General features: G+C 38.2%; 1 protein-coding gene, 1 long non-coding RNA gene and 4 pseudogenes across 2 annotated transcripts; 2 read left to right on the forward strand and 4 right to left on the reverse strand.

Annotated features, from left to right (window-relative positions):
• The first annotated feature begins 1610 nt into the window (after positions 1-1610).
• LOC141655829 (uncharacterized) lies at positions 1611-4478 on the forward strand. Its single transcript, XR_012548199.1, has 3 exons — positions 1611-1837; positions 2106-2175; positions 4003-4478. It is a non-coding gene; the product is annotated as an uncharacterized LOC141655829 (long non-coding RNA).
• Positions 4479-12665: 8187 nt separating this feature from the next.
• Positions 12666-14296, reverse strand: LOC141654716 (inorganic phosphate transporter 1-4-like; annotated as a pseudogene).
• Positions 14297-17295: 2999 nt separating this feature from the next.
• LOC141654717 (uncharacterized) lies at positions 17296-18951 on the forward strand. The gene has a single exon (XM_074461835.1). The coding sequence runs from the start codon at positions 17296-17298 to the stop codon at positions 18949-18951; it is 1656 nt and encodes a 551-aa protein (XP_074317936.1).
• Positions 18952-33567: 14616 nt separating this feature from the next.
• On the reverse strand, positions 33568-35217 carry LOC141654718 (putative inorganic phosphate transporter 1-3; annotated as a pseudogene).
• Positions 35218-48772: 13555 nt separating this feature from the next.
• LOC141655830 (inorganic phosphate transporter 1-4-like) lies at positions 48773-50373 on the reverse strand (annotated as a pseudogene).
• A 17281-nt stretch (positions 50374-67654) lies between these two features.
• LOC141655831 (inorganic phosphate transporter 1-4-like) lies at positions 67655-69254 on the reverse strand (annotated as a pseudogene).
• Between the last annotated feature and the right edge of the window lie 2835 nt (positions 69255-72089).

Genomic DNA, 72089 nt, shown 5'->3' on the forward strand with positions numbered 1-72089 from the left:
AAAATATCTGTTGCAAAATATTTTATCCAATGAAAAAAATAACATATGGTTGTCGAAAAATACAATTAAAGTTCTATTATGGAGACTGCAACAATGCATATAGGAAAAGAAAAATGGACGAAGTACGAAGAATGAGATATGATGATTTTATACGGTTTTAGCTACGTAATGTTATTAAAGGTGGTTTATTTTGGGTAATTAAAACATAATCTTTCTAATGTATATGTATGTACAACAGAAACTCTTCATATTATAAATTACGGATTTTCATTTGAAATTGTTTTTCATTGCAACTTGTAAACTGGTTCTATAATCTACTCATTGCAAATTTACTTGATATAACTACCGTAATTTTATATCCGTTTTATTTATATATAGAACTCCATAGGATTTTTTTGTAAAATCAAACATGAGATTGTTATTTTAAAACCCAAAACATTATATATGTTGAGAATAATTTGGAACTAATTATTCTTGTTATCTTTGACTTATTCTATCTTAAGTAATTAGCTTTTTTATTCTATGCTCTACTTTAGTATCATATTTCTTGTATAAGTAGAATAAATTGTATCCTTGTAAATCATCACAATATTAATATAGCTTTACATGGTATCATGAGAAAGGTTCAAACTCCTTACCAAACATTAAAACTCTCGTGCTTCTCGACCTCCTTTCCATGTCGGGCAAAACTATCCCTAACCAAGCCGAGCCCAACAAACCGCTCATTCTTGTCAACGCTCATTCCATCGTCAAATTTGATGGATCGAACTACCAACAATGGCGACTACAATTCGAGTTGTTGCAAGGGTACAGTGTATCCTCCTTACCTCTCCCATTAGCCTCATCCTTAATCGTCTGACCACTACTAAGGAGGCGTGGGATGCTCTTGCATTCTCCTATGCTCTCCTATCCCGTGGTCACATTAAGCAACTCAAACACAAACTCAAACACATTTCCAAAGGCTCCTCCTCTATTACCGAGTATATGAACAAAATCAAGGCGACTGTTGCTGAAATTGCGCTCCTTGGCACGATGGTCTCCCAGGAAGATGTTACGGACAAACGGATCATTGAAGGGTTAGACTCCTCGTATAAACCCGTCATTGATGCCGATGCCCTTACCAAACCTCTTCCTAGACCACGCTTCGCTATGGTTATGGCCAAGATTGGCCTCACACTCGACCGTCCATCTTATGGGGCTTGTAAATTATTCTTATTATCTTTGACTTATTCTATCATAAGTTTGGTCCTTCACAAATTCTCATTTGTGACCGAAGCTATCCATCATAAGCTGAAGACGGGGAGGATACATACCATATTATGTTTATATGGATATAAGTGACCCACTTTGTATGTTAATTAATTAATATCTGATGTGACATTACACAATAAAAAAATAAAAAATAAAAGATTTTTTCATGCAAAACAGGGGCTATGAAAACTTTTGTGTCCATTGCTCAGTACGTCACTTCCTCACTCTTCTTTCATTTTGAAAACCAAAATAATATCATTTCTCTAAAAACCCAAAAAAAAGACAATCTTCATCTCCCTCAATATGTTCATCTTCTACCTTCGTCATCTCTTATAACTACTCACTATCTTCAACTCGCAAAAAATAAAGTGGTATAATCTGACAATCTTCATCTTTTTTAACTTCCCCAAGACAAAACCTCTAAATCTATATCTCCCTCATCAAGATCTTCATCCCGACGATCTTCATCTCTCCGTCTTAGTCACATCTTCAGCTCGGTCGAACTAAGGTGGCAACATTTTCAGTTTAAGATCTTCACAAAGCTAAAAATACCAACCAAGAAGCTTGTGAAAAAAAGCAATTGAAGGTATTATGTTGAACATGTTAGTTTTAATTTATAACTCATAATTTTTGGTGATATTTTTTTGGCAAATAATGTTATAATCTTTAGTTTCATTTGTTAAAAATTTCACATTAATTTAATTATTAATTTTTGTGGTATACTAATTTTTGTTTCATTTGTAAAAAATCTTAATTCAAGATCTTAGTTTCTTTGTAAAAAATCATAACAAGTTTTGTTGGTTAATACTAGATTTGTCTGTGTGTACTACTAATGCAATTTACTTGTTATGTAGAGGCGCTTGACGTCGTCGTTAGGTGCTGACGCGAAAAAGAAGAGCAAGAGATCGATATGCGCGGAAGACGGTATGACTTTAATCTGGAATAAATTTGCCATAACATGAGAAAAATGTGACCGCCTTCGTGTTGATAATGTGACCATATTTGTTGAAAATGTAACTATATTTGAGTGTGTTGCTATTTATAATTATGTTTGTTTGATTTAAAATAATTGCAGACCAATTTTATTCAAATGGTAACACTGTACTCTAAAATGACAACATTGTACAAATATTCTCATGTCACCATTTGTATCCAATTATATTTACATTTTAAGAGTCTTTAAAATGGTTACATACCTTTATGTCACCATTTGTATCCATATATGTTTTCAGACTAAGGTGATAACAACAGTTTGACCATTTTAGCGTTCAGTGTTGGCATTTTAACTAAAGCTTAAAATTTTAGCTTACAATGTGACAATTTTAGAGTTCAGTGTTACCATTTTAACCTAAGCTTAAAATTTGGTCGCTCTTATCATAGGTACTAATCTTCATATATATTACCATTTTAGCGTACAGTGTGACAATTTTAGAGTTCAGTGTTACCATTTTAACTAAATCTTAAAATTTTGTTGCTCTTGTCATAGATACTGATCTTTAAGGGTGTTTACTTGGAATAAAAGCTACAAAAGTGGAACACTTTAGACTAAGATGATATCATTTCTTAATATATACTCCCTCTTATTCACTATTTTCTTCCCTATTTCCATAAACGAATTATTCAGATTTTCTTTCCCTTTTTTATTTTGGAAACTTCTACTATTATTTTATTCATCTTCCTCTCCTATTACCAAACCTCACCCAACTTTTACTCTTATTTTATTCATACATCTCTCCTATTACCAAACCCCACCTAACTCACAATTCCTTATTTAATTCCTAATTATTCATTCCTCTCTCCAATCCACAAACCCCACCATCTTCCTTTATTCATTATTTAATCATCTCCTAAAATCTTGTGCCCACATCAAAGGGGAAGAAAACCCCGAATATGAGGGAGTAAGTGATTGTTATATTAACAATGTGACCACCTTAGCCACAAATGTACCAATTATGTTTTAACTTTTCTTAACATGTAAACATAATAAACTGAACATGGTGACATGTAAGTGATTGTTGAAAATGTCACCGCCTTAACAAAGAGATGTTCAAATAATATTATGATTTTTGGTGTTACAAATTATTCTTAACATGTAAACATAATATACTAAACATAGACACTTATATGTGACTGCTGAAAATGTACCAATATTATTAACTTGTTAACATAATTGGTGAATGTGACCACATTATCATACATATGTACCTATCTTAGTTTGATTATACAATTATCACCATAATAACATATTTGCATAAACATGGTCACATATTTGTTTAAAGGAAAATGTATTACAATGTTATCATCTTAGTGTATAACAACATAAGCGAACATGGTTACATTGTTTCATATTGTCTTATGTCACCACGTTCCTATATCAATAATGTTACCATCTTAGTGTGTAGCAACATAAGGTAACATGGTTACATTGTGTCATATTTTGTCATATCACTACATTCTTAAATAAATGTTATCATCTTAGTGTGTAGCAACATAAGCTAACATGGTTACATTGTGTCATATTTTCTCGTGTCACCACATTCTTACATAAATGTTACCACCTTAGTGTGTAGCAACATAAGCTAATATGGTTACACTGTGCCATATTATATTAAGACCAATTAAGCATTAATATTATGGTTACATTTACTCACTTAGAGTGGTAACATTTAGAGCATGCAGTGTATATGTCACCATTTATATTCATGCAGAAAAGCACATGTTTTAATGCTAATAATGGTAAATTGGTGACAGGTTTATCCAGAAACGAGACATCGTCTATGTTAGTGTCACAATATTCAACAAAACGCCATATCTCACGCACTTTGGGAGATTAAAGGGTGATCGACCGTTCCAAAACTTATTCAACAAATGCCTCAATGGTTGTTAATTAAGGCTAATGAGGAGGTCCAATTGTCAAGGCTAATAAGGAGGTCCAATTGTTACTTTCTAACCTTAATATGGAGGAAGATAAACCAACCGTAGAGGAGATCATGCCTCCTATTCTGCACCCTACGTTAGACGATAAAGGGTCGCAGTCAACGAAAAAAAGGAACGAGGCCGAAAAAGAAGGGTAGGAAAGGGACTGAAGTTGGGTCAGGGGAGAGTACCTTGTACATCGTTATCCCGCGTCTGATATGAGCAATAGGATAGGAAAGGCTAATAATGTGACCAAAGTAGTTGACTAATTTGTCTATGTTTGATTGTATGTTTTTGTTATTTAAATTGATGTTCCATTGGGCTCAATACGAAACTTACCATGTTAACATGTTTGTGTAAACATTGTGACATATACCAATGTTTGCTTTTTTGCTCTATATGTGACCATTGTAGCTACAAAATGTATCAATGTTTGCTCAATATGTTACCATTTTAAAATGTATAATGTTTGCTTTTTAGGAGATTATAAAAATGTAAATTTTCCTAACATAGATGAGTAAACATGATCACATATCGTATATAAGGTTGATTTTGTGACCACTGTTATGTTTTAAATTATTCTTAATATAAGTGATTGTTGAAAATGTGAACACCTTAAGCAAGAGCAAGATATGTACAAATTAAATACCAATTTTTGCTATTTAAATTGCTCTTTCTTTGGGTTCAATATGAATCCATTTAAGCTGAGAAATGTACCTATGTTTGCTTTTGTTAAAGGTTATAAAAACATATGTTTTGGCAACATAATGAGTAAACATGATCACATATATCTTATAATTGAATTAATGACCACCTTACTTGAAGAATATATCAATGTTATGTTTAAAATTATTCTTAATATGTAAACAAAGTTGACTTAAAATGATAACATCTTCTTGATAACATGGTAACATTTATGAACATCTTCAAAATTTAATATAATAGTTGATTTTTCTTCAAAATTATTTTGTCGTCTTTTAGCCACTGCACTCTCGGTTGACTTTATCTTCAAGCTTTGGCCAACCTCCACATCCTTCGAGCTTTGTCTAACAGTTGCATTTATCCTGTCCACTTTCAGAGGCTCTGTTTGCACATGAATATCTACGAGATCAATATGTAAATGTTAGACATATACTCTCATTTCTGAATCAGATTATAAAGTTGCTATAAAAACACTCATGTCACCATTAATTCCAAAAATGTTACCACTTTCAGATGCTATCACTTATAATCAACCATATCCTAAAATAGGTAAATCAATGAAATACGTTCATCGCATTTTCACTACTAACTAATATGTCACCATATTAAGCTAAACTGATAATACTACAATAATGTTCAACTCACTTAAACACATGTACATATCACAACTAAGATGGTCACATTTTAACACTAAAAAATATGTCATGATACTTCCTAATTATGGTTAACATTTTCAGATAGTGTGTAACACCCCGTATTTTATTAGGTTGGATAAAATTCTTTTAATTGCTATTTTGAATTTAATTACATCATTTAACGATTTTTATATATATGCTTAGCTAATTAATTAATTTCATCATAATTCGATACGTTAATTTTAATAATCATGAATAAGTTTATTTAAAGTTAGTTCGAGTTTATTAAAGTTAGTTCGAGTTTATTTATTTAATAATTTCCGTTTCTTTACGAGTCCTTATGAAAGTTGTTTTAAGTGAACCCGAGATGGATTTTGGGAACAAAACCGTCCAATTAGCTATTTTGAGCCTATTTCACTAAATTAGCAATTTTTATAAATATTCGCTAGTTTCGTAAAAATCGCTAATAATTCCGATTCAAGCTGATATTGTATTATTTACGTTAACTAGCTGAGTTTATTTTATTTTCACTCACTAAATTTATTTATTTTGATTACGTGTCGTTTATGAAATTATTACTAAAACCAGTTTAATTTAACTTGAACCGATTTGTAGAAACTAGCTAGAATTCTTAACGATGAAGAAACGTACGTATAATAAATAAGCAAAGGTGCATCTTTGCTCCTCATTTCTCACGCAACATTTCTTCTTCTCCCTTTCTTTTTCTTCTTTTTCGTTCTTTTCATTTTTTTTTTAATTTTAAATTGATTCGGCCACTCCGTTTGTCATCCGTTATCAATGATTTTCGCGTTCCATAGTCCGCTTTCATCGTTCTCGTCAATCCGTTGTAAGTAAAATTCATTTTCGTCATGTATTTTTACAAACCCATTTATATTTTCAGCTTTATTTATTATAAGACGGTTGTATGTACTAAAATAGAATGTGCAGTAGAATATTTGTTAGTCATGAAGGACTAGTTCGATCGGAAAAAGGTAACGATAACGGATTACTAAATATTACTTGTAATATATGTTTATTTCGAATCTTTGGTTAGTCTGTTTTATAATTGAGACGGTGTATAATTATATATAGGGATCCTTATGGATGTTAATTAGTCAGTTGTATAGTTGAGACGGTGTATCCTGATATGTGGAGATGATTGAGACGGTGTATACCGACTTCTAGGATCATTTAGGATGCTAGCTAGTAAGTGGTATATTTAAGACGGTGTATATTGACATGTAGGGATTGTTTTGGGATGCTATTTGGGATCTTGTTTAGTTGTGGTATTGTGCGAAGAAATTAGGATTTGTTTTTGAGTCCGCTGCAGTACTTTGGGACATTTTTGGGATTTGTTTTTGACTCGGTTTAGGACTGGTTTAGGATTGATTGAACTCTGTTTTGGTACCAGTTTTGTGCAGCCTTCAGACTGTTTTGGGACAAATCGAAATGGAGGCCGTGTGGGCTGTTTTGGCCTCGGTTTTGGGAGCCGTGACAGTGAGTTGGCTAGCGATTTTGGGACGGATAAAATGGTGCTTTATGGGACTGTTTCTAGGGCGTAAAAGTTGTGACAATTTTCTTGGTATGCCTGTCAAAAGGGAGGGTCATAATGGTTTATGAACATAAGACAGTAGCTAATGAATATGTTTACATGTTTTGATTTAAATTAATTCCCGTCTTATATTTTATATAACGATAATTCGTTAATATCGTCCTTTCACATAATTATTTTAGGTGGCTCATATGTGGTTGAAGATGAAGAGTAATTTTGGGTTTTAGAAGCTTTCTCAAGTTATTACTTGTCTCTTTGCTAGCGTAAGGTAACTATTAGGGTTACTCGATTTAATTAGTGTCACATTAGTAGTTAATGTGTGCCTGTTGTTTGTTAAGTGTTTAGGTGATTGATATGTGTTACTTTCGTTTTTCACATGATAGAAATTAGAAATAGCATGAGAATAATATTGCGATAAAATTTGTAATTTGGGCCAAAGCGAGGCCAAGAGACTGAAATTTGGGCAGTTATTGACCGAACGAGTTTGGTCAAACTAGGTTTAAACCAAGTCGACCTCGATTTGACCGATGACCCGTCGCGGGACTCGGGTCGAGGGTTTGTCTTTGAGGTGAGATTGGTTGTTATTGGAAATTTTATGTTATGTCTTGATATTTGTAATTATCATTTCACATGTTGGTTGTTGGATGAATTGGCTGCCTTATACTTCAGTCTTATTGCCTCTTTGCCATTTTAGCTTGTTCTCATAAATTATGAAATTAACGGTTAGCTGGAATTTGGATTATTATTGATAATGGAGATATTGTTGGATTGTCAGCTGAATTGGGTATCCTACTTGTCTTGTGTGGTGTGGGCTAAAGTATTCAAGTGGGAGTAGTGGGACTAGGTCCTAGGTGAGTATTTCGGCCTTCATCATAGATAGGTCATTATAGTCTTTGACGAGTGTATGTTCATTGCTTAATAGCCTCTGTGTTCCAGACTTGGTGGGTTTATATCCAAGTTGGGGCATGACCTCGTTACTTATTTTGAGAGTAAGTGGTCAGCTTAAGTACTAGCCAACCCTTTGGTGGACTCCTTAGGGTACTCACTTTGTTTTAGGAAAATTGTGGGTCTTGGGTGCGGTGGTGTGTATCCGCATGTCTAGGTCTGCGCAGATTTTAGGCTAGGGTTGTGTTGTGTCTTGGCCATGTTTTGATAGAACCTCTGAGCCAAGATACCGGTTCGATTACCTTCCCTACCTCGTGGTATAGACTCGAGATTCTGAGTGACTATTGACGGGACTAAGAACTTATGCCTGTCTTTGATATATTGCCCTTTCTTGTTTGATGATTCTATGAATCATAGAAGGTGAGATGCAAGCCGGCTATGGTTGATAGAGTTTGAATTCCTGGATGTTATGTGATTCACATGATAGTGTAGTATGAGTCGGTCTAGTATTCACATGCTAGGACTATGTGTTGTTATATTGTTGTTCACATGATAAGCACGACTGTCTAGCATCTATATGCTAAGGCATTGTGTGATTCGTATTCATATTCTTATGTTTACATGTTATATTAATTATGACATTTCGTGGCTGGGAGAACTCAGAGTTACTCCCCACTGACTGTGGCTTTCGTATTTGTATAAAATGCGAATGACAGGTAGGTGATGCATATATGGGGTACATGGACGAGCTAGCGAGCAAAGTAACCTTGTGACCTAGATTGGTTTTATTTTTTGTGACCCTTAAACACTTTTTATGTCACATACATTTTAGGGACATATGTCTCCCTTTCTCATATTTGGGTTGTATAACTTTGTTTCGCGACTTTAGCGATGTTTCATTCATGAGATTGATTTTGGACCTTGCATGTTTGACACCTTCCCTTTTGGATATCTTTATAACAGGTTCAGGTTTTAAAAATTACAGGTTTTTACCCAAATGAACCTATTACAAACATATCCATGCAGTTTTATTCTAGAATTACGTGTTTACTTTTCCTCAATAAGTGAGGGTGTCACATAGTGTCACATATAATCAACCACATCCTAAAATAGGTACATCAACTCAATAAACTGATCACAGTTTTACTACTAATAAATATGTCATCATTTTGGAATCATAGATGTCACTATATTTAAGCTAAGCTGTTTACATTACTATAATATTAAACTCACTAAAACATACATACATATCACATGTAAAATGGTCACATGTTAACACTAAAGTATATGTCACCCATACTTATTATGATTACCATTTTTAGATGTTGTCACATATAATCAACCACATCATAAAATAGGTACATTAACTCAATAAGATGATCACATTTTCACTACTAATAAATATGTCACCATGTTGTTCATAGATGTCACCAAATTAAGTTAAGCTAGTGATACAATTTTAATGTTTAACAAACTCAAACATAGGTACTTTTCTAAACTATGGTGGTCACTATTTTAACAATAACACATATGTCACAATGTTAACTATATATGTCACCATGTTAAGATTTATTTCATTCTCAAACTAAAATACATTATAGAAATGGTACATTTTCTAACAAAAGTGGTCACATAATAAAAATTTATAATATGTCACTATGTATTAAACATAGATGTTATGATGCTAAGGCCCTGTTCTTTTGGACTGAAACTTATCTGATCTGAACTGAACTGAATTTATAGGATCTGAACTGAACTTAATTTAACTTATAGGATCTGAACTGAACTTATTGGATCTGAACTGAACTGAACTTATAGGATCTGAACTGAACTGAACTTATAAGATCTGAACTGAACTTATAGGATCTGAACTGAACTTAAATTAAGTGAGGTATAGGATCTGAACTGAACTTATAAGATCTGAGCTGAACTGAACTTATAAGATCTGAACTGAACTGAACTTATAGAATCTGAACTGAACTTATAGGATCTGAACTGAACTTATAGGATCTGAACTGAACTTATAGGATCGAATCGAATCGAATGAACTTATAGGATCTGAAGTGAACTTATATTAAATGACTTTAAGTCCAAAAGAACAGGGCCTAAGTTCAGCACACAACAACCAAATACAGGTACACAAGTTATAAAGTGGTCACATTATCAACAATCACTATTTGTGAGTATCTTTAGTCTATTATGTTAACATGTTAAGACGCTATCATATTGGTACATTCCTCAACTAAGGTGGTCACATTTCATCACAAAGACATATCACAAGGATTACTAGTATGTGTTAGAATGTTAAGATTTATTTCAACCTCTAACTATGGTACATTCACCATAAGAGATATGGTACATTTACAGGCAAATTGGTCACATTTTAAAGATAATAACATATGTGACCATATTTTACATATATGTTAGCACGTTAAAGTGGGGTCAAACCACAAAAACATAGGTACATATCCCTGTTAAGGTGGTCACATTTTCAATAATCACAAATATGTCACCATGTTTAGTCTATTATGTTAACATGTTTAGAATAGTTTTTAACACATAACATGATAACATTCCTCGTTAAGGCGATCACGTTTTTGTCATCGTCTTTATTCATTTATGTTACTAAAGCAAATATTTTTATAATCTTCACAAAAAGCAAACATTGGTACATTTATCGCTACAATGGTCACATATTTTGACACAAATTTGTTAACATGCTAAGGTTCGTATTAAACCCAAAAGAAACAGCCATTTGAATAGCAAAAACAGAAACTCAAACATAGGCACATTACTCACTCATGTGGTCACATTACTCCGCTGATGTGGTCACATTACAACTTATAAGCACTTTAGTAGTTACGATTTTCAAGATTAACGCAAATTTAATACAGATTACAGGCATACCATCTTCCGCGCATATCGACCTCTTGTTTCTTTTTGTGCCAGCAGCTAACGACGACGTTAAGCGCGTCTACATGACAAGCAAAATGCATTAGCAATACACTACAAAAAAATCTATTATTAATCAACAAAAATTGCTACTGAAGTTTACAAATTAAACTAAGATCTTGAAACTAAGATTTTTTTTTTCAAATGAAACAAAAATTAGTACACCATAAAAATTAATAATTAAACCAATGTAACCATTTCTTATAAATGAAACTAAGATTATAATTCCAAAACTCTCTGATTTGGATATAATCATCATTTTTTGACATAACAACCCTAGATCTATACATTAAAACACAAAAATTCAAACTTTTTTTTTTAACATAAATCAATCAAAAATCCAATAAAGTTATCCATTTTGAGTAAAAAATGATGTAAAGATTTAAACTTTCTACATAAATTAAAAAAAATCAAAATAATACGGTATGTATCCGCTCCGTCTTCACCTTGTGATGGATAGCGTCCGTCACAAGGGAGACTAACTGTATAAACTAATACCTTCAAGTGGTTTTTTTACAAGCTTCGTTGTGGGTATCTTTCTAGCCACTGATTTTTTTTGTCACCATTTTTGGCGAGTATGAGCTAGTAGGAGATGAAGAACTTGAAGATGTTTGTCTTTGGGGCTTTGCAGAGAGATGAAGATTGTATTTTTTGTATTTTTTTAGAGAGATATTTATCTTGGTTTTCAAAATGAAAGAAAGAGGCGTGGAGGTACTTTCAAAATGGAAGTGACCTTGCTCTGTAAAGTTGTCAGCTAATTGTCCTTTTTTTTTTATTAATTGTGTAAATGTCAAATCTGCTTTTTATTAAAATAATACACAATATGGGCCAATTTTACCATATTAGCATAAATGGTATATATCCGCTCTGTCTTCACCTTGTGACGGATAGCGTCCGTCACAAGGGAGACTAATTGATATACACAAAATCTCATTGAAGACGGCAGGTATCCGTCATTTTCGAGTGACGGATACCATTTTCTCTCACAAATGACCCAAATAGAAGAGAGAGGGAAGCACATAGGGGTGCCCCCACCTGGTTGTATATATACCAAACTCATTCTTTCAGTCATTTTAACTTAACACAAACATACATTTTACTTCTCTATAGCAATTTGGGGATATTATGATGAAGATTGAAGTAGGTTAACTTCATAGTAACCCACTGTGTTCATCGTCAACATTTATAGACTGCGTACCATCTAATAATTTTGGTGACGACTGCTTTAAATTTACATTAAAAGTGTATTTAGTAAATGTATGTTCGAAATAATTTGTCATTTTACGGGAATTCTATTGATTGGCGATTTTTCTTACTTTACACCAGATCCATAGGCTTATAACAAATCATCGATTCTGGTCGTTCAACCTTGCTACATGCATGCTAGACAAATGTTGTATTTTTTGTACTTGTTTTTATATATATAATACTGTCCATCGTTGTGAAAAAACGAAAAACAAACGGCGTTGAGATTAAGAAATTGTAATGAGCTTTTTCCTTGTTCTATCTATACCTCCAAAATAGTGTGCTAATATAAAAAATGTTGGGCAAACCTAGAAAAGTACAATAGTTAATAAAGCCGATAAAGTACTTAATGATGGAGAAATTAGCAAAAATAATCCTCTTATATAACAATTATAATCAATCAATCAATCAAATAATACAATAATTCATAAGAAGGGAAAATAAGCATTATAAAAATGGTATATATAGAAAATTTAGGGTTGTGTAGAGGTATCCGAAATTTCTGTGAGTAGTGTTAGTAGTTGAACTTAAGCGGATCCTTCACGATCATCGTTTGATGAATCCTCCTCAACCTCACCAGAAGCCTCCTCAAGAGACAATCCATTAGGCTCGGGCACAAGGAAGGTGAAGAGCATTCCAATGAAGTTAATAACACCAAGAATAATGAGAGAGTTTTTCTTGCCAATACCGGCAGGGTAACCATGCTCTCTCTTAGCCGGATCAGGATCTTGGGATAGGTAGACGAACGCAAAAGCACCGATAATGGCTCCAGCTTTGCCTGTGGCGGCGGATATTCCGTGACACGTGGACCTAAGCCTAGCGGGGAAGATCTCCGCAGGGACTATGAACGTGGTTGCATTTGGCCCGAAATTGGCAAAGAAGAAGGTGAGGCCATACATAATGATGAATCCTATGCGGTTCTCCTTCTTTTGCCAGTGTGCATAGGGGAAGGCGATGGCAAACATGAATATTGTCATCATTATGAAACCCATCATTTGGATGATCCATCGACCGATGATGTCAATGAAAGCCACGGTGAACCAGTAGCCTGGGACGGTCCCACAAAGGGCAATTAGGGTTTGAGCTCGAGCAATCACGTAAACCTCTTTAATGGCACTCATGTTTTCTGAGGGACCGATCCATCCCACAGAGGTGAAAACATCTCTTTGGAAGAGATTTTGACTGTAGAAGGCAATGTCGAGCAGGAACCATGTGGAGGTGGTCCCTAGCAATTTGAGGCCATACTGTCGGGCAAACTGAACGGTGAATAGACCGAACTGGTTTTTATCGCTCCTTGCGATTTGATCCACTCGTTCTTCCTCCGCTTCGATTTCAACCTTTAGGACTTTCGACATGTCGGATGCGGCTAGCTTGGCGTTTTTTGCTACAAGGGCGATATCGGGCGTCTCGGGCATCTTCATACGCCGTAGTAGGTGAGTGCGCGCAGGATGGCTCCGAACATAAGAACTATTCGCCGGATATAGTCGGATTCGTCCGGGAGGGACAAGGCGGGGTTCTCAGCGTAAGACGGGGGCTTGAATTTATTATCAAAAGTCGATGAGACAATGAGTGCCACGACTCCCGGCCAAAATACCCATGCCTTGCATGGCAAAGACAAGCGACCACAAAAGCACCTCGTGTCTTCTTGTTGGCATATTCGGACATGATGGTGGCGGACAAAGGGTAGTCCCCACCAACACCGAATCCGAGCGAAGCGAAAAGAAGCAGAGGGTGGTCATCACCCCCTTAGCGCTATTTCCAAAGGAAAGCCCCGAGGATAAGGAGGAGAAAACCATGAGGACCAAGGTCATACCGTAAACCTTCTTTCTCCCCATCTTGTCCCCTAGCCAACCGAAGAAAAGTTGACCTGCAAGGGTTCCACATAGGGCCACTCCGCTCACGGCCGCTGCCACGTTGATTGGCAGTGACCCTGGTTTCTTCGCGCCCTCCACTTGGTAGTATATCCGACCCAATAACCTTGTCACAAGGGAGATGCAAAACAAGTCATAAGCATCCGTGAAAAATCCCATTCCTGCTATGATGATCGTCGTGAAATGGTACCATTGTGTTTTTGCTACATCAAGTGCGTTCAGCACTTGTAGTTGCTCTGTTTTTGCCATTCTTCTTTTTCTTATATCGTTTTTTTTTTGCTCTGCTTATCTCCTGCAACAAATTATAAAAGTCATTGTTATTCTCACCTTAAATATGTACATACTTATCGATAGAAACTTTCTTCATTCTAATCTACACAACTTTTCACTTTATGTTTTTAAGATCAAATATAAATTTTAGATTTTTAGACACTTTTTTTAAGTAAGTCATCAACAATTAACGTAATTATTTATTTTATTAAAGCTCTAGATATGCGAGTATCAGTGAACTTTGCTAAACAACCAATATCAAACATACTATGAGGATCATTTTGAGAAAGGAAAAAAAAACAAATATATAATGTTTAAATAAATTAATGTGGTTCATTTATGGAGTAGCAAATTATTTGGGACAAAATAACAAAAAATAAATTAAAGAAAAGTTAAAAAAAAAAAAAAACAGAAGCCATATGTTATTGAACTTGGGAGAACATGCATGTAACTTTTAATATAGAAGGCATACCAAATTAAAAGCTTGCTTATCTTGACTACATAGGGAGGGCAAGCAAGAGGTAAAGGAGGGAATTGAGAACTTTTTGTGAAGATAATGAGATAATCAATGAAAATATAAGTGTATTTATATGAAAATTATGTTTAATGAGTCTGGCATCTTACGAAATATGCCTTTTAATTACAGCTGCTCTTCCATAACTGATAGTTGCACTACATTTTTTTTTCTGTACGGATATACGGAATATGTCGTATTAATTAAATGACATGTTAATGTCAAAGTTTACTTACCAATAATACGTAGAACTTAGTGGGATACGTCTTAATTTGATGCGCCGTTTCTGTCCATTCTTCTAAGTTCTATATATTGATATATCCATATTCCATTTCACGCGCTGCGCGATATTTATAGAGTTTTTATTTAATAAGGTAATATTCTAGGTAGCACCAAAATGAACACGGACACGTAATATGGCTTCCCATAAAATTTAGGACACAGAACACACTATTTAAATTTAATAATATAAATATTTTATGGTTATAAGTAAGGTATGATTTATTTTTGTAATGTATTTGATATTAAATTTAAATAAGTGAAGGTAAAATTTGACCTGACTATAAATAATTCTTTTTTCCAACCAAAACCCTTCTTCTAATCAATCTCTTTTAACATTTTATTCCTCGTCTAAATTATAACATGTTTAGGGGTGTGTTCAGAAAGTGTCGGGTGTCCGACATGGGCGTCGGGACCAGGACGGCTAATTAGGAGGAGTGTCCGTGCTACCTAGGTATTATTTATATATTTTAAATCACTATTTAATTAATATTTTTCACTTGAAGTGAATTTTGAGATGAAACAAAAGAAATTGAAATGGAAGCTAATAGTAAGTATTTTAATGAATTTTTCATTGAAATTAAGTAAAGCTAGGAAACATGAAGTATATTTATGAAAATATGTTTTTACCATAAAATTAAGGATTTCATTTTATAAATTTTTCCAATTATTTTGTTGATTTTTTTTTTGTCACAAAGCTAACAGTAAGTATGTATCAAGTTATTTTCTAAAGTTATAATTATTGCATTAATGAAAAATTTATCAATTTATGGCTTAGTTTACCAAGTGATGGTTTATATTATAGTTTATTTTAGGATCAATTGATGTAAACACTCTTTAATGTTGCACTTTTTAAAACCTAACGCCTTATGAAAAGTTTTTAAATCTTAGTACTTTAATGTGCACTTTATTCACATTTTGGTACCTTAAGTGAATTTAGGCCAAAAAAACTGTGAAATACTGCCGAGGTTGAATCAACCGTGACTTGTAGTTATAAGAGGGAAGGGAAGAGGTTGAAAATGTGAACGGGGTGCATCATAAATACGTTGCCATGTCTTTTAAAAATGGTCGGAATATTCCATTTTTTTTGTCTAAATCCACTCAAGGTATCAAATGTGAATGAAATACATTAAGGTATTATGTTTTAAAAAACTTTTCATAAGGTGTTAAGTTTTAAAAAGTGCAGCATTAAAGGTTGTTTTCATCAATTGATCCTTTATTTTAATGAAAAAATCATAATTTTGAATTTAATTAAAAGATTAGAGTTTAAATATCAGATTATATTTTAATGAAAGATAATAATTTAATGAAAGAAAAGTTACACTTGTTTCGATATTGTTAGGAAAATCCTAATTGTTATGTTCTTGAAATATTTCCCTATGTATAAGATAAAATTGTGTGGTTATGCCACACTGGCTTGACTTTTGGCATTCGATTCGAGATTAGGTTACCAAATCAGATAAAGATGATACGCCACCTGATATTTAGCTGCAGAGCATTACAGTTGCAGGAAAATGCAGTCAGGTCTATGGCTTTACTAAGGCGGGAAATTGTGCCAGAATAGGGGTAACTAACTTACCCGAATGTCGGTACCATCACCCAATTGTACAGCTCATGGCCCCATGTGCGAGATCCGTTGAGCACACTGAATAGGACAAACAAGGACAATGAGTCACCAAAGTATCTAGAAGGAATAATTAGGTGATAAGAATTACAGCTGGTCTATTAGGCTAATTACTATCTTAACCTTAGCTTAATTTCCAAGCCAACTATCTTATAAGTACTATCATCTTCTGTAATGGAGGATTATGAATGAAAAATATCAAATTTCCCTTTGCTTAATTCTTTTCTGCATTTATCCGCTTTTGGCTAAGAAACCAGGTGACCATCCTAAGAGTACTTTGCATTTCTAAGCTAATATAAGCCTATCAATTCCTGTAATTGAACAGCTTATTTATTGGTCTGCATTCTTATTAAATTCAGTCATCTCATTGTTGCGTTTATTGTTGTTCTTATTTATTCGTATTCTAACTTAAGTTATCATTTGGCTATCAGAGCAAGGTATCCTTTCGACCCGTGGAGAGCCTTCTTCCTGCAACCATTAGAGAAAATCTCAGAATTAACCCAATGAAAAACCAAAAAATATTTAACAGCTGTTTTTTCACTTATACCAAAAACACAAAAATTTCAAAACCCAAACCAACAAAAACACGAAGGAAGGCCATGCCAGACCAAGAGCTAGCAAGTGAGGTTCAGCAGCTGAAATCTCAAATGGAGACTTTGGTTCAAAGCATTGCTAACCTATCACTACAACCAGGAAGATTTGGAAGTAGCCCCAACAACAACAATATGGTAAGGTCCCCTACCATAAAATTTCCAACATTTGATGGTAGCAATGTTGATGATTGGTTATTCAAGTGTGCTCAGTTTTTTTCTATGTCTGAAACTGATGAAGTCACTAAAGTGACCTATGCATCTATGCACCTTGAGACCAGGGCTTTAGCATGGCACCAGTCATTCATTAAAAACAGAAAGGAAGAGTCTTTACTTAAATGGGATGAATATGAGAGAGCTATTAAAAATAGGTTTGGTAACATGCATGAGGACCCTATGTCAGACCTGCTTATGTTAAAACAAAAGGGATCTGTGCAAAAATACCATGATGAATTTGATGTGCTGATTAGCAAGCTTACTCTTCAACCTGACTATGCCCTAAGTTGTTTTATTACTGGGTTAGAAGACAACATCACTCTCATGGTTAGAATGCTCAAACCTAAGACTATTTCTGATGCTTATAGCTTAGCCAAACTACAAGAAGCATCCCTGGCCCTGCTGCCAAAACCCATCCCCAAAACAACCTTCTCATATCCAAGCACCTCAAAACCACCCCTTCTTCCCACACCAAAAATCAACATAAATTCCCAACCACAAAAAACTTCTTATGACCCTCACAAAAAACCCTTTACACCCCACAAAAACCCACCCAGATACATGCCGTTTAATGCTGACTTTGAGGCCAAAAAAGCACAGGGCCTTTGTTTCTACTGTGACGAGAAATTTACCCCTCAACATGTTTGTAAGAGCAAAATACAATTATTTGTCTTGGAAGATGAGGAGGATAGTGGAGATGAGGAGGAAGAAGTTGAGGTATGTAATGAGCCTGAACCAGGACAGATTGCTCAAATCTCTGTACATGCCTTAGCTGGGCAGACCCACTGCCAAACTATGAGGATCCCAGGGCAGGTCGGCAGAAGGACATTGAGTATTCTAGTGGATAGTGGCAGCTCCCATAACTTTATAGATACGGAAATTTCTAAGAAGCTTGCTCTGAAATTAGAAGCCATTCCAAGCTTTAATATATGCGTGGCCAACGGGGGAAAACTTCAGTGTTCTCAGCACATTCTGGGGTTAAAATGGAAGATTAGGAACACTGAGTTCTTGGCAGACTTCTTTGCCATACCACTAGGAAGTTGTGATGATGTGTTAGGCATCCAATGGTTAGAAACCTTGGGTCCAATTACATGGGATTTCAAACAGCTGACCATGGAGTTCTCTTTTGACGGAAGGAAACACCTGTTGAGGGGAACCCAGCCTATCAGCCTTAGATTACAAAAGAAAATGGACAAGACTATGGAGAATGGGGCACAATTGGCCATGATGTGCCAACAAACTCAGGAGAATGAAGTATTCTTTGCCATTTCCTTGACGGGCAAGGAAGAGCATTCTGGGGATATCCAGGAGATATTGAGTGAGTACTCTATGGTGTTTGAAGAACCCAGAGAACTACCACCTCACAGAGAAGGACATGACCATAGAATAATCCTTAAACCTGATGCAGAACCCATTAGCAACAGGCCTTACAGGTATCCTATGGTCTAAAAGGACATAATTGAATCCATGACACATGAATTACTGGAAGGTGGGGTAATCAAATACAGCACAAGCCCCTTTGCTTCTCCTGTTGTGCTGGTAAAGAAGAAGGACGGAACCTGGAGATTGTGTGTTGATTACAGGGCTCTAAACAAGCAGACAGTTAAGGACAAATTCCCCATACCCTTAATCGAAGAACTGCTTGATGAGTTGTGTGGATCACAATTCTACTCTAAGATTGATCTAAGGTCTGATTTCCACCAGATCAGGATGAGACCAGAAGATGTCCATAAGACAGCATTCAGAACTCACAATGGGCATTTTGAATACCTGGTGATGCCTTTTGGGTTAACCAATGCCCCATCAACCTTCCAAAGCTTGATGAATAGGGTATTTGAGCCTTATTTGAGAAAATTTGTACTAGTTTTCTTTGATGATATATTGATATACAGTCAAGGGTGGAGTGATCATTTAAAACACCTTAGTCTTATTTTACAAGTGATGAAGGAGAATTTGCTGTATGCCAAGCCTAGCAAATGCTGTTTTGGGGCTGAGAAACTGGAGTATTTAGGCCACATAATTTCCAGAGAAGGAGTGGCTACTGAACCATCAAAAATTGCAGCAGTTGCCAATTGGCCTACCCCAAAAACAGTGAAGCAACTAAGAGGGTTCCTGGGATTAACAGGATACTACAGAAGGTTTATTCAAGGATATGGAATCATAAGCAAGCCCCTTACCAATCTGCTCAAGAAGGATGCTTTCCATTGGGATGAAAGGGCACAAGAGGCATTTGAAAGGCTAAAAACAGTGATGACCAGTGCTCCTGTATTGGCCTTACCAAACTTCTCCAAACCCTTTGTGGTAGAAACAGATGCTTCAGGTGATGGAATTGGCGCTGTCCTAATGCAAGAAAGGCATCCCATAGCCTACATTAGCTAGTCTCTTTCACCCAGGCATCAGGCTCTATCCATATATGAAAAGGAGTTGTTAGCAATAATTCATGCTGTGTCTAAATGGAGCCAATATCTATTAGAAAGAGAGTTTATAATCAGAACTGATCACCAAAGCCTCAAACACCTACTGGAGCAAAGGATTACCAACCCCCTCCAACACAAATGGTTGGCTAAACTGCTTGGCTATGATTATACCATTGAATACAAGAAGGGAAGGGAGAATCTTGCTGCTGATGCACTCTCTAGGGTGCAAGGTTCTGAGCTATCCCAATTGTATGTCAATACAATCAGCACAGATTTATATGCCTCACTCCAAAAAGCATGGCACGAAGATGAGCAACTAAAACACATTATTGAAGATTTAAAGAAGGACCCTGAATCACATAAAAATTATACTTGGAGAGGAGAACAATTAAAAAACAAGGGAAGGTTTGTGGTGGGAGGTTTTGAGGAATTACAGCAGAAGTTAATCTCCATCATGCATGACACTATGCAGGGAGGACATTCAGGGGTTGAGGCCACCTATAAGAGACTAAATCAAAAATTCTATTGGAAGGGGATGAGGGCAAAAATACAAGAATATATCAATCAATGCTCCACATGCCAGCAATGGAAGTATGATAGGGTAGCATACCCAGGCATGCTACAACCCCTGCCCATTCCAACTTCCGTATGGACTGAGGTAAGCATGGACTTTATAGATGGACTGCCTAAATCTATGGGAAATGACTCAATACTGGTGGTGGTAGACAGGCTAAGTAAGTCAGCCCACTTCATTCCCCTGAAGCACCCATACACAGCATCTGAAATGGCACAAGCTTACTTTGATAATGTGTACAAACACCATGGGATGCCTGAGCAAGTGGTGTCTGATAGAGATCCTATTTTTATCAGCAATTTTTGGCAGGAGTTGTTCACTGTCCAGGGAACCACCCTCAACCTCAGCTCAGCCTACCACCCCCAATCAGATGGCCAAACAGAGGTATTAAACAGATGCTTGTAAACTTATCTCAGGTGTTTTTGCCATGAAACCCCACTGACTGGTGTAAGTGGCTACCAGCAGCAGAGTTCTGGTACAATACATCATTTCACAGCTCCTTAAGGTGCACCCCCTATGAAGTGTTATACGGGCAGCCTCCCCCAATTCATCTTCCCTACTTACCTGGTGAAAGTAAGGTGGATGCAGTGGATAAGACCTTGTTAGCTAGAGAAGAAGCCTTGGAAGGTATCATGCTAAATTTATCTAGAGCACAAAATAGAATGAAACAGCAAGCGGACAAGAGGAGGAGTGAAAGGGAGTTTGAAGTAGGATATTTTGTGTACTTAAAATTACAACCTTACAGGCAGACTTCCATTGCTGACAGACCAAACCAGAAGCTCTCAAAAAGGTACTATGGGCCTTATCAAGTTCTTAAGAGAATTGGTCCAGTGGCTTATAAGCTAACCCTCCCCGCATCAGCCAAAATACACCATACATTTCATGTTTCCTTACTTAAGAAATGTCATGGGCCTCCCCCTACTGATACTAGCTCTCCAGAACTGGTCATACAGCCTAAGGAGCCTGAATTAGTAATGGCTAGAAAAGCTGTAAAGAGGGGAAGGATCACAGCAACCAAGGTCCTGGTGAAATGGAGTCATTCTGGTGTTGAAGATGCTACTTGGGAGTTTTTATACGACCTACGCCAACAATATCCTAACTTTGATCCTTGGGGTCAAGGATCAGTTCAACAGGAGGGTAATGATACGCCACCTGATATTCAGGTGCAGAGCATTACAGTTGCAGGAAAATGCAGTCAGATCTATGGCTTTACTAAGGCGGGAAATTGTGCCAGAATAGGGGTAACTAACTTACCTGAATGTCAGTACCATCACCCACCAGTACAGCTCATGGCCCCATGTGCAGATCCGTTGGAGCACCTGAATAGGACAAATAAGGACAATGAGTCAGCCAGTATCTAGAAGGAATAATTAGGTGATAAGAATTACAACTGGTCTATTAGACTAATTACTATCTTAACCTTAGCTTAATTTCCAAGCCAACTATCTTATAAGTACTATCATCTTCTGTAATGGAGGATTATGAATGAAAAATATCAAATTTCCCTTTGCTTAATTCTTTTCTGCATTTATCCGCTTTTGGCTAAGAAACCAGGTGACCATCCTAAGAACAATCACTGCATTTCTAAGCTAATATAAGCCTATCAATTCCTGTAATTGAACAGCTTATTTATTGGCCTGCATTCTTATTAAATTCAGTCATCTCATTGTTGCGTTTATTGTTGTTCTTATTTATTCGTATTCTAACTTAAGTTATCAAAAGATAAAGAGGAGTTAGGAACAAAGTTCGTAGGAGGTTGGACCCATTCGAATGCACTTTATGCTCTAGTTAAAAACCACATGCAAAGCATATTTCACTTTGAATGATATAATGGAAGCCAATAGTACGTATTTTAATGAATTTTTTGAAATATTTCCCTACGGATCAAATAACACTGTGTGGATACATCATGCCGGCTTAATTAACTATCGGTATTCGATTCAGATTAGGTTATTCGATTCAGATTAGGTTATCGATCAGATTAAGACAGATAGGGGCTACCAACAAACTTTGTAGGAGTTTGGACCTGTTCAAATCCATTTTACGCTCTAGTTAAAAAAGCATATGCAAATCATATTTCACTTAGAATGATAAACGCTCTTTAGATTCGTCCCTAAATCATTCTAAATGACTCTTCTAAGCCAATCATTGGTGTCAAAATGCCATGTTTATTGAAAAACATTTTTTGGTTATCGAAGGCTACATGGTTTAGTGGATCCGCAGTTTTATCACACGTCCTTATAGACTGATAGGTCCATTTTATATATAATATTCCTTCCTCATTTAGCTCAATTTCATGTTCATTATTCACTCTTTAGAGTGGTTTTATGAGCTAATGTCGCCTTTGTAGTATTTCTCGTGTATTAATGTCAATTGTAGGCTTTGGGTCATTTCTACCTCAAATCCCGTCACTTGGAGGAATTACGAGTATGGCGAAGCTATGTGGGACGATTATTGGGGCCTAAGATGGCGTGCCAAGGTCCCAAGAGAGTTCCGAGTCAAGAGGAACAAGTTTCAAGGCATTCTGAGCCCGTATGCATAAGTTACGACGGTTTTGCTATTCGTTGTCGAAAACCGCCCACGACCCCAAGCCTCGACCTCTATGCCTTGGGGTCATGTTCATGCTCAACAAGGAGAATAAAATAAGCGAAAAAGTGAATAGTCACGACCCCTATCGGGGTTGATGACCCGTGGCCCTAGGCGTTGCAAGTGTTTGTGATAAAAGTGAAGAAATAAAGCTCAAAAGCCATTTTGCTACGACCGCAATCGGGGTCAGTGACCCCTGGTACCCGGGGTGGTTGACATCTCAGCGCCTCTTCATATTCTCGCCTCATTTATATAATCCTAGCTTGTTATTTCGCAAACATATCCTATTTCTGTCATTTCTACTTTGTTTTAGGGTTTAAAAACTTGTTTTCCTTTACAAAAGTTCTCTCATAAACATTTAGAATACTAAGTTTACATTTGATCCGGGTTTGTATTTGAAGATTGCTCATCCATTTCCTTGTTCTTTTATTTAAGTTTTGCAATTGGTATTTCCTTTTTACTTATTTCCTTTTGTCAATTTCATTTCTTGTTTATCATATTGTTCTTATGCAACCCTTTACATATTTATTAGTAGTTAGTTTATTTGTTATAATGAGTGAGTAGTTTACATATCTAGGGAAATGGTATAACAGCCCCGCTTACCGAAGAGCCTTAACCAGACCTTCCTCAATAAGTAAGGGAGTTACCATCTCGGTTGCCAGAGGTAATTATATCAAATAGACCATAAAAAAACATTTAATAACTCACTTTACAAACTTACAACGGAGGGAAATGGACAAGAACTAGCTATGACATGAAAAGAAATACAACTAATGATATTACTATCGACCAAGCTAACTCTATATTGTGCGACCTCTCTAACCCAGCAACCACAATGAAATAGAAACCATAGCAACCCGAAAAGTCTCACTGCTCACCATTTGCCGACATTTTCATATAGATCACCGTAGACACAGACAAAGAGAAGAAACACACAACACACCACACAAATCAGTAATAGAATATAGAGAGAGTGAAATAAAATTATTCAATGTGCAATACAACTCAAACCACCACTACCAGTCTCCACCACTCTAATCACATAGTAACCAATGGTTCCCATCGCAACGGGTAACCAACACCGCCAGTGGGGGACTGCAGCCTTGCCCACCAAAGCCCTGCTCATCGCAACGAGCAAACCCAGATCATTAATGTGCACATACCCCTTGTGATGGGAGCCACAAAGGAGAATATGGGGGTGAAGACCATCTCTCGACAATGGGTTCACAATCAATACCAGTAACAACAACATCACCACCATCACCGTTTCCATACTGTAGCCGCAATAACTCATTAAGGTAACAGTCAACAAAAAAAAAACCACCTTACACAACTAAATAAGCAACATTCATAACGGAACTGAGTAGGGAAACCCTGCCTTTTCGCCATTCCATAGAAATCCATCAATCATACTACGCCAATCAAGAATCCATATGATACCCTACAAACAACGATCATACCCTATCACTATGCTATTCAATATCTACTGAATGATAACCAATTATTCACAAACTCACCTTGAAGAACAAACATATGCCGACGGCGGCGACAACCCGACTCGATGACTCCATGCATAAGCTATCTCCCTTTCCGGATTAGTGTTCAAGGCTAACTCATGATTGGTAGAGGGAGATGAGAAAACTGGGAGAGAGAGAAAATTAGGTTTAGAAATGATAAAATGTATCGTGGAAATGAATTTCGTTTTAGCCTCCGTGTTTTATATTAACACGCTGTTAGACGTGTCACGCAATAATTATACAAATTATCAAATAACGCCAACATGTATACTATAAAGTTATTACACCATCAACAAAGTATTAACACTATTACATGCCTACCACCATAAAGTCACCATGATATTAGTATAACAACCATAAAACTAATGTTTGTCACACATAACATTAGTGCTTGCCCAACAACCACATTACTACCATGCCCTTCAACTAAACCGATTAGAAAATAAGGTTGATATGATTAAATAGATTAAATAGCAACAACTTAAAGATTAAAGTAACAGTTCAAAGGAATAAAACATTACCAGTAACGGTTTAAAGAAGTTTTTTCAAGTTTTTGCCGCGATGTTATCTACCCCTATTAAAAGGAACTTCGTCCCCGAAGTTCACTCCCAGCTGTAACAAGGAAGGTATAAATGTTTGAACATAACAATTAACTAAAGTAATCATCACATCTTCTTATCAAATATAACCATGCAAGAACCTAATCTAATGCAATATTCTTGGATTAAGTGGAATTAACATAACTTCAAATCACAGATGCTTGTAAAGACGTATAACAATCGAACACACAAAATAATGCCATATTGTCACCATATTCTTATCCGCGCCAATTCAAATTTCACACCCATCTCAAATCCCAACCATGTTTTTGGGTCATCACAATACCGTCATACCCATACCACATCACCCACACCTCGGTCCCATCAATCCTCACCAAGAAAACAATGAAAAACTCAACCAAAATCATACAACCAAGCAACGGAACTACGAATTCAAAGCACAGTCTCCAGCTTAGTTTAGTCGGTCGAGTATCAGAGAACACTCAGCCGAGTATACGGTACTCGGTCGAGTAGTCGGTACTCGGTCGAGTAGTCAGTACTCGGTCGAGTATCTCAAAGCAGAACGCAATTTTCTCAATCTACACCATGAAAACTCAATCATTTACCTGCAACACAAAGTTCAACCATCGGCTAACATAAAGAATCAAGTCATAAACACACGTAACCTAGGAAAAGTAGAGTCTTGGCCTTATGGCCAGATTACACATATCCGAAATAAATCCGAATGTCGAAAAATAATAACAAATCTGCAACAACATCCAACTAAAGCAAACAACAAATCAAACCAAGCTCAAGGGTCTACGCCCACATCATCATTCATGTCATCACAACCACATGTGCCCGATGTCCCAGCTCCCGGATATGCCCCAGCAGCATAGTCACCACGAACACATCTCCCCTCCTTATCTAGCTGGCTACTATAGTTGGCTCCCCACGGCTGTTATGAGTTTTATTTATACTCCTTTCGCAATTGAACGATTTCTCGTTGTAATATGCAAAAAGGGTCGAACCCAAAGGACGGAAATTGTGGCACTAGGATTACTCGTTTATAAACTAGTTTAGTTCGATCTAAAAAGAGGTGGTTTGAGTTCTAACTAATGATTAAAATGTAAACTAAAGCAAGTAGGAATTAAGTAACGATTAAGATGGTCCAAAACGATGATTAAGAAAGATTAGGACGGTCGGGTTCACCCAAGTAGTATGGAGAGGGGAAAATGGGCATGGACTAATGGTTATCTAGGTTATTACAACATGTAGATTCTAACCTCTTGATGTAAATTTTACACTTGAGCCAAGATCAACCAACTTACTCATTCAATTAATCTAACTCAAAACTTGCTATCAAATCCTAGTTACTACTCAAGTTACTCACTCAAATAGTAGATAAATTATTAGAAGAATTAACTCAACTTACTCATTTGATCAATTCTTCAAACACCTTATGCGCATAATAAGTAGTAAATATAAACAACCCAAGAATTACCATTAATCCATGCCAAAGGCCTCTCCTTAACACTACAAGGGATTCCCCTACATCCTAGTAAGGCACTACTCACACATGCTTATGGTGACATAAACAAAAGGTGAAGAATTTAGCATAAAACAAGCAAAGGGAAACATGTTTGCAAATTCTATTAACTAAACAATTCAATATGTAAACAAATGAAAGACGAACAACAATAGAGAAGAGATTATACCAATATTGAAGACAAATTTGCAACCTTTGATTAAGTAGAAGAATAATCTTCACCAATCTCCAATTAACAACCCACTAGTAAATGTAAACAATTGAACAATACTAATTCTAAGCTAATATAAGAAGTGATTAGTAATTGATTAAGGAAAAATTAAAGTTTTGATTAAGGGTTTGCATAAGGTTAAGGAAATAATTTCAGATCTAGGGTATGTGTTTACAAATGATAAAGGGAGGGGTATTTATACTATCCCCATGGATTAAACATAAGGAGGAAATGAAGTCCAATCTTCCGTGTATGGTCTTTGTGCCGGTCAACCGGCTACCGGCCTCCCTGCCGGCAGCGAGTTATTTCTTCAAAATGCAAAAGAGTTGTCTTTGGTGTGTTCCCTGCCGGTGGACCGGCTGCCGTCCTGCCGGCAGAGAACACCTCTTGCTGGGTTTCTTGACTTCAACTCTTCAACTTGATGGTGCGTGTGCCGGTGGACCGGCTGCCGGGGTGCCAACCGGCAGTGAGATCTTCCTTCTTTTTTTCTTCAATTCTCTCCTAAATTGTCCAAGGCATGGGAGGGGGTTCCCTACCGGTGGGCCGGCTGCCGGCAGAGAACTCTTCTTCAGCATTTCATCCTTCATTTCACCAGGTCGTGTTCTCTGCCGATGGACCGGCTGCCGACAGAGAACACTTCTTCAATATTTCAACCTTCTTTTCCTCATGCTTACTCATCAAACCGCCTCACTTGCCCCGACTTCTCTTTAACCGTCTCAAGTCCTGCAAGAGGGGCACAAAATCATAGACGCATATATCAGGCACAAAATACAAGGTAAGACGTACAAAATCGACTCGATAGGAGTCGGAATACATGAAAGTAGAAGGGAAATTCGGTGCAAATAAATCATATATCAACGGCCCTGCAAGGCAACCATACTCGTAAATAGTCGGGTGTCTACATGTGTTTAGGTCCACCCCATAGCTATGGAACACCCCGCTGTCATCTCCCACTCCCCTCCTCCACACGGGCTGAGCAAGGTCGGTCCCCACGTTTAGGGGGTGTGCCTTCTCGTGCATGTTCCTCAGCACCAAGGTGGTAGATATCCTCTCAGTGAGCTCGCTAACCTGCATCCTAGGGTCTTGAACTGTAGGATAGGACGGGTACTGGTACGGGTAGAAGTTCTATGGGGAGTAAGGTGCCTCGAACGCTACCTCCTCAGTCACCCTCACTCCACGAGTCTCACGAGGCGTAGAGACGGCCTTATGCCGACCAGAAGCTATAAGTGGCCAGACAAGTCCACAAGGATCTCGGGGGAGATAAGATAGTACTATGGCTGGGGCTCGGGTTCCCCACTCCCCAGATCATACTCCCGCAAGTGGTCAATCACAGGTAGGTTCTCAGCATCAAGCAATCTCATCCACCTAGTTCCCTTCACCCTCCAGGCTAAGGCTCCGTCATCCAACCTCCTCAACGACTTAATATGGCACAAGTAACTCTCATCCATGGTAGGGGCCGTCTCAAATAAGGCAGAAGTCGACTCGGCAGGGGCAGAAAAAGTCGGTCAGTCTCTGGGCCAAGCGGGTCAATATGGCCCCGCAGCTAAGGTAACGAGTCTTATAACGGGCCATAAGTGCCAAGCTAGCATACACCACACCGAGAGCGCTATAGTAAAATTGCTCCCTCCGAAGGGCATTGAGCTAAGACATCAAAAGCATCACCTAATGGGTGTTTAACTTGCTCGCGTCACTCTGACCGTAAAGCAAGCAGGTTTACATCCTCAAGATCAAGATGCAAAGGGACACGTGTTGGACATCATTGATGAACATGTCACTAGAGGTAGGGGCGGGTCGACCCGTGATGTAATGAAGGTAGTTAGGAGCCCCGCTCTCAGTCGCCACGTCACTCAAGTACCCCTCCTCCTCGGGTTCCAACCCCAAATTCTCGGCAAACTGGTCAAGGGTCAAAGAAAGGTCGGTGTCCATGAGGCGAAAACGGGCGGTCTTTCCACCTACATCATACTTAAACGAACTCAATAACTCCAAAGTAAGGAAAGGATAGGACTTCTTGAGGAGGTGATACAACCCCTCCATACCCAAAATTTCGTATATATGAGTTATATCCGACTCAATTCCCAAGTCTTTCAAGATACCCGAATCTATACATCAGGTTCGTCTCATAGTATGTCCCATTAAAGTGACAAAAGCAGCCCGTTGTTCGAAATGGGCAAAGATTACCATCGAATATTGGTCAACCGGAGGAACAAGCGACTCCTCCCTCGTTTGTCCTTGCTCAATCGCGGTATTGGTGCGAGTTCTTCTCTTGGGAGGTGCTCTAGCTTTCGGCATGCTGCAAGAAAACAAGTTCAACAAGAATTTTCCGGAATTCACACATACCAATTCAAGATGAAAATTTTCAGTTTTATTCTGTTTTTAAGACGAAGTTTAAGACGGATGTTTCTATCAAAATACACAAGGTAGTCATTTGGTAGAGTATTATTAGCATCAATTGAACTTCTATTGGCATCCTACAAGAAATCTAAGTGACAAAAATCAAAATTTTGGGGCAAACCCTACAAAAATTTCGGTACAAAATTACGGATTTTAGGCTTAGAGATCATCTTTTTCATATGCAAACCGATTACTTGAAACATTTACTACCAATTGAACAACATTCAAACATGATTCTTTGAATTTAATGACCAAAACTTTCAGATTTGAGTAACTTACACATTCAATTAATTGGAAATAAGAGGCTTTAAAGAGACATTACCTTAAATTGGAAATTGATTGAAGGAGAGAAAGATAAGAGGATGAATCTAAGATCAAAATAGCAAAATCACCAAGGGTTGTGTTGTGAGAGAAAACTTTGAGAGATTTTGAGTGAATAATAAGGAGTAGTAGTCGAAAATAATAGGGGTTGTGTGATTATATTGTTCCGGAAATCCTATCGCTGAACCGGCAAAATTAGGCATACTCGGTCGAGTACTGGAACTACTCGGCCGAGTAGAGGGTGTCTACTCGGTCGAGTGCTCAGAATTTACATAATACATCAGCTACAGCCTTCTGAGTACTCGGTCGAGTGTCATCATGCTCGGTCGAGTATCTTATGTACTCGGTCGAATACCCTGAATCAGTAACGGGATTGTAACTTTTACATAGAATCGTCCCTGCAAAATCGATAAACATTGTTCGAAGTCTAAACTTATTCAGGACTCGTCACATTTAGGTCCTATTTCTATCATACACCATGCAACTTTTCGACTACTCACACCTATTAAACCTAATTGCACATCACACATCGTGTCCCGTGTAATTCTTTTCACAAAATTTACCATGTTATGCACACACAATGATATTCAAGCTTGATTAGGTTACCAACGATGTTATATGCATACAAGTATTCACACAATTACTCCATGAAGCACTATCACATGCCACTCACACCAAATAGAAGCACATTTACACACTATAAGTACATTCTACGTTCCTCTTCACATCATAGTTAACACGCATAGGGCTCAAGCTAACCATACATGCTCGTACACATGCACATCCATATATTCTTCCATTGTTTCATAACTGATCCAACTTTCAGACCAACATATCATACAAACCAAAATAACCACACACCATGTAGCCAACACACTCACATAACCCCATACTGTTTCCCCCACTCGGAGTTGCTGGCTTAAGCATGTTAGGGTCGGGATTCTGAGATAAGGGCGCCTTCTCACCCAAAACCGACATAAGAGGGATCCCAACACATATACACCAGCTTCATTTTAATTTGACACCCTACATTCATTTGGTTCATTGATCCAGCTTCCAAAATCGTCGCTCTGATACCACTTTGTAACACTCCCACTTACCGAAGAGCCTTAACCAGACCTTCCCCAATAAGTAAGGAGGTTACCATCTCGCTTTCCCGAGGTAATTATATTAAATAGACCATAAAAGAACATTTAATAAATCTCTTTACAAACTTACAGTGAAAACAAACGGACAAGAACTAACTATGACATTAAAAGAAATATAACTGATGACACTACTATCGACCAAGCCAACTCTATATCGTGCGACCTCTCCAACCCAGCAGCCACAACGAAACAGCAACCATTGCAACTTAAAAAGTCTCACTGCTCACCATTTGCCGGCAATATCAAATGGATCACAGGAGACATAGACAAAGAGAAAAAACACCCAACACACCACACAAGTTAGTAACAGAATATAGAAACAGTGAAATAAAATGATTCAATGTGCAATACAACTCAAACCAACCACTACAAATCTCCACCACTCCAATCACGTAGTAACCATAGTTCCCATCGCAACGGGTAACCAACACCGCCAGTGAGATACCGCAACCTTGCCCACCTAAGCCCTGCTCATCGCAACGAGTGAACCCAGATCATTAATTTACACATCCTCCTTGTGACGGGATCTACATGGGGCGAATATGGGGGTGAAGACCATCTCCTAACAATGGCTTTACAATCAATACCAGTGACAACAACATCACCACCATCACCGTTTCCATACTGTAGCCGCAACAACTCATCAACGTAACAGTCAACAACAATAACCACGTTACACAACTAAACAAGCAACATTCATAACTGAAACTAAGTAGGGAAACTCTACCTTTTCGTCATTCCATAGAAATGCATCAATTATACTACACCAAGCAAGAATCCATATCATACCCTACAAACAACGATCATACCCTATCACTATGCTATTCAAGATCTACCGAATGATAACCAATTATTCACAAACTCATCTTGAAGAATAAACAGATGCTGACTGTAATTCTACGATTTTATGGTCTCAGCTTACTCGGTCGAGTAGGCCATACTCGGTCGAGTATGTTGTCAATCGCTTTTAAAAAGGCTACTGTTTTGGGTGTACTCGGCCGAGTATTGAGGAGCTCGGTCAAGTAGGTCATTCTCGGCTGAGTACTTCAGGTACTCGACCGAGTACCCGGTCTGAGGGGTTAGTTTTCCGCGGTTTTGATTAAAATAATTGGAGAAGTATATAAAGGCGTGTTAACAGTTTCTAATCATTTCTTAATCACTTTTCTCAAACATAAACTACGTACACTGCCTCTCTAGTCATTCTAATCATCTCCAAGGCGTAGGTTGTTAGATCTTGAAGTTTAGCATCTTATTCCGTGTCAATTGCAGTAATAAGTGTTTTACTCTTGTTGATTTATTGTTATTCTTGTAGTTAAGTAAACCCTAATTTGGGAAATAAGGGGAATTGGTAATTGGGCATAGTATATCGGTTAATTGAGGGGTAGTTAGTAATTGTTTGTGATTATTACTTGTAGGTAACGGTTCCATGGAGGTTTGCTATTGCGGTTACTTGCGTGTGTACTTGGATTGTGAAAAGGTAGGGTTTCCATACTCAGTTGATTGCATAATTGATTATAAGACGGCATTTGTATTGATTGATTGGTTTTATTATTGTGATTGTGGTTGATTTTGAAATCTCTGGTTATTGCTCACTGTTGGTGAAGACATTTTTGGGAGATGGTCTTCACACCCAAGTTCGCCTCTTGTGGCTCCTGTCACACGGAGGATGTGCACATTAATGATCTGGATTCGTTCATTGCGATGAGCGGGGTTTAGATGTTACGGCTACGGTCTCCACTGGCGGCGAGGGTTACCTGTTGCGATGTATAACCTGGAAAGGCTACACACTTCAATGTGTAGTCGGTTACTGGTTACTATTGGAGTTTTGAGGATGGTTACTACAGTTTGGATTGAATTGTGTATTGGATTGTGTATCTGTGATTTCTTATTTTGGTTATGCAGTTGACTGACCCCGTTTAATGTTTTTAAAACTATGGTGATCCATTCGGGGATGGTGAGCAGTTGATTTAGCAGGTAATATGGACGGGGCAGAGTCATCACATGTTCTTTAGCTAGCTTCCGTTGTGGTCTTAAACATTAGTTTTTATGTTGGTTTCTTTTCGGAGTTGTAAACAGTTTTGGTTTGGTTTTCAGTTTGAGTTTGGTTAAACAATTTATACTTTTAATAAACGTTCTATTATGGTTCATTTCATATACTTTATCTCGGGCAACCGAGATGGTAGGACCTTGATATGCTAAGGTGGTCTTGGTAAGGCACCTTGGTGTATGAGGGGTGTTACAAAGTGATATCAGAACGACGATTTTGGAACCTAAAACCAATGAACAAAACGAACATCGGGCGTCTAATAAATTGAACCCGGGTAGGATTGTTTGGACCTACCGCAAAGGTTTGGGAGACATTCTAAAACCGCAATGTTGCCCTCACAACTTCGAACCGGTCAGTACGGGGTCCGTCAAGGGGATCGTTATGTGTATGTGTGTTCTATGTATGTGTGTGTAGAGTGTATGTATGTTTGTTTATAAAAGGTGAAGTATCATGATGTTGAGTATATGAAAATGGAATGAAGATATCCGTCTAAAGTGAAAGACGGGTCTAATATGCTTAAAGTGGTGATATTTTTGAGCTCCACCATGCAACTTGTTGCTTGTCTTATACTTAAAGCGGGTGGATATTTGGCCCATCTATAACTATAGACGGATATCTCCTATCTATAATGAAAATTTGTTGTTGTAAAAAATGTTGGGCAAACCATAAGATAGGAAAATAAGCACAATTAATCAATCAATCAAATAATACAATATTTCATAAGAAGGGAAAATAAGCATTATAAAAATGGTATATATAGAAAAATTAGGGTTGTGTGGAGGTATCCGAAATTCTTGTGAGTAGTGTTAATAGTTGAACTTAAGCGGATCCTTCGCGATCATCGTTTGATGAATCCTCCTCAACCTCACCAGAAGCCTCCTCAAGAGACAATCCATTAGGCTCGGGCACAAGGAAGGTGAAGAGCATTCCAATGAAGTTAATAACACCAAGAATAATGAGAGAGTTTTTCTTGCCAATACCGGCAGGGTAACCATGCTCTCTCTTAGCCGGATCAGGATCTTGGGATAGGTAGACGAACGCAAAAGCGCCGATAATGGCTCCGGCTTTGCCTGTGGCGGCGGATATTCCGTGACACGTGGACCTAAGCCTAGCGGGGAAGATCTCCGCAGGGACTATGAACGTGGTTGCATTTGGCCCGAAATTGGCAAAGAAGAAGGTGAGGCCATACATAATGATGAATCCTATGCGGTTCTCCTTCTTTTGCCAGTGTGCATAGGGGAAGGCGATGGCAAACATGAAGATTGTCATCATTATGAAACCCATCATTTGGATGATCCATCGACCGATGATGTCGATGAAAGCCACGGTGAACCAGTAGCCAGGGACGGTCCCACAAAGGGCAATTAGGGTTTGAGCTCGAGCAATCACGTAAACCTCTTTAATGGCACTCATGTTTTCTGAGGGACCGATCCATCCCACAGAGGTGAAGACGTCTCTTTGGAAGAGATTTTAACTGTAGAAGGCAATGTCGAGTAAGAACCATGTGGAGGTGGTCCCTAGCAATTTAAGGCCATACTGTCGGGCAAACTGAACAGTGAATAGACCGAACTGGTTCTTATCGCTCCTTGCGATTTGATCCACTCGTTCTTCCTCCGCTTCGATTTCGACCTTTAGGACTTTCGACATGTCGGATGCGGCTAGCTTTGCGTTTTTTGCTACAAGGGCGATATCGGGCGTCTCGGGCATCTTCATACGCCATGAATAGGTGAGTGCCGCAGGATGGCTCCGAACATAAGAACTATTCGCCGAGATATAGTCGGATTCGTCCGGGAGGGACAAGGCGGGGTTCTCAGCGTAAGACGGGGGCTTGAATTTATTATCAAAAGCTGATGAGACAATGAGTGCGACGACTCCCCCGGCCAAAATACCCATGCCTTGCATGGCAAAGACAGCAGCCACAAAAGCACCTCGTGTCTTCTTGTTGGCATACTCGGACATGATGGTGGCGGACAAAGGGTAGTCCCCACCAACACCGAATCCGAGCCAGAAGCGAAAGAAGCAGAGGGTGGTCATCACCCCCTTAGCGCTATTTCCAAAGGAAAGCCCCGAGGATAAGGAGGAGAAAACCATGAGGACCAAGGTCATACCGTAAACCTTCTTTCTCCCCATCTTGTCCCCTAGCCAACCGAAGAAAAGTTGACCTGCAAGGGTTCCACATAGGGCCACTCCGCTCACGGCCGCTGCCACGTTGATTGGCAGTGACCCTGGTTTCTTCGCGCCCTCCACTTGGTAGTATATCCGACCCAATAACCTTGTCACAAGGGAGATGCAAAACAAGTCATAAGCATCCGTGAAAAATCCCATTCCTGCTATGATGATCGTCGTGAAATGGTACCATTGTGTTTTTGCTACATCAAGTGCGTTCAGCACTTGTAGTTGCTCTGTTTTTGCCATTTTTCTTTTTCTTATATCGTTTTTTTTTTTGCTCTGCTTATCTCTTGCAACAAATTATAAAAGTCATTGTTATTCTCACCTTAAATATGTACATACGTATCGATAGAAACTTTCTTCATTCTAATCTACACAACTTTTCACTTTATGTTTTTAAGATCAAATATAAATTTTAAATTTTTAGACACTTTTTTTAAATAAGTCATCAACAATTAACGTAATTATTTATTTTATTAAAGCTCTAGATATGCGAGTATAAGTGAACTTTGCTAAACAACCAATATCAAACATACTATGAGGATCATTTTGAGAAAGGAAAAAAAACAAATATATAATGTTTAAATAAATTAATGTGGTTCATTTATGGAGTAGCAAATTATTTGGGACAAAATAACAAAAAATAAATTAAAAAAAAAGTTAAAAAAAAAACAGAAGCCATATGTTATTGAACTTGGGAGAACATGCATGTAACTTTTAATATAGAAGGCATACCAAATTAAAAGCTTGCTTATCTTGACTACATAGGGAGGGCAAGCAAGAGTTAAAGGAGGGAATTGAGAACTTTTTGTGAAGATAATCAATGAAAATATAAGTGTATTTATATGAAAATTATGTTTAATGAGTCTGGCATCTTACGAAATATGCCTTTTAATTACAGCTGCTCTTCCATAACTGATAGTTGCACTACATTTTTTTTTTCTGGAGTACGGATATACGGAAAATGTCGTATTAATTAAATGACATGTTAATGTCAAAGTTTACTTACCAATAATACGTAGAACTTAGTGGGATACGTCTTAATTTGATGTGCCGTTTTTGTCCATTCTTCTAAGTTCTATTGATATATCTATATTCCATTTCTCGCGCAATGCATGCGCGATATTTATAGAGTTTTTATTTAATAAGGTAATATTTTAGGTAGCACCAAAATGAACACGGACACGTAATATGGCTTCCCATAAAATTTAGGACACGGAACACATTATTTAAATTTAATAATATAAATATTTTATGGTTATAAGTAAGGTATTATTTATTTTTGTAATGTATTTGATATTAAATTTAAATAAGTGAAGGTAAAATTTGACCTGACTATAACTAATTCTTTTTTTCCAACCAAAACCCATCTTCTAATCAATCTCTTTTAACATTTTATTCCTCGTCTAAATTATAACATGTTTAGTGGTGTGTTCAGAAAGTGTCGGGTGTCCGACATGGCGTCGAACTGGGACGACTAATTAGGAGGAGTGTCCGTGCTACCTAGGTATTATTTATATATTTTAAATCACTATTTAATTAATATTTTTCACTTGAAGTGAATTTTGAGATGAAACAAAAGAAATTAAAATGGAATCTAATAGTAAGTATTTTAATGAATTTTTCATTGAAATTAAGTAAAGCTAGGAAACATGGAGTATATTTATGAAAATATGTTTTTACCATAAAATTAAGGATTTCATTTTATAAATTTCTCCAATTGTTTTGTTGATTTTTTTTATGTCACAAAGCTAATAGTAAGTATGTATCAAGTTATTTTCTAAAGTTATAATTATTGCATTAATGAAAAATTTATCAATTTATGGCTTAGTTTACCAAGTGATGGTTTATATTATAGTTTATTTTAGGATCAATTGATGTAAACACTCTTTAATGTTGCACTTTTTAAAACCTAACGCCTTATGAAAAGTTTTTAAAACTTAGTACTTTAATGTGCAGTTTATTCACATTTTGGTACCTTAAGTGAATCTGGGTCCAAAAAACTGTGAAATACTGCCGAGGTTGAATCAACCGTGACTTGTAGTTATAAGAGGGAAGGGAAGAGGTTGAAAATGTGAACGGGGTGCATCATAAATACGTTGCCATGTCTTTTAAAAATGGTCGGAATATTCCATTTTTTTAGTCTAAATCCACTCAAGGTATCAAATGTGAATGAAATACACATTAAGGTATTATATTTTAAAAAACCTTTCATAAGGTGTTTAGTTTTAAAAAGTGCAGCATTAAAGGTTGTTTTCATCAATTGATCCTTTATTTTAATGAAAAAATCATAATTTTGAATTTAATTAAAAGATTAGAATTTAAATATCAGATTATATTTTAATGAAAAGATAATAATTTAATGAAAGAAAAGTTACACTTGTTTCGATATTGTTAGGAAAATCCTAATTGTTATGTTCTTGAAATATTTCCCTATGTATAAGATAAAATTGTGTGGTTATGCCACGCTGGCTTGACTTTTGGCATTCGATTCGAGATTAGGTTAACAAATCGGATAAAGATAAAGAGGAGTTAGGAACAAAGTTCGTAGGAGGTTGGACCCATTCGAATGCACTTTATGCTCTAGTTAAAAAGCACATGCAAAGCATATTTCACTTTGAATGATATAATGGAAGCCAATAGTACGTATTTTAATGAATTTTTTGAAATATTTCCCTACGGATCAAATAACACTGTGTGGACACATCATGCCGGCTTAATTAGCTATCGGTATTCGATTCAGATTAGGTTATTCGATTCAGATTAGGTTATCGATCAGATTAAGACAAATAGGGGCTACCAACAAACTTTGTAGGAGTTTGGACCTGTTCAAATCCATTTTACGCTCTAGTTAAAATAGCATATGCAAATCATATTTCACTTAGAATGATAAACGCTCTTTAGATTCGTCCCTAAATCATTCTAAATGACTCTTCTAAGCCAATCATTGGTGTCAAAATGCCATGTTTATTGAAAAACATTTTTTGGTTATCGAAGGCTACATGGTTTAGTGGATCCGTAGTTTTATCACACATCCTTATAGACTGATAGGTCCATTTTATATATAATTTTCCTCCCTCATTTAGCTCAATTTCATGTTCATTATTCACTCTTTAGAGCGGTTTTGTGAGCTAATGTCGCCTTTGTAGTATTTCTCGTGTATTAATGTCAATTGTAGGCTTTGGGTCATTTCTACCTCAAATCCCGTCACTTGGAGGAATTCCGAGTATGGCGAAGCTATGTGAGACGATTATTGGGGCCTAAGATGGCGTGCCAAGATCCCAAGAGAGTTCCGAGTCAAGAGGAACAAGTTTCAAGGCATTCTGAGCCCGTATGCATAAGTTACGACAGTTTTGCTATTCGTTGTCGAAAACCGCCCACGACCCCAAGCCTCGACCTCTATGCCTTTGGGTCATGTTCATGCTCAACAAGGAGAATAAAATAAGCGAAAAAGTGTATAGTCACGACCCCTATCGGGGTTGATGACCCGTGGCCCTAGGCGTTGCAAGTGCATGTGATAAAAGTGAAGAAATAAAGCTCAAAAGCCATTTTGCTACGACCGCAATCGGGGTCAGTGGCCCCTGGCACCAAGGGTGGTTGACATCTCAACGCCTCTTCATATTCTCGCCTCGTCTATATAATCCTAGCTTGTTATTTCGCAAACAAATCCTATTTCTGTCATTTCTACTTTGCTTTAGGGTTTAAAAACTTGCTTTCCTTTACAAAAGTTCTCTCATAAGCATTTAGAATACTAAGTTTACATTTGATCCGGGTTTGCATTTGAAGATTGCTCATCCATTTCCTTGTTCTTTTATTTAAGTTTTGCAATTGGTATTTCCTTTTTACTTATTCCCTTTTATCAATTTTATTTCTTGTTTATCATATTGTTCTTATGCAACCCTTTACATATTTATTAGTAGTTAGTTTATTTGTTATAATGAGTGAGTATTTACATATCTAGGGAAATGGTATAAAAGCCCCACTTACCGAAAAGCCTTAACCAGACCTTCCCCAATAAGTAAGGGAGTTACCATCTCGGTTGCCAGAGGTAATTATGTCAAATAGACCATAAAAGAACATTTAATAACTCACTTTACAAACTTACAACGGAGACAAATGGACAAGAACTAGCTATGACATTAAAAGAAATACAACTAATAATATTACTATCGACCAAGCTAACTCTATATTGTGCGACCTCTCTAACCCAGCAACCACAATGAAATAACAACCATAGCAACCCGAAAAGTCTCACTGCTCACCATTTGCCGACATTATCATATAGATCACCGTAAACACAGACAAAGAGAAGAAACACACAACACACCACACAAATCAGTAACAGAATATAGAGAGAGTGAAATAAATTTATTCAATGTGCAATACAACTCAAACCACCACTACCAGTCTCCACCACTCTAATCACGTAGTAACCAATGGTTCCCATCGCAACGGGTAACCAACACCGCTAGTGGGGGACTACAGCCTTGCCCACCAAAGCCCTTCTCATCGCAACGAGCGAATCCAGATCATTAATGTGCACATACCCCTTGTGACAGGAGCCACAAGGGAGAATATGGGGGTGAAGACCATCTCTCGACAATGGGTTCACAATCAATACCAGTAACAACAACATCACCACCATCACCGTTTCCATACTGTAGCCGCAATAACTCATTAAGGTAACAGTCAACAACAACAACCACCTTACACAACTAAACAAGCAACATTCATAACGGAAACTGAGTAGGGAAACCCTACCTTTTCGCCATTCCATACAAATGCATCAATCATACTACGCCAATCAAGAATCCATATGATACCCTACAAACAACGATCATACCCTATCAGTATGCTATTCAAGATCTACCGAATGATAACCAATTATTCACAAACTCACCTTGAAGAACAAACAGATGCCGACGGCGGCGACAACCCGACTCGATGACTCCATGCATAAGCTATCTCCCTTTCCGGATTAGTGTTCAAGGCTAACTCATGATTGGTAGAGGGAGATGAGAAAACTGGGAGAGAGAGAAAATTAGGTTTAGAAATGATAAAATGTATCGTGGAAATGAATTTCGTTTTATCCTCCGTGTTTTATATTAACACGCTGTCAGACGTGTCACGTAATAGTTATACAAATCATCAAATAACGCCAACATGTATACTATAAAGTTATTATACCGTCAACAAAGTACTAACACTATTACATGCCTACCACCACAGAGTCACCATGATATTAGTATAACAACCATAAAACTAATGTTTGCCACACATAACATTAGTGCTTGCCCAACAACCACATTACTACCATGCCCTTCAACTAAACCGATTAGAAAATAAGGTTGATAAGATTAAATTGATTAAATAGCAACAACTTAAAGATTAAAGTAACAGTTCAAAGGAATAAAACATTACCAGTAACGGTTTAAAGAAGTTTTTTCAAGTTTTTGCCGCGATGTTATCTACCCCTATTAAAAGGAACTTCGTCCCCGAAGTTCACTCCCAACTGTAACAAGGAAGGTATAAACGTTTGAACATAACAATTAACTAAAGTAATCATCACATCTTCTTATCAAATATAACCCTGCAAGAACCTAATCTAATGCAATATGCTTGGATTAAGTGGAATTAACATAACTTCAAATCACAGATGCTTGTAAAGACGTATAACAATCGAACACACAAAATAATGCCATATTGTCACCATATTCTTATCCGTGCCAATTCAAATTTCACACCCATCTCAAATCCCAACCATGTTTTTGGGTCATCACAATACCGTCATACCCATACCACATCACCCACACCTCGGTCCCATCAATCCTCACCAAGAAAACAATGAAAAACTCAACCAAAATCATACAACCAAGCAACGGAACTACGAATTCAAAGCACAGTCTCCAGCTTAGTGTACTCGGTCGAGTATCAGAGAACACTCAGCCGAGTATGCGGTACTCGGTCGAGTAGTCGGTACTCGGTCGAGTAGTCAGTACTCGGTCGAGTATCCCAAAGCAGAACGCAATTTTCTCAATCTACACCATGAAAACTCAATCATTTACCTGCAACACAAAGTTCAACCATCGGCTAACATAAAGAATCAAGTCATAAACACACGTGACCTAGGAAAAGTAGAGTCTTGGCCTTATGGCCAGATTACACATATCCGAAATAAATCCGAATGTCGAAAAGTAATAACAAATCCGCAACAACATCCAACTAAAGCAAACAACAAATCAAACCAAGCTCAAGGGTCTACGCCCACATCATCATCCATGTCATCACAACCACATGTGCCCGATGTCCCAGCTCCCGGATATGCCCCAGCAGCATAGTCACCACCAACCCATCTCCCCTCCTTATCTAGCTGGCTACTATAGTTGGCTCCCCACGGCTGTTATGAGTTTTATTTATACTCCTTTCGCAAGTGAACGATTTCTCGTTGTAATATGCAAAAATTGTCGAACCCAAAAGACGGAAATTGTGGCACTAGGATTACTCGTTTATAAACTAGTTTAGTTCGATTCTTCGATCTAAAAAGAGGTGGTTTGAGTTCTAACTAATGATTAAAATGTAAACTAAAGCAAGTAGGAATTAAGTAACGATTAAGATGGTCCAAAACGATGATTAAGAAAGATTAGGACGGTCGGGTTCACCCAAGTAGTATGGAGAGGGGAAAATGGGCATGGGCTAATGGTTATCTAGGTTATTATAACATGTAGATTCTAACCTCTTGATGTAAATTCTACACTTGAGCCAAGATCAACCAATTTACTCATTCAATTAATCTAACTCAAAACTTGCTATCAAATCCTAGTTACTACTCAAGTTACTCACTCAAATAGTAGATAAATTATTAGAAGAATTAACTCAACTTACTCATTTGATCAATTCTTCAAACACCTTATGTGCATAATAAGTAGTAAATGTAAACAACCCAAGAGTTACAATTAATCCATGCCAAAGGCCTCTCCTTAACACTACAAGGGATTCCCCTACATCCTAGCAAGGCACTACTCACACATGCTTATGGTGACATAAACAAAAGGTGAAGAATTTAGCATAAAACAAGCAAAGGGAAACTTGTTTGCAAATTTTATTAACTAAACAATTCAATATGTAAACAAATGAAAGACGAACAATAATAGAGAAGAGATTATACCAATATTGAAGACAAAGTTGCAACCTTTGATTAAGTAGAATAATAATCTTCACCAATCTCCAATTAACAACCCACTAGTAAATGTAAACAATTGAACAATACTAATTCTAAGCTAATATAAGAAGTGATTAGTAATTGATTAAGGAAAAATTAAAGTTTTGATTAAGGGTTTGCATAAGGTTAAGGAAATAATTTCAGATCTAGGGTATGTGTTTACAAATGATAAAGGGAGGGGTATTTATACTATCCCCATGGATTAAACATAAGGAGGAAATGAAGCCCAATCTTCCGTGTATGGTCTTTGTGCCGGTCAACCGGCTACCGGCCTCCTTGCCGGCAGCGAGTTCTTTCTTCAAAATGCAAAAGAGTTGTGTTTGGTGTGTTCTCTGCCGGTGGACCGGCTGCCGGCCTGCCGGCAGAGAACACCTCTTGCTGGGTTTCTTGACTTCAACTCTTCAACTTGATGGTGCGTCCGGCTGCCGGGGTGCCAACCGGCAGCGAGATCTTCCTTCTTTTTTTCTTCAATTCACTCCTAAATTGTCCAAGGCATGGGAGGGGGTTCCCTACCGGTGGGCCGGCTGCCGGCCTGCCGCCAGAGAACACTTCTTCAATATTTCAACCTTCTTTTCCTCATGCTTACTCATCAAACCGCCTCACTTGCCCCGACTTCTCTATAACCGTCTCAAGTCCTGCAAGAGGGGCACAAATTCATAGACGCAGATATCAGGCACAAAATGCAAGATAAGACGTACAAAACCGACTCGATAGGAGTCGGAATACATGAAAGTAGAAGGGAAATTCGGTGCAAATAAATCATATATCAACGGCCCTGCAAGGCAACCATACTCGTAAATAGTCGGGTGTCTACATGTGTTTAGGTCCACCCCATAGCTATGGAACACCCCGCTGTCATCTCCTTCTACCCTCCGCCACACGGGCTGAGTAAGGTCGGTCCCCACGTTTAGGGGGTGCGCCTTCTCGTGCATGTTCCTCAGCACCAAGGTGGTAGATATCCTCTCGGTGAGCTCGCTAACCTGCATCCTAGGGTCATGAACTGTAGGATAGGACGGGTACTGGTACGGGTAGAAGTTCTATGGGGAGTAAAGTGCCTCAAACGCTACCTCCTCAGTCACCCTCACTCCACGGGTCTCACGAGGCGTAGAGACGGCCTTATGCCGACTAGAAGCTATAAGTGGCCAGACAAGTCCACTAGAATCGCGGGGGAGATAAGATAGTACTATGGCTGGGGCTCGGGTTTCCCACTCCCCAAATCATACTCCCGCAAGTGGTCAATCACAGGTAGGTTCTTAGCATTAATCAATCTCATCGACCTAGTTCCCTTCACCCTCCAGGCTAAGGCTCCGTCATCCAACCTCCTCAACGACTTAATATGGCACAAGTAACTCTCATCCATGGTAGGGGCCGTCTCAAATAAGGCAGAAGTCGACTCGGCAGGGGCAACAAATTCGGTCAGTCTCTGGGCCAAGCGGGTCAATATGGGCCCGCAGCTAAGGTAACGAGTCTTGTAACAGACCATAAGTGCCAAGCTAGCACACACCACACCGAGAGCGCTGTAGTAAAATTGCTCCCTCCGAAGGGCATTGAGGTAAGACATCAAAAGCATTACCTAATGGGTGTTTAACTTGCTCGCGTCACTCTGACCGTAAAGCAAGCAGGTTTACATCCTCAAGATCAAGATGCAAAGGGACACGTGTTGGACATCATTTATGAACATGTCACTAGAGGTAGGGGCGGGTCGACCCGTGATGTAATGAAGGTAGTTAGGAGCCCCGCTCTCAGTCGCCACGTCACTCAACTACCCCTCCTCCTCGGGTTCCAACCCCAAATTCTCGGCAAACTGGTCCAGGGTCAAAGAAAGGTCGGTGTTCATGAGGCGGAAATGAGCGGTCTTTCCACCTACATCATACTTAAACGAACTCAATAACACCAAAGTAAGGAAAGGATAGGACTTCTCGAGGAGGTGATACAACCCCTCCATACCCAAAATTTCGAATATATGAGTTATATCCGACTCAATTCCCAAGTCTTTCAAGATACCCGAATCTATACATCAGGTTGGTCTCATAGTATGTCCCATTAAAGTGACAAAAGCAGCCTGTTGTTCGAAATGGGCAAAGATTACCATCGGATATTGGTCAACCGGAGGAACAAGCGACTCCTCCCTCGTTTGTCCTTGCTCAATCGCGGTATTGGTGCGAGTTCTTCTCTTGGGAGGTGCTCTAGCTTTTGGCATGCTGCAAGAATATAAGTTCAACAAGAATTTTCCGGAATTCACACATACCAATTCAAGATGAAAATTTTCAGTTTTATTCTGTTTTTAAGACGACGTTTAAGACGGATGTTTCTATCAAAATACACAAGGTAGTCATTTGGTAGAATATTATTAGCATCAATTGAACTTCTATAGGCATCCTACAAGAAATCTAAGTGACAAAAATCAAAATTTTAGGGCAAACCCTAAAAAATTTTCGGTACAAAATTAGGGATTTTAGGCTTAGAGATCATCTTTTTCATATGCAAACCGATTACTTGAAACATTTACTACCAATTTAACAACATTCAAACATGATTCTTTGAATTTAATGACCAAAACTTTCAGATTTGAGTAACTTACACATTCAATTAATTGGAAATAAGAGGCTTTAAAGAGACATTACCTTAAATTGGAAATTGATTGAAGGAGAGAAAGATAAGAGGATGAATCTAAGATCAAAATAGCAAAATCACCAAGAGTTGTGTTGTGAGAGGAAACTTTGAGAGATTTTGAGTGAATAATAAGGAGTAGTAGTCGAAAATAATAGGGGTTGTGTGATTATATTGTTCCGGAAATCCTATCGCTGAACCGGCAAAATTAAGCGTACTCGGTCGAGTACTGGAACTACTCGGCCTTGTAGAGGTTGTCTACTCGGTCGAGTGCTCAGAATTTGCATAATACATCAGCTACAGCCTTCTGAGTACTCGGTCGAGTGTCATCATGCTCGGTCGAGTATCTTATGTACTCGGTCGAGTACCCTGAATCAGTAACGGGATTGTAACTTTTACATAGAACCGTCCCTGCAAAATCGATAAACATTGTTCGGAGTCTAAACTTATTCAGGACTCGTCACATTTAGGTCCTATTTCTATCATACACCATGCAACTTATTGACTACTCACACCTATTAAACCTAATTGCACATCACACATTATGTCCCGTGTAATTCTTTTCACAAAATTTACCATGTTATCCACACACAATGATATTCAAGCTTGATTAGGTTACCAACGATGTTATATGCATACAAGTATTCACGCCATTACTCCATGAAGCACTATCACATGCCACTCACACCAAATAGAAGCACATTTACACACTATAAGTACATTCTACGTTCCTCTTCACATCATAGTTAACACGCATAGGACTCAAGCTAACCATACATGCTCTTACACATGCACATCCATTTATTCTTCCAATGTTTCATAACTGATCCAACTTTCAGACCAACATAACATACAAACCAAAATAACCACACACCATATAGCCAACACACTCGGAGTTGCTGGCTTAAGCATGTTAGGGCCGGGATTCTGAGATAAGGGCACCTTCTCACCCAAAACCGACATAAGAGGGATCCCAACACATATACACCAACTTCATTTTAATTTGACACCCTGCATTCATTTGGTTCATTGATCCAGCTTCCAAAATCGTCGCTCTGATACCACTTTGTAACACTCCCACTTACCGAAGAGCATTAACCAGACCTTCCCCAATAAGTAAGGGCGTTACCATCTCGCTTTTCCGAGGTAATTATATTAAATAGACCATAAAAGAACATTTAATAAATCTCTTTACAAACTTACAGCGGAAACAAACGGACAAGAACTAACTATGACATTAAAAGAAATATAACTGATGACACTACTATCGACCAAGCCAACTCTATATCGTGCAACCTCTCCAACCCAGCAGCCACAACGAAACAGCAATCATTGCAACCTAAAAAGTCTCACTGCTCACCATTTGCCGGCAATATCAAATGGATCACAGGAGACATAGACAAAGAGAAGAAACACCCAACACACCACACAAGTTAGTAACAGAATATAGAAACAGTGAAATAAAATGATTCAATGTGCAATACAACTCAAACCAACCACTACAAATCTCCACCACTCCAATCACGTAGTAACCAATGGTTCCCATCGCAACGGGTAACCAACACCACCAGTGGGATACCGCAACCTTGCCCACCTAAGCCCTACTCATCGCAACGAGCGAACCTAGATCATTAATGTACACATCCTCCTTGTGACGAGATCTACATGGGGCGAATATGGGGGTGAAGACCATTTCCTGACAATGGCTTTACAATCAATACCAGTGACAACAACATCACCGCTATCACCGTTTCCATACTGTAGCCGCAACAACTCATCAACGTAACAGTCAACAACAATAACCACGTTACACAACTAAACAAGCAACATTCATAACTGAAACTAAGTAGGGAAACTCTACCTTTTCGTCATTCTATAGAAATGCATCAATCATACTACGCCAAGCAAGAATCCATATCATACCCTACAAACAACGATCATACCCTATCACTATGCTATTCAAGATCTACCGAATGATAACCAATTAATCACAAACTCACCTTGAAGAATAAACAGATGCTGACTGTAATACTACGATTTTATGGTCTCAGCTTACTCTGTCGAGTAGGCCATACTCGGTCGAGTATGTTGTCAAGCGCTTTTAAAAAGGCAACTGTTTTGGGTGTACTCGGCCGAGTATTGAGGAGCTCGGTCAAGTAGGTCATTCTCGGCTGAGTACTTTAGGTACTCGACCGAGTACCCGGTCTGAGGGGTTAGTTTTCCGCGGTTTTGATTAGAATAATTGGAGAAGTATATAAAGGCGTGTTAACAGTTTCTAATCATTTCCTAATCACTTTTCTCAGTCATAAACTACGTACACTGCCTCTCTAATCATTCTAATCATCTCCAAGGCATAGGTTGTTAGATCTTGAGGTTTAGCATCTTATTCCGTGTCAATTGCAACTCTTGGTGATTTATTGTTATTCTTATAGTTAAGTAAACCCTAATTTGGGAAATAAGGGGAATTGATAATTGGGCATAGTATATCGGTTAATTGAGGGGTAGTTTAGTAATTGTTTGTGATTATTACTTGTAGGTGACGGTTCCATGGAGGTTTGCTATTGCGGTTACTTGCGTGTGTGCTTGGATTGTGAAAAGGTAGGGTTTCCTTACTCAGTTGATTGCATAATTAATTATAAGACGGCATTTGTATTGATTGGTTGGATTTATTATTGTGATTGTGGTTGATTTTGAAATCTCTGGTTATTGCTCACTGTTGGTGAAGACATTTTCGGGAGATGGTCTTCATACCCAAGTTCGCCTCTTGTGGCTCCTGTCACACGGAGGATGTGCACATTATTGATTTGGGTTCGCTCATTGCGATGAGCGGGGTTTAGGTGTTACGGCTATGGTCCCCACTGGCGGCGAGGGTTACCTGTTGCGATATATAACCTGGCAAGGCTACACACTTCAATGTGTAGTCGGTTACTGGTTACTATTGGAGTTTTGAGGATGGTTACTACAGTTTGGATTGAATTGTGTATCTGTGATTTCTTATTTTGGTTATGCAGTTGACTGACCCCGTTTAATGTTTTTAAAACTATGGTGATCCATTCGGGGATGGTGAGCAGTTGGTTTAGCAGGTAATATGGACGGGGCAGAGTCATCACATGTTCTTTAGCTAGCTTCCGCTGTGGTCTTAAACATTAATTTTTATGTTGGTTTCTTTTCGAAGTTGTAAACAGTTTTGGTTTGGTTTTCAGTTTGAGTTTGGTTAAACAATTTATACTTTTAATAAACGTTCTATTATGGTTCATTTCATATACTTTATCTCGGACAACCGAGATGGTAGGACCTTGATATGCTAAGGTGGTCTTGGTAAGGCACCTTGGTGTATGGGGGGTGTTACAAAGTGATATCAGAGCGACGATTTTGGAACCTAAAACCAATGAACAAAACGAACATCGGGCATCTAATAAATTGAACCCGGGTAGGATTGTTTGGACCTACCGCAAAGGTTTGGGAGACGTTCTAAAACCGCAATGTTGCCCTCACAACTTCGAACCGGTCAGTACGGGGTCCATCAGGGGGATCGTTATGTGTATGTGTGTTCTATGTATGGGTGTGTAGAGTGAATGTATGTTTGTTTATAAAAGGTGAAGTATCATGATGTGGAGTATATGAAAATGGAGTGAAGATATCCGTCTAAAGTGAAAGACGGGTCAAATATGCTTAAAGTGGTGATATTTTTGGGCCTTACCATGCAACTTGTTGCTTGTCTTATACTTAAAGCGGGTGGATATTTGGCCCATCTATAACTATAGACGGATATCTCCTGTCTATAATGAAAATTTGTTGTAAAAAATGTTGGGCAAACCATAAGATGGGAAAATAAGCACAATTAATCAATCAATCAAATAATACAATATTTCATAAGAAAGGAAAATAAGCATTATAAAAATGGTATATATAGAAAAATTAGGGTTGTGTGGACGTATCCGAAATTCTTGTGAGTAGTGTTAGTAGTTGAACTTAAGCGGATTCTTCGCGATCATCGTTTGATGAATCCTCCTCAACCTCACCAGAAGCCTCCTCAAGAGACAATCCATTAGGCTCGGGCACAAGGAAGGTGAAGAGCATTCCAATGAAGTTAATAACACCAAGAATAATGAGAGAGTTTTTCTTGCCAATACCGGCAGGGTAACCATGCTCTCTCTTAGCCGGATCAGGATCTTGGGATAGGTAGACGAACGCAAAAGCACCGATAATGGCTCCGGCTTTGCCTGTGGCGGCGGATATTCCGTGACACGTGGACCTAAGTCTAGCGGGGAAGATCTCCGCAGGGACTATGAACGTGGTTGCATTTGGCCCGAAATTGGCAAAGAAGAAGGTGAGGCCATACATAATGATGAATCCTATGCGGTTCTCCTTCTTTTGCCAGTGTGCATAGGGGAAGGCGATGGCAAACATGAAGATTGTCATCATTATGAAACCCATCATTTGGATGATCCATCGACCGATGATGTCGATGAAAGCCACGGTGAACCAAAGTAGCCTGGGACGGTCCCACAAAGGGCAATTAGGGTTTGAGCTCGAGCAATCACGTAAACCTCTTTAATGGCACTCATGTTTTTCGAGGGACCGATCCATCCCACGAGGTGAAGACGTCTCTTTGGAAGAGATTTTGACTGTAGAAGGCAATGTCGAGTAGGAACCATGTGGAGGTGGTCCCAAGCAATTTAAGGCCATACTTGTCGGGCAACCGAATAAAGTGAATAGACCGAACTGGTTCTTATCGCTCCTTGCGATTTGATCCACTCGTTCTTCCTCCGCTTCGATTTCGACCTTTAGGACTTTCGACATGTCGGATGCGGCTAGCTTGGCGTTTTTTGCTACAAGAGCAAAGATATCGGGCGGTCTCGTGCATCTTCATACGCCGAGTAGGTGAGTGCCGCAGGATGGCTCCGAACATAAGAACTATTCGCCGGATGTAGTCGGATTCTTCCGGGAGGGACAAGGCGGGTTTTCGGCGTAAGACGGGGCTTGAATTTATTATCAAAAGTCGATGAGACAATGAGTGCCACGACTCCCGGCCAAAATACCCATGCCTTGCATGGCAAAGACAAGCGACCACAAAAGCACCTCGTGTCTTCTTGTTGGCATACTCAGTTTTATGATGGTGGCGGACAAAGGGTAGTCCCCACCAACACCGAATCCGAGCCAGAAGCGAAAGAAGCAGAGGGTGGTCATCACCCCCTTAGCACTATTTCCAAAGGAAAGCCCCGAGGATAAGGAGGAGAAAACCATGAGGACCAAGGTCATACCGTAAACCTTCTTTCTCCCCATCTTGTCCCCTAGCCAACCGAAGAAAAGTTGACCTGCAAGGGTTCCACATAGGGCCACTCCGCTCACACGCCGCCGCCACGTTGATTGGCAAGTGACCCCGGTTTCTTCGCGCCCTCCACTTGGTAGTATATCCGACCCAATAACCTTGTCACAAGGGAGATGCAAAACAAGTCATAAGCATCCGTGAAAAATCCCATTCCTGCTATGATGATCGTCGTGAAATGGTACCATTGTGTTTTTGCTACATCAAGTGCGTTCAGCACTTGTAGTTGCTCTGTTTTTGCCATTTTTCTTTTTCTTATATCGTTTTTTTTTTTTGCTCTGCTTATCTCCTGCAACAAATTATAAAAGTCATTGTTATTCTAACCTTAAATATGTACACACTTATCGATAGAAACTTTCTTCATTCTAATGTACACAACTTTTCACTTTATGTTTTTAAGATCAAATATAATTTTTAAATTTTTAGACACCTTTTTTTAAATAAGTCATCAACAATTAACGTAATTATTTATTTTATTAAAGCTCTAGATATGCGAGTATCAGTGAACTTTGCTAAACAACCAATATCAAACATACTATGAGGATCATTTTGAGAAAGGAAAAAAAACAAATATATAATGTTTAAATAAATTAATGTGGTTCATTTATGGAGTAGCAAATTATTTGGGACAAAATAACAAAAAATAAATTAAAAAAAAAGTTAAAAAAAAAAAACAGAAGCCATATGTTATTGAACTTGGGAGAACATGCATGTAACTTTTAATATAGAAGGCATACCAAATTAAAAGCTTGCTTATCTTGACTACATAGGGAGGGCAAGCAAGAGTTAAAGGAGGGAATTGAGAACTTTTTGTGAAGATAATCAATGAAAATATAAGTGTATTTATATGAAAATTATGTTTAATGAGTCTGGCATCTTACGAAATATGCCTTTTAATTACAGCTGCTCTTCCATAAGTGATAGTACGGATATACGGAATATGTCGTATTAATTAAATGACATGTTAATGTCAAAGTTTACTTACCAATAATACGTAGAACTTAGTGGGATACGTCTTAATTTGATGTGCCGTTTCTGTCCATTCTTCTAAGTTCCATTTCTCGCACAATGCATGCGCGATATTTATAGAGTTTTTATTTTATAAGGTAATATTCTAGGCAATGGCGGATCTAGAGGGGGGCCCGGGTGGGCACGTGCCACGGCCCACCATAAAATATAGAATATTTAGTTTTAGGTGGGCTCGGTATTTCCTCGGCACGTCAAGCTAATGCAGCTTTCCTAACTAAGCTAGGTTGGAGAGTTCTCGCTGAGCCAGCCAGTCTCTGGTCACGAGTCCTTCGCGCTAAATACTGCAATAACCGTCTTGACATCGACATCTTTCAAGCAAAAACTAACATGTCAAACATTTGGGCTGGCATATCATCTCAAGCACGGACAATTGTACGTGGCTCAGCTGTGGCAGTAGGTAACGGACGTCGGAACACTTTTTTGGGATCACGCGTGGGTGGATGGTATATGCCTAAGTGACCACACGATCCTTCCCATCCCGGATGATATTTTAGGAGCAACAGTCAGTGATATGTGGTGCGATAATATCGGATGGAAGTGGGATGATTTTTCCAATTTTCTACCGCAAGAAATCCTTCAAAAAATCGCATCCATTGCTCTCGTCAATGACCCGGATTTAGAGGATTCGTTGTACTGGCAAGGAACTTCATCCGGTAAATTCACCATCAAATCAGCTATCGGCTTTTTGCGAGGCATTGATTACTCCGTAGCATCCGAACCTCCTATTTGGCGAACTATCTGGCGGTTACCAGTACAGCAGCGAATACGCATGTTCTTATGGCTAGCAGCCCATAGTAAACTGATGGTTAACGTGAATCGGGTAAGAAGAAACATGGGGGATAATCCCCTGTGTCCGCGGTGTGGGGCAGAGGAGGAAACAACCGAACATCTCCTCCGCTCTTGCCATATTTCGAAGCAAATCTGGCACCTGCTCGGTATCTCTTCCTCTAACTCCTTCTTTTTTAACTCACCTTTTATTGACTGGATTACTAAAAACGCAAGTAATGATATCGTGTCCTCGGTGGCGGATTGACCTATCCTCTTTGCTATCACCTGCTGGTGGCTTTGGAAATGGAGGAATAACATGGTTTTTGATCGAGCTTCCGACAACCCATTGGATCCCCGTGCTTTTCTCTACCAGCAGTTTGCAAATTCAAAGAGAGCGTTTGATAGATTTGACATCTTCTTACCACCTTCAAGACCGTCCAACTCTGAGATTTTCATACGATGGCTCCCTCCGCCTCACGGTTGGACTCTTCTAAATACGGATGAGGCATCAAAAGGTAATCCAGGATTAGCGGGAGGGGGTGGAATTTTCCGGGATGAAACAGGTAACTTTATCTCGGCCTATTACTTCTCTTGTGGAATATGTACATCCATGAAGTCCGAACTTCTTGCTTTGCTAACGGGATTGGAAAAGGCGAAGTCTCTCAAGATTGCAAAGCTCTTAATACACATGGACAATTCCCTGTGTGTTAAGTTAATCAATGAAGATCAGCTAGTAAGTAATAACTTGAAGTATATCATTCGAAGATGCAAGGAGCTAATTGATGAAAGTCATTGGACCGTCAAGCTAGTACACAGCTACCGAGAAGCAAATAGAGCAGCTGATTTATTAGCAAATTACGGAGTTCAGTCTAGTACTATTCCTACTTTTTTGGATACTCCCTTTAATGAGTTGCGTACTATCCTTCGGGATAATATTTTTGGGGTTGCTATCCCCCGTGTAATAGCTAATAACAATTAATTTCGGGGCTTTGCCCCTCATACGTACCAAAAAAAAAAAAACAATCATAATGATTCTGTGGCACAACTGGTTTAACGCATAGATTAGTTGTCTGGCATTTCGCGTTCGATTACTGCCAAAGGGCTTTTTTGCTATATAATTTTTTATTTGTCAAAAATTCTTCTTAACAAGATTTGAATCTTCGACCTCCATTGTATTATGTTAATGTTTCAACCATTGAGTCACTAGTCTTCAATGTTCTACGTGGAATTAAAATTTAATATATCTTAAATGAGCTTTTCTTCGGTGCTATGAATTACGTTTTGTAAAAAAAAAATGTTGTGCTAACTCATTAATTTTGCACTTTATTTATTACTTTATACAAAAAAATTATAATATACAAAAAGTGCCTTATAAAATGGAAGACGATTTATTTAAGAAAAATATGTGCCCCTTGTCCCAAATTCCTGCGTCCGCCCCTGATTCTAGGTAGCACCAAAATGAACACAGACAAGTAATATGGCTTCCCATGAAATTTAGGACACGGGAAACGCTATTTAAATTTAATAATATAAATATTTTATGGTTATAAGTAAGGTATTATTTTATTTTTGTAATGTAATTGATATTAAATTTAAATAAGTGAAGGTAAAATTTGACCTGACTATAACTAATTCTTTTTTCCAACCAAAACTCATCTTCTAATCAATCTCTTTTAACATTTTATTCCTCGTCTAAATTAAACATGTTTAGGGGTGTGTCCGGAAAGTGTCGGGTGTCCGACATGGTGTCGAACTTGGGACGGCTAATTAGGGGGAGTGTCCATGCTACCTAGGTATTATTTATATATTTTAAATCACTATTTCATTAATATTTTTCACTTGAAGTGAATTTTGAGATGAAATAAAAGAAATTAAAATGGAAGCTAATAGCAAGTATTTTAATGAATTTTTCATTGAAATTAAGTAAAGCTAGGAAACATGCATATTTATGAAACTATGTTTTTACCATAAAATTAAGGATTTCATTTTATAAATTTCTCCAATTATTTTGTTGATTTTTTTTTTTGTCACGAAGCTAATAGTAAGTATGTATCAAGTTATTTTCTAAAGTTATAATTATTGCATTAATGAAAATTTTGTCAATTTATGGCTTAGTTTACCAAGTTATGGTTTATAGTTTGTTTTAGGATCAATTGATGTAAACACTCTTTAATGTTGCACTTTTTAAAACTTAACGCCTTATGAAAAATTTTTAAAACTTAGTACTTTAATGTGCACTTTATTCACATTTTGGTGCCTTAAGTGAATTTAGGCCCAAAAAACTGTGAAATACTGCCGAGATTGAATAACCGTGACTTGTGGTTATAAGAAGGAAGGGAAGAGGTTGAAAATGTGAACGGGGTGGATCATAAATACGTTGCCATGTCTTTTAAAAATGGCCGGAATATTCCATTTTTTTGGCCTAAATCCACATAAGGTACCAAAATATGAATAAAATACACATTAAGGTATTATGTTTTAAAAAACTTTTCATAAGGTGTTAAGTTTTAAAAAGTGCAACATTAAAGGTTGTTTTCATCAATTGATCCTTTATTTTAATGAAATCTAATTAAAAAATTAGAGTTTAAATATAAGATTATATTTTAATGAAAAGATAATAATTTAATGAAAGAAAAGTTTCACTTGTTTCGATATTGTTAGGAAAATCCTAATTGTTATGTTCTTGAAATATTTCCCTATCTATAAGATAAAATTGTGTGGTCATGCCACGCTGGCTAGACTTTTGGCATTCGATTCGAGATTAGGTTACAAACAAAGTTCGTAGGAGCTTAGACCCATTCGAATGCACTTTATGCTCTAGTTAAAAAGCACATGCAAAGCATATTTCACTTAGAATGATATAATGGAAGCTAATAGTACGTATTTTAATGAATTTTTTGAAATATTTCCCTACGGATCAAATAACACTATGTGGACACGTCATGCCGGCTTAGCTATCGGTATTCGATTCAGATTAGGTTATCGAATCAGATTAAGACAAATAGGGGCTACCAACAAACTTTGTAGGAGTTTGGACCTGTTCACATCCATTTTACGCTCTAGTTAAAAAAGCATATGCAAATCATATTTCACTTAGAATGATAAACGCTCTTTATATTCATCCCTAAATCATTCTAAATGACTCTTCTAAGCCAATCATTGGTGTCAAAATGTCATGTTTATTGAAAAACATTTTTTGTTTATCGAAGGCTACATGGGTTAGTGGATCCGTAGTTTCATCACAGGTCCTTATAGACTGATAGGTCCATTTTATATATAATTTTTCTCCCTCATTTAGCTCAATTTCATGTTCATTATTCACTCTTTAGAGTGGTTTTATGAGCTAATGTCGCCTTTGTAGTATTTCTCGTGTTTTAATGTCAAATTGTAGGCTTTAGGTCATTTCTAAGTCAAATCCCCTCACTTGGTGGAATTCCGAGTAAGGCGAAGCTATGTGAGACTATTATTGGGGCCTAGGATGGCGTGCCAAGGTCCCAAGAGAGTTCTGACTCAAGAGGAACAAGTTTCAAACGACATTTTTTAAAAATTGGTTCAGCCTCTACTCCGAGGCCTACGTCCAACCGTTATTTTATTGCTTGTTTAGAAGTTTACTCAAACTTACTAAACCCCTTACAATGAAAATAACTCACCAACCTACTCCGGTTGCACTCAAACTTAAAGCTACTCCACTTCAAGAGTTTATAGGTTCTATCTCAAGGTGTTACATAATCTTTGAATCTTAAGAGTACACTAAATGAACATGGAGATCACAATTAAGATCTAACAAGAGAATCATGGAACAAACTCATTATGTCACAGTACAACGAACTGATACTTGGAGGTTTACAGCTTTTCGAAAAACAAATGAAGATTTTAAAAACTGAAAACCGTTTTGCAAATACTTGAAGAACAAAGCTTTAAATGTACAAATGATTTGCAAGGTTTTACAAAAAATGCTTTTGAAAGTCTTCAGAAATAAATGAGACTAAGACACTCTATTTATAATGGATTTGATCTCAAGTAAGTACAACTTAGGGAAATTAAATCCAATATAAAATTAGTAGACTTTGAGTGATGGTAAGTGTTAGACTTTAGGCTTGGGGCTTAAGTTATTGAATTAATCAGAAAACTTAAGCTAAAATACTCAACATGTGACCTTTTACAAAAATGGCAAAAAACTTTTCTAGCTTTAGAAGTTTGACAAGTTCAACTTACCATTTATGTAAAAGGTGTTTGCACAAATCTAGAGGCTTATTCAAATGGATTTGTGACTCAAAATTTCATATTTGTTTTCAAGCTTTTGAAGATTCAAATGCTAAAGTTTGAAATTTGTAAAGTTTTAACACTTAAAACATTTCGATTGAAAACGTCCTCCATACGGTAGTATCAGAAACCACAGTACAATGTACTGTTGCATGGTTTTGTCATAACTAGACTTGAATGAGAATGTTACACTTACTCTTACATTTTTCGACTAAGGTTAGGATAATATCATTGTCTTGACTTTCTTGATTATCTTGATCATCTTGAGCCATCATTGAAAGTCCATTTGATTGCTTCAATCACTAAGCATTTTCAACTAAAAGCAAACAATCAAATAACAAGGGGACTTGGCATCATCAACTCAAAGTGTTCTAACAATCCTCATCATCAATTGAAGAGGATGTTGGAGCAAGACTCTTTCCCTTTGAAGATTCACTAGAATGATTGTCAAGATTAAACTCGTGAGCCATTGGTGATCCCATTAGTTCATGAAGAGATAGAGTGGATAGATCCTTGGTGTAATATATACCCGTCCTTTTAAGGACCTGTTGACCGTCGTTGACTGACCTTAGACACATGTCTAGACCTTTGGAAGCCTTACGAGTTTAATCTTGTGACATAGTAACCCTTTGAGTTTGGGAAGTTCGATCTAGCGGGGGCTCCTCGATCGAGTAGCTTAGTGACTCGATCGAGTAGAGGCCACTCAATCGAGTAACTGGAGTTCAGCGGTAAAATATAAGTCGTGAAATCGTGAAACCAAAATCATTTCATTTCATTTGTCCTAAACCAAACTGCCGCCATATCTCTCTCCTTACCATATTCACCCTTTTGGAGCCCTTTATGAGTTGAGATACCATGGGGATGGGAAGCATGAGTCGGGTAACGGTCTTGTCGCCGGAACGCTACGTATAGGTATGTCGTCATCATCATCATCTTCATTAGTTTTGGTTGTGGTTGTGGCAGTAATAATAGGGTTGTCGTACTATTTGTAATAGGTGGTTATGGTTTCTTGTCGTCTTATGGTCGTATGCAGTATTGCTGCGGATTGCTAAAGGTAGGTTTTCCTACTCAGTACTGTTGGTTGTCTAGTTTGTCAATTTTATTGTTTACTTGATTTTGGTATGGTTGTTGGTAGTGTAAATTGGTTGTAGTTGGTGGTTGTGTGTTTGTCTCTAGTTCGCGAGGTGCGTCCTCGGCTGAGTGGAGTCACTTGCGGGAGTGGCTTCACGCCCTTGATTTGCCCTTTGTGGAACCCGCCACAAAGAAGATGTGCACATTAAGGAACATGGGTTTGCGCTCGGTATTGATGAGCGGGGCTTAGGTGGGAATGGCTGCGGTACCCCACTGGCGGTGAGGATTATTGGTTGCGGCCGTAATCTGGCAGGACTTGACCTTCGGGCAGTTAGAGGAGTATTAGTAATATGAGGAGGTGTTGGGTGTATGTTTGTTGTACCTAGTTTTGTGCGTTCCTTCAGTTACTGACCTTGTGTGGTGTTTTTTGTGTTTTCTTCTTGTGTTGTGTCTGCCGTGATCTATTATGGTGAGCAGTCGGTCTTAGCAGGTTGATATGTGGAGTTTAGCTGAATGCTTTGGAGGGACAAGTCTACCCTGGGGAAGGTCTTGTTAAGGCTTCTTGGTAGATGGGTGTGTTACAAAGTGTTATCAGAGAGACGATTTCGGAACCTGTAACCAATGAGCCTAATGAACGTAGTGAGTCTAATAAAATGAACCTGGTGTATGTGTGTTGGGAGCCCCGACAATTGCTGATTTTGGGTGGGAATGCGCCCTCATTCCAAAATCATGGCCCCAATATACTTAAGACAGCCACTTCGAATGGGAATATTGAGTCGGGAAATGTGTGTGTATAGTTGTGTGTGGTATATAAAGTGGTTATAGGTGTATTTGAGTCTAAGGTAATGTCTTGTATGTGCAAGTGGTAGCGCAAGAATGTGGAAGTGTTGTGTAACTGGGAATGCGTGTATGTATGACAAAGAATGACGGATGTTTAAGGAGTTTGCATAAGAATATCTGATAATGTGGCAGTTAGTAATGGAATGCAAGTCTCAATATGTGCTTTAGATAGTATTAATTGTCATGTGGTGCTGTGGAATTTAACAGGTAAATGATGCTGTATGCCCTTTTGAATGAGTATAACAATGTGAGTATATCTTGTGATTGTCGGATTGTTGTGATATGTCGAATCATAGAGTAAATATGTGTAATAGGTGCTAGTTGATTTGTTGAATGTAATGTTTAATAAAATTGTATGCACATGTTGGATGATGGAATTTGGATATGAGTAAGTAAAAGTAGAATAATGTTGTTATTATATATGTACATGTGAGTTGAAATATGTCATAGTTGCATTACTTTGTAAAATGTTGGTACATGATGGAATAGTATGCGTAGTGTTCGGTTGAGATGATTGTGTTACATATGAGTTAGTGTTAATTGATTGTGATTGGATGGAAATAATCAGTGACGAGTTCCAAGTATACCCTGGACTCGGAACGAGTTGTTGTTTTGCAGGAACCGTTAACCGAATTCATAATTTTGATTCTGTTTTAATCTTATTCGACCGAGTACGAGTACCTACACGACCGAGTAGACCTTACTCGATCTAGTAGTTGGGTTACTGGATCGAAATCGTTGGATCTGCCAGCGGAACTCGATCGAGCAACTCCAACTCGATCGAGTAGAGGCCACTCGATCGAGTAACCAAGTCACTCGATCGAGTAAGTCGCTACAGTACCCGGATTAATACGGGATTCCTACTCCTTATTTCATTCACTCTTTTCTTATTCTTTTTATTACTCAAACCCTAAATCTCTCTTAAAACCTTTTCTCTCAAAGTTTTTGGGTAAATTGTGATTGAATCTTCATGCTAATTCACTCAACCTATTTGCAACTCATTCAAGGTAAGATTGCTACTCCTTTTTCTGTGTTTCAATCAATTAGTATATGTGGAAGTTGGGGATTTTTCTGAAAAATTCGTTTTACATCCAAGTTTTTGCTTAATAGTTGTTGTATTTTTGGTAATAAGCACTTAAAATCATTGTTGTTGATGCAAGAAACTGCAAAATCAAACCGATTTGTGAGTATGTTTGGGCCGAAATTTCTAGGGTTTGTTCTACAAATTTGATTTTTGCTCATCTTTTGCATACCTAAAGGGGGAAATTAAATAGAGTGAAGAATGTTATTGGTATCATGTTTAGGGTTGATTTTGGCTAATTTCACCCAAAAGTTCGTCTTAAAACCTCGTCTTAAAAGTGCCCCAAAAACTGAATTTCGCCCAAAATTTTGTAATAATAATCCTTTTCTGAAGCTATTTTTTAGGGATTAAGATCCCAACTTTCCTAGTAATCGTTAAAAGTTGGTGTTTTGAAGCTTTAAAACCGTCTTTTATGAAGTATGAGAGTAAGGTGACTTGGAAATTTTCGTTTGTCTTAAAACGGTTTACCTTAAATTGTTGTTTCTCTATCTATATGTGTATTTTGAAAGTTCTTTTTGATCAAGTAAGAATCCGATTTGTGTGACTAAAACATGTTGAAATAGATGCCAAGGGCCGCAGCTGTAACCCGTTAGAGCAAGAGATCGAGGGCCGCTGAGCCTCAGGTGGGAGAGGGGAGTCAGGGGCCTACTGTCCCACTAGTTTTGAGTACCCTACCATAGTCTTTGCTGACTTTAAGCAAAGAGATGCCTTTGTTGAGTTGATGAAACGTCGTATGAAACCCACTAGGTGCATCGACACGGGCATTCTCGATGACCTGAAGATAGAGGTGGATGTGAGACATATCTTTGAGACCCTGAGTTTGGCGGGGTTATACCATCTTAAGAAGCACTCTTACCCTTTCTTGACCTTGGAGTTTATGAGCTCCTTTGCTTATGATGCAGTAGCGAAGACCGTAGAGTTCAATCTTATGAACACCAGCTTTCTCTTAACCATGGACCAGTTTGCTTCTCACCTTAGACTGGCACGAGCTGCGAAGGGATTCCTTAGAGATATCCCGACTGAGTGTGGGACTAGCAACTACATATCATGTTTCACTGGTAGGCCTGCTCCTACTTCGAGTAATAGGGTTGTCGTACTGTTTGTAATAAGTGGTTATGGTAGTTGCTTGTCGTCTTACGGTTGTATGCGGTATTGCTGCGGATTGCTAAAGGTAGGTTTTCCTACTCAGTACTGTTGGTTGTCTAGTTTGTCGATTGTATTGTTTACTTGATTTTGGTATGGTTGTTGGTAGTGTGGATTGGTTGTAGTTGGTGGTTGTGTATTTGTCTCTATTTCGCGAGGTGCGTCCTCGACTGAGTGGAGTCACTTGTGGGAGTGACTTCACGCCCTTGATTCGACCTTTATGGAACCCGCCACAAAGGGGGTGTGCACATTAAGGAACATGGGTTTGCACTCGGTATTGATGAGCGGGGCTTAGGTGGGAATGGTTGCGGTCCCCCACTGGCGGTGAGGATTATTGGTTGCGGTCGTAATCTGGCAGGACTTGACCTTCGGGCAGTCAGAGGAGTGTTGGTGATTGGAGGAGGTGTTGGGTGTATGTTTGTTGTGCCTAGTTTTGTGTGTTCTTTCAGTTACTGACCTTGTGTAGTGTTGTTTGTGTTTTCTTCTTGTGTTGTGTCTGTCGTGATCCATTATGGTAAGCAGTCGGACTTAGCAAGTTGATATGTTGAGCTTAGCTGAGTGCTTTGGAGGGACGAGTCTACCACGAGTCTTGGCAGAGCTAGTTTCACGTAGTTGATAGATGTCATCAGTTCTATCTTTTATTTTGTTGAGTAACTGTAATAAACTTAATTGTTCTTTTAGTGACGTTGATATTTACTATTCCTCGGGCAACCGAGTTGGTAACGCCCTTATCTGCTGGGGAAGGTCTTGTTAAGGCTCCTTGGTAGATGGTGTAATACCCCGTATTTTAATGATAAGTTATGAGAATAGTTTATCTAATTTAATAATTAATTAAAGGCATTTCTAATAATGAATTACAAATAAGACGATAATTAAATAATAAAATAAGTAAAACAAGTCGGGAATTGGGCTTAGCTAATAATTGAGTATTGGACCATGTGACATTAAGTAATTGGACTGAAATTTAGTATAATAAGGTTAGAGTATAATCGGGATTTGCATCGGAAAATAATTATAATATAATATGGAAAGGTAGTAATTATATTATTACTAATAATAATTTATGACAAGAATAAATTAGTAAAGATAAAATAAGGGAATCCTACCTACGATATATGTAATAATAATAATATAATTGTGATAATAATAATATAATAATAATTATAATAATAGTAATTCCTATACTAATTAGAATAATGTAAATTATGTAGTTTCCTAATTGACCTCGCATTCTCTATAATCCTACCCTATAAATACCCTATTAAATCTGAGAAATAAATCACAAATTAATAGGAGGAGCTTTTGGAAACGGAATTAGCAAGCGATAATTAATAGGTAACAATTTCTAATCTTGTTTTATTTTCTTATACAGCTGATTGTCAGACGATCTTAAGACACTTAGAAACTGATCCAAACCTTGACGGAATGAGACCAAACTTTGGGAGGTGGTTCGTGGGGTTGCAAGGGTTGGAATGGGTGTAGTGGTGGTGTCAGGGATGGCCTAGGGTGGCGGTGGCAGGCGGCTAAAGGTGGCTGGTCAGGGGGTGTTGCGGGTTAGGTCGTGGGTATTTGTAGTGGGTAATTGAACCCCTAATTGGCCGAGTCTTGACCTGGGCATGGTAGGGTTGTGATGGGGGAAGGTAGTCGACCATGTTTTTGGTGTTGGCGTGGCGGCATGTGGTGGTTTTTGCGTGTGGTGGCCGGAAAACGCGAAAACAGGGGATTTGACGCGGCTGTTTTTAGACGCGCACTATAGCCGTGTTTATGACCTTGAGTGGGCATGGAGGGTACCATTAGAACCATCATAGACCAGGGGTGACAATAGTGGTGGCCGTTAGATGTGGGAGTGGCTGTAGTGGTCGTGGTGATGGTGTAAGATGGTGAGTGAGGGAGTGGTGTTGGTTGTGACGGTTTGAAGAGGGTTGTTAGGGCAGGGTGTTTGTGGGCTGTTGGTGGCGGGTTGGCTGGTGGTTTTGGTCGTGGGTGCTCGTCGTGCTGTGGGCTAGGAGGTGGCAGAACTAGGTGGTGGTCGTGGTGGCTTGTGGTGGTGGTTTTGGGCGTGTTTATGGGGGGGTATGTACATGGTTTCTAAGCCTTGTTTTGGGGGGTTTTTGTGTTTGTTTTTGTGACGGGTTTGAGTGTGTAATTCAGGTGACTCGGGGTTTGTTTCATTAGAGGGATATTAACATCGTAACCTTTAATAATTATAATAATTAATTAATTTGAATAATTAAATAAAAGGAGTAAACAACTAAATAAATAATTGAATTGAATTATAATATTTTTAATAGGTGACGGTTGGGAAGAATTATAATTGGATCGGGTTGCTTTATTTATTGGATTACTTGAGCTGCTTAATTGGAATCGCTTGCCAGGTAGGAATTTCCTACTCAACTCGGTTTTTATTATTAAGTGAATGGGTGTTTAAATGTGACGGTTGATGAGACTAAGATTAACAATTGTGTTTTATTATTGGAATAGAGTATTTGAGTATGTTAAATTGTTGGTTGAGCTGTAAGACGGGAGTGTCATTGAGTATTGGATTGTTGGAGAGTTGATTATTTAGTTGAGCATAACACGGAGGGTGTTACTGCCAGTTGTGCATAGCGAGCAATCGTTACTGCCAGATGAGCATAGTAAGTAATTACTACTGCCAGTGATAGTTGTGCATAGTAAGTAATTACTACTGCCAGGTGAGCATGGTACGCAAGTACTACTGCCAGTTGAGCATAGCACGGTGTTAAGGGGGTTGTGCTACTACCAGTGACGTAAGTGAATTGTACGGATGAAGTGATGAGAATTTGAAGGATGTATATTTTGGTTGGATTATTATTATTGTTGTTTAGTTTTATTCCTACTCAACCATCGGTTGACGTGTTTGCTTCTGTGTCAAAATAAAATTGATGCCTGCTTTAATTGATGGCATCTTGTGGTGAACCATTTAATATTTCCGATTAAATGGGGAGCAGATTTAAATAGCAGGTTTTGAGGTTAGCTGACTTGGGAGCATTGGGATGAGAGCTTGACTTGGACCATAGTAGAAGTCTAGATCACTTAGTTATTTTATCACTCAGTTGTATTTATTTCCGCTGCGAGTTTGTAATTTATTCAGTTAAGTTGTTTTAATAAGTTGTAGTAAAAGTGTTGATTATTAAGTTTTAATAAAGTACTTTGATTCTGTTTTAATTTGTACTCACTGCCTCGGGAAACCGAGATGGTAACGCTCTCATTTACTTGGAAATGTCTAGCTAAAGGCTCCCGAATAAATGGGGGTGTTACAGATGGGGGTGTTAATAAGTGGTATCAGAGCGACGATTTTGGAACCTGTAACCAATGAGCCTAATGAACGTAGTGAGTCTAATAAAATGAACCTGGTGTATGTGTGTTGGGAGCCCGGGCAATTGCTGATTTTGGGTGGGAAGATCTTGTTAAGGCTCCTTGGTAGATGGGGGTATTACACTTGGCCTCCTCTATGGCGGTTACCTTAGGTTGCCACTTAGTGGTAAGACTACGAAGAATTTTTCGAATTATGTCCTCTGACTCGAAATCTCTTCCTAGACTTTTTAGTTCATTGATAATACACGAAAAACGAGATGAAAAACTATTTATGGACTCATCCTTTAACATACAAAACATCTCATATTGTTGCATGAGAAGGTCAATACGGTGTTTTTTTTAACTTGAGACGTCCCTTCATAGGCATGAACCAGGGAGTCCCAAATTAGTTTAGCCGTAGGACATTAGGAAATTCGACTCACTTCCGCCTCACCTACACATCGTTGAAGAACCGACATCGCTTTCGAGTTTTTCTCGGCCAACTTGAAGTCATTTTCGTTGTAATCCTTCTCGGCCTTGACTTTAGAAAAACCCGTCATGATGTCGGTTTCCTCAATAACGATAGGTCCATCCTTAATAATTTTCCAACATTGATAATCGATACTTTTGATATAGTGCTTCATTTTGAGCTACCACCATCATAAATTATCACCGGTAAAGACCGGGATCTTGAAGTGTTCTGAGGAATCCATATCCCAAGAATCAAAATCTAAGGCGATTAGCCTCGATCAAGAGCGCGAGGCTCTGATACCAATTGAAGAGTTTAAGATTTTAAGTACCTAAGAGGGGGAGGGGGTGAATTAGATACTATTTTTAAAATTTCAACTTAGTCTTTATTATTTTAAAGCAAGCAAGTTGATTAACACTATGAAGAACAAATGGATACATCAAATAAATTGAATGATTAAGAGAGTATCACGATTGCCAAAGGAGATTGCTGAAGTTTGGAAGCGACAGTTGTTCTAACTGTTACTTATTTGTCTTAGTAAGTGAAGTAAAGGCTACAGACCAGAAGTAACAGTATTCAGGACTGTTGCTATTAAAACGCAAATGAAGAACAAGTAAATAAATTGCAACAGAATTAAAAGCGAAGAGAGATCAACACAACAGTTTTTGAATTGGTTCAGCCAACACTCTAAGGGCCTATGTCCAATCTTCGATCATGGCCCTTTTTGTTACAATGAGAGCAAATAAGATGCCTCCGTTCAGTACGAGACAAGGTGGACGGTTTCTTAGAAGTTGAAGCCACAGCTGAAGAGCAACTTCAACCGGTTCTTAAGAAATAACAGCCATACTTTGCGCCTATTCCTCTTGAGTTAGGGTCTGAAACGCTCGATTGAGCGTAGGCAGAGGGTCTTGTCCAAGAAGAACAGAGCGAATAGAGGCATAAGAGGCTGCTTGAAGACCGAGAAGAAACTGGTGAAGACGGTCAGACTCGCGGCAAAGAGTAGTGCCGCTTCCCAACAACACACTCACATTTAGTACAGGTACACGTTATAAGGAGTTCAAATTTATCAAGTTCGTCCCATAACATACTTAATTTGCCATAATACACAGCAACGGACATAGATGTAGTCTGAGCACAATTGTTAATTTCGGATTTGAGTTGTTGAATACGCGGGCCATTAATGACAGAGAACCGCTCATGTAAATCATCCCACAGCCGCTTTGCATTAACGTAATTAGATAGTAGAGATGTTACCTCGGGATCGATTGTATGCATTAGCCACGAAACGAGCATACAATGAACAGTTTCCCAATCATCTTGTGTACACGGTGGCACAGGCTTGGTGATTGAGTCATCAAGGAAGCCAAATTTGCGACGAGAACGAAGAGCAACATAAATAGCATGTGACCAATCATCAAAATTATTGAATCTAAGACGGACATTGGGTGATGTATTCTCCGGGACGGTTGTGCTAACTAAGATAAAAAGGGGACGTAGGGCCTATCTTGGCCGGAGGGTCGTTCACGCCGTCGACCGTGGCAGCAGACTTGATAATTTTAATGGTGATTTTAAATTGGGGATTTTTTTAGGGTTAGCCTGATACTTCCTCTGTTCCATATGATAGTTTACGTTTGCTTTATGCACGTATGCCAATGTTTGTTTTCTTTTGTTCATATCTTTTGTTACATATTATTAAAAATTATAAAAAATTGATATTCATAATGTACTCGGTAAGACAAATTAAACAAGATTTCATATGACTATATTTTATGTTATACTCCCTCCAATTCGCTATAATGTTCCCTCTTTCCCGAAACGGATTATTCAAGTAATGTTCCTCTTTCCTTTTTTTGTAACTTTTACTCTTTTTTATTCATCTCTCTCTCCTATTACCAAACCCCACACAACTCTTTTACTCTTATTTTATTACTTTCCTTAATGTTTTCGCCCCACAACTCCTTATTTAACTCCTAATAATTCATCTCTCTCCTATCAACAAACCCCACATTTGTCATTTATTCATTTTTATTCATTTTTCTTAAGTATTGTGTCCATCTCAAAAAACGGAGGAAGTACCATATTAGGATATTAGGATATTAGGATATTTTGATTGATCAAACTCACTTGCTTGATCAAACTGCCCAAAAAACAAGCATACATAACAAATAGAATAGCCCAACAAGTAATATAGAATACGTAATATACGTAATAACTTTGGTTTTTAGCTCTTGATCTGGTCATTGATATTTGTAAGATAGAAATTGTAATACCCCTGATTTTTAATAGTACAGTTGGTCGAGTATAACAGAGTACTCGACCGAATGACACTCATTCGACCGAGTAGTATGGACATAAAACCCAGATCCTGTTCTGGTGCACTCGGCTGAGTGAACCAGCTAAATTGACTGTGCATGATCAAATTGTCCATTAAAAGTATTTTCAAAATACAAAGGTAAACTATTCACGGAGGCAAACAAAAATGAAACACGTAAACAAATTACCAAGATGGAGGGAATAATTGGATAATATCCAAAACTTGGAAGCTACTATGATCCTTAGTGGTGCGCATGAAATAGCATATCATAATATGTAAATTCGAAGCTGTCATAGAACATGTCAACAAAATTGATGCCATTGAATTAACAAATCGGTAGAGCAATTTAGAAGTGATCCAACAAAATTGATAATCTCCTCTTCTTCCTTCTCTTCTTATATGGAGAATACATTTACAATTCATGTTTGTGTGACATTTTCATTTTTTAAATTATGACCAACATAAAATTTATCAACTAAATTATACTCCGTAAGACGCATTTACTTTTTCGTAGTTGCTTCTTTGACTCTTTATATATGGTGTTAAAACTGATGTCGAACTTTTGTTTAGAAAATAGTAAGGAGTAATTAGTAATTAGTACGGAGTATCATATTATACAATATACATAATTGATCCCTTCCTCTTTCTTCTCTTCTTGTATGGAGCCTTATTTATTCACGAGTTTTATCTCATTAGGTAAGACGCTTCATTGCCTCTACATATTGTGTTAAAACTGACGCCAAATTTTCGTTTACAATATATCGGATTACACGTAATAATTCATTCTCTTACAAGCATGTCGGCTCCATTGATCTTCTCCTAGAAAGATGTTTGTGTTAAATAGAGATCTTTGTTTTGCGGTGGGACTTATTTTGTTGATCTGCAAAGATTTTTATTCGTCAATTTTGATATATATATTGTTGATGTAGTACGAATACAAATCATATGAAATAAATGATCTTTCACTTGGTAAAAGGCCGTGGACCGTTCTTAACGTTCTTGAATGTCAAAAGCACAAATGTAGGTCAAATAAATCTAGGATAGCAGGCAACATAACTAATAAGGCCGGTCAATTAGTTAATGGTGGAGAAATCAACAAAAACAGTTAAATAGCAAGTCATCAATCAATCAGTCAATCAAAACGTAAGAACGGAAATCAAGCATTACACAAGGAATGCAAATCGCCGCCTCCGTGCATGGCATCGGTTGTCCTAACTCCTAGATAGTGTTAATCAAGCAGAACCTTGGAGTTCACCGTTGGATGAATCCTCCTCAACCTCACCAGCAGCCTCCTCAAGGGACAGTCCCATGGGTTCAGGAAGAAGAAAGGTAAAGAGCATACCAACAAAGTTAATAATACCAAGAATAATAAGAGAATTCTGTTTGCCAATACCAGCTGGGTAACCATTCTCTCTCTTGCTCTCGTCCTTATCTTGAGAGAGGTAGACGAATCCGAAAGCGCCAACGATGGCCCCAGCTTTCCCAGCTGCGGCAGATATTCCATGGCAGGTGGACCTGAGTCTGGCAGGGAAAATCTCTGCTGGGACAATAAATGTGGTTGCATTGGGCCCAAAGTTAGCGAAGAAGAAGGTGAGGCCATACAAAATGATGAACCCGACACGGTTCTCCTTCTTTTGCCAATGGGAGTATGGGAACGCGATGGCAAACATAAATATGGTCATCATTATGAAGCCGAGCATCTGGATGACCTTACGACCGATGATGTCGATGAAGGCCACGGTGAACCAATATCCGGGGACGGTCCCACAAAGGGCGATGAGGGTTTGGGCTCGAGCAATCATGTACACCTCCCTGATAGCACTCATGTGTTCCGAAGGAACGAGCCATCCCACTGAGGTGAAGACGTCCTTCCGGGAAAGATTTTGACTATAGAAAGCGATGTCGGCGAGAAACCAAGTGGAGGTGGTCCCCACAGGCACGAAGGCCGCACTCGTCGGGCGAATCGGACGATGTGAACAAACCGAATTGGTGCTTTCCATTCTGCCCGATTTGCGCTACTCGAGCTTCCTCCGCATCGATTTCAACCCTTAGGACTTTGGACATGTCGGCAGCAGCCTGCTTAGCGTTTTTGGCGACTAGGGCAGTATACCGTGCAGTCTCGGGCATCTTCATCCGCCAATAGTAGGTCAAGGCCGCAGGGATGGCTCCAAACATGAGAACCGGCCGCGGATATAGTCGAAGCCTCGGGAAGGGACGGGGCGGGATTCTCAAAGATAAGTTGTGGGCTTGAATTTGTTTTCGAAAGCCAAAGCGATAATGAGTGCCACGATTCCCTACCAAAATACCCATGCCTTGCATAGCAAAGACGGCAGCCACAAAGGTCCCTCGGGTCTTTTTGTTTGCATACTCAGCCATGATGGTAGCGGACAAGGGGTAGTCCCCACCAACACCAAATCCAAGCCAGAAACGGAAGAAGCATAGAGTGGTCATCACGCCCTTGGCGCTATTCCCAAATGAGAGCCCTGAGGATATAGAAGAGAAGACCATGAGGACCAAGGTGATACCGTACACCTTCTTCCTTCCCATCTTATCCCCTAACCATCCGAAGAAGAGTTGACCCACAAGGGTTCCACATAGGGCCACACCGCTTACAGCCGCTTTCACATTGATTGGGAGGGACCCGGGTTTTTCTGCACCCTCAACTTGGTAGTATATCCGGCCCATCAACCTTGTGACCAAGGAGATGCAGAACAAGTCATAAGCATCCGTGAAGAAACCCATTCCTGCGATTATTATAGCAGTAAAATGATACCATTGGGTTCTTGCCACATCTAGTGCGGTCAGCACTTGTAGCTGCTCTCCTTTTGCCATTTCTTTTCTTTCTTTTGGCTCTCGCATTCTCTTTCTTTACCTCCTTCAATCCAATCATCATTCATTGTTATTTACAACTTAATTACAGAAATATAGACAGATACTCTATTTATTCGACTTAAACATGGAGAATACTTATTACTTTTTTAACTTTTTATGTTCAAATACAATTTCAACACTTTTTGGACCATATCCAAAAACAAAAATTCTACCGTCCTTCCGGAGGACGGTACGTATACTCCTCACACACAAACACAATCCACCCAAGTGGAATATTATAATGGCTTGTGTGTGAGGAGTACTGTCCTCTGGGAGGACAGTATAATTACTCTATCCAGAAGTCATCAATCTTTTTTACACCCTTCTTTTTACCAAAATCCCAACAGTTACAGTAAGAGAATTATACATCTGATGTACTACCTCCAATTCTACAGTTTCTGAGCATTATAATAAAGTTTTTGAGTTTTGTTTTAAAGTTTCTGAGTTTCATTATGAAGTTTCTGAGTTTATTCACTTAAACGTTAAGCTCTAAAAAATTACAATAAAACTCAAAAACATTACATATAAGTTTAGTTAAATTTGAGTTTTGACGGAAAAAATATTAAAATCTAACTTATAAACTTTATTATGCTCAAAAAAATACACATACGCTCAAAAATAAATAAAGTTTGAGGTAATAAGTTCAAAAAAAATACATAGTTTGAGGTAATAAGCTCAAAAAAAATACATATATGCTCAAAAAATAAAAAAGTTGAAAGTAGTACATCCGATGTATGTTCCTTTTTCTCCAACAGTTATTACTAATAACAAAATACTTAAACGTTAATTAAAATGCTTCATTTATGGACAAGCAAATTATTTCACGAAAAAAGTCAATAAGAGAAAATGTTGTTGCATATGGTATTCCATACAGTTGGAAGAACATGCACGCACATATACATACATATACTCATATTATATACATAAGCATATATTTCTTCTGTCTCAATCATTTGTTTACATTTGATTAAAATACCCTTAAAATGAATATAGAAGATAAACAAATGACTGAGACGAAAAAAAGTACGTGTGAAAGTAGAAACCGAGATATAATAGGCTCACCGAAAACTTAAAAGCTTGGTTGCTTATCTTGGAGACATGAAGGACGGCAAGCAATTCAAACTTATTGGAAAGAATTTAGAATGTTTTGTAAAGATAATCGAGGAAGAAGTATGTGTGTGTATGTACTTATATGAAAATTGTGTAATATAATCTTGGCATCTAATGAAATATGCTGTTTTAGTACAACTTCTGGTTGGTCCGACTTTTACATAAAAGTTAGTTGCATTTGACATATGTTTTTTGTCTCCGATTGTATAAACAAACAAGGTATATGCGGAATCTTGCGTTTAATTAAATGAGATGTTAACTTCAATCAAGATTCACCTATGATAGACAACGTCGTACAATCGGTTCATTTTTGGACGGAATTGAAATCACATTGACAATGTGAATCGTTATAACAAAAGCAAGAAATAACAAATAAAAGAACAATAAAGAGACAAACGCACAGATTTACGTGGTTCACTAACGGTGTGTTAGCTACGTCCACAGGGGGGAAGGGAGAGAGTTTTATTGATATGTGAGGAGTTTTCAGATTACAGATTGAGATGGTATGATTGCGGGTAATGAAGGACAACCCCCACGACCCAAGAATCAATCCCCACAAGCTGTTGAGCAAGGATGGCGAGAAGGAAGCCATTACAAGAGGAAATTGCTTGGAACCAAACCAAGAGTTGCTTATTTGGCTCTGAAACTATGATAGATGAAACGGCGTCGAAAAATCAAGTGGTCTAGGCTTTTAAATCACTCCAATAGGAGTCCGGATGAGGAAATAGCGTCCGTTTTACAATCCGAGCTCAAATAGACAAGCTGACCTATGATCCGAGCGTCCCAGACTCAGGACGGGCGTCCCAAGCTCAGGACGGGCGTCCCCAAGCCAGGACGAGCGGATTGTTAGGCAGTCAAGAATGGAGAAGGAACCCTGTCCGAGGATCCGAGCGTTCCGAGCTCAGGACGAGCGTCCCATACCTAGGATCCGAGCGTCCCGTTGCCAACCCGAGCGGATCCCCTTACAGGACCAAGCGTGCTTCAGGCCAGGACGTGCGGATTTCCTTGGGAGTTTCTACTCTATCCGCGCATGTCCTTCGGGAGTTGCAAATTATCAAGCTTTTTTTAGGGTCTTAATCGTCATTTAAGTCCTTTGTAACCCTAATTCTTGTACTTAATCTTTAGTATAAATACCTATTGTACTACCTAGCTAATTACCAACTTTCCTTAGATTAAATGAATCTCTATTAGATTAGATTAGGAGTAGATTAGAATAGATTATATTTTAATCTTTTCACAAATTACACATTAATCTTTCCTTAATTACTAGTTGAGATCCCGTGCTTAAACACGGCATTTGTGAGAGACATTAAAGAGTTTAACAATTATTTAATTATATTTAACTTATTTTAACTCCATTTGAAATTTTAGTATAGAAAAACTTAATATTAGTAATATTTTGTATTAAGAGATAGAAAAAAAGAAGGTTCAACACTGTTACTCTATATAAAATTGCTGAAACTATTTTGTGTGTATATGTGTTGTAATAAATATACTTATGTATATATTAAATAAAAAAAATAAAATAAATTAACCAAAATTTAAATGCTCGCGTTGTATAGAGTAGAAATAGATATTATTTTATAGTGTGAGAAAAATATATATTATTGGCAATTTTTTTGGTTTTAGAAGTAAAAAGAATATATGAATGCTCTTATCTTGTAGTAGGTTAGTTATTGTACGTAA

Source organism: Silene latifolia, chromosome 5 (assembly GCF_048544455.1).
Source record: "Silene latifolia isolate original U9 population chromosome 5, ASM4854445v1, whole genome shotgun sequence".
In the NCBI taxonomy this organism is placed as follows: Eukaryota; Viridiplantae; Streptophyta; class Magnoliopsida; order Caryophyllales; family Caryophyllaceae; genus Silene; species Silene latifolia.

Bases quoted from the DNA above. Each gene is read 5' to 3' on its own strand.
- LOC141654717 (XM_074461835.1), top strand. From the start codon at position 17,296: ATGCCAGACCAAGAGCTAGCAAGTGAGGTTCAGCAGCTGAAATCTCAA.